The 50,783-nt window shown below is 34.9% G+C and overlaps 5 protein-coding genes across 5 annotated transcripts; 3 read left to right on the top strand and 2 right to left on the bottom strand.

Annotated features, from left to right (window-relative positions):
• The first annotated feature begins 9,860 nt into the window (after positions 1 to 9,860).
• On the top strand, positions 9,861 to 10,510 carry LOC145324283 (histone H1-beta, late embryonic-like). Its single transcript, XM_080166902.1, has one exon. The coding sequence runs from the start codon at positions 9,867 to 9,869 to the stop codon at positions 10,413 to 10,415; it is 549 nt and encodes a 182-aa protein (XP_080023028.1). The 5' UTR covers positions 9,861 to 9,866; the 3' UTR covers positions 10,416 to 10,510.
• Positions 10,511 to 13,301: 2,791 nt separating this feature from the next.
• LOC145324285 (histone H2B-like) lies at positions 13,302 to 13,734 on the bottom strand. The gene has a single exon (XM_080166903.1). The coding sequence runs from the start codon at positions 13,715 to 13,717 to the stop codon at positions 13,343 to 13,345; it is 375 nt and encodes a 124-aa protein (XP_080023029.1). The 5' UTR covers positions 13,718 to 13,734; the 3' UTR covers positions 13,302 to 13,342.
• Positions 13,735 to 16,158: 2,424 nt separating this feature from the next.
• Positions 16,159 to 16,890, top strand: LOC145324286 (histone H2A-like). Its single transcript, XM_080166904.1, has one exon. It carries the CDS (start codon positions 16,165 to 16,167, stop codon positions 16,540 to 16,542), a length of 378 nt encoding a protein of 125 aa, XP_080023030.1. The 5' UTR covers positions 16,159 to 16,164; the 3' UTR covers positions 16,543 to 16,890.
• Positions 16,891 to 23,959: 7,069 nt separating this feature from the next.
• LOC145324287 (histone H3) lies at positions 23,960 to 24,471 on the bottom strand. The gene has a single exon (XM_080166905.1). The coding sequence runs from the start codon at positions 24,469 to 24,471 to the stop codon at positions 24,061 to 24,063; it is 411 nt and encodes a 136-aa protein (XP_080023031.1). The 3' UTR covers positions 23,960 to 24,060.
• Positions 24,472 to 25,850: 1,379 nt separating this feature from the next.
• Positions 25,851 to 26,194, top strand: LOC145324288 (histone H4). Its single transcript, XM_080166907.1, has one exon. It carries the CDS (start codon positions 25,860 to 25,862, stop codon positions 26,169 to 26,171), a length of 312 nt encoding a protein of 103 aa, XP_080023033.1. The 5' UTR covers positions 25,851 to 25,859; the 3' UTR covers positions 26,172 to 26,194.
• Positions 26,195 to 50,783: the final 24,589 nt, after the last annotated feature.

Here is a 50,783-nt window from a genome sequence, read left to right on the forward strand (position 1 = left end):
ATATTTTATATGCAGTTATTATATTAATACAGTTAATATGATAATATTAAAAGGAAAGTCAATAGTTTAAAGTTTTAATATTGCAGACTTTTGAATATTTAGCTTCTTTTAAGCCTTGTGGCGCAGTTATTGATACTCCCCCCCCCCCCTAATTTTTTTATCTTAAACCGCTTATTCAGTCCCTTTAGTGTATAGAGACATAAACCTGTCAATTGCCCTCCAAACACTAGACCTGAAATAATTTCAAGCAAAAAAATATATTTTTTCACACATTCTCGGTTTAAGAGAAGTTAACAACTTTTCCAAGCTTCCAAAAACATAAAAAAGAGTACCTATTTATTTAATATTTATTCTGAACATCAAATAAATAAATTTAATATTGTAATGATAAAATAAATACAATGTATTAAATACTGTGGATTGTAGTTGTAAATTGGAAAGCTATGCGGATATGCAATAACAGCATTCCAAAATAATGCGCAATTAAAACTGCAAATAATCGGGTATAATCTGTCTAGCTAATACAATCAATGTAATATACATATATTATCCGTATATAAAGGAAACTGGCTGTCTATGTGTATGTTTGTGTCTGTCTGTACCAAAGGATCTAGCTAACCGAAAAACCGATATATTTTTTTAAAAACTAAAATTGAAAAGAAGGGTGGGGCAACTTTCACCATCTCAATTTCCCCTAGAGGCCTTTTGGGACATTAGTTAGTAGATTATAAAGTTGTAAGGGATTATGTTTCGAGCAAAAGATCTCCAAAAGATTTGTTTGGTTTTTTCTATGGTATTATTTTGCTACGTTTCTGAACACTATCTTTTATCTTTATCATTGGATTTGCTATTTATTTAAATGTATTAATAAATAAACACCATTTTGAAAATATTTATGTTGGCTCTCTCTCTCTATGTAAGAATGCAACACTAAAGTGGTTTTCGTTCCATCTAGCTGACATTATGGAGATGATAGCAAATAAAATAGTGCTCTTTTCATGTAACTTAAAAAACTGATAGATACGGCCCCTCCGTCCATCCTGCACTCTGACCGTGCAAAATTCAAGAAAGATTGGAGAACCATTTTGCGGTACCTATGTTCTAACAAGAACTAAAAGATGAAAAATACTGTTAGGTTAGGTTGTAATCATTTGTTTTTAAAGTAATTATCTACAATTGAAAGTTTTTGGTCATTGCAATATTGGCGGCCACAGGAAACTAAATATCATTAATATCACTAATATTGTGGGAAAATAATAATGGAGGCATACATAAATTTAGGGACCTCTAGCTGGAATAGAAGTCGAGATAGTAGAAGGAGTGGAAGTTAATAACTTTTTAGATGTCCGTTTTTTAAGACACAAAACAAACACTAAAACCCACATTTAACAAAAAAACATATAATAAATTTAAGAATAACAAGGATGACAACATCCATAAAAGCGAAGCACTGAAACAGTAGGACAAACGGACATTAACACTTGTATAGTGTCAGAACTAAATAATCAAAATATAAATGTATAAGAGTCAAAGCATAGTTGTAAGTAAATTTGTTGAAAAACTGCTTTATACAGGATTATGTTTATGGACATACTTAGATTTTTAGGACTTGATTATAAGTTGCTTCGCAAATAACATTATATTTTGTTGTCCCAGGAATCAATATACCAAAAATCAGATCAATCGGATAATTAGATCACATAAAAATTTGTTGTTAATAAAGTAAAAAAATCAACATGTTTAAAATGGACGTACGGACATTTTGGTAATGATTATAGAGTTGCTACGCTTTCTAAATCGTACCTAATTACTTAAGGAATCACCATGCAAAATTTGAAATCGATAGGACAATTCTAACATGCCTAAATTAATGAAAAAAGTTATCCGTTACGGACGGACGGACGGACCGACCCTAATTATAGAAAAGCTTCGAGCTTTTTAAAATCTTATTTAAATTTTGGTAGGTGTAAATGTGGTATTCGGCAACCGTGAGCCATGCCTATGGCACCCCTGATCTGGGGTTCGGTGGAGGGTCAATGGCCCTCCCCCGAGTCCTGGGGAAGGGGTCTAGTGACCCCCTCCCTACGCTTAGAATTAATGATTGAATCTGTCATGTTTATTATGGTTAACTGTATTCTTAATTCTCCCCCACCCTTTTCAGGGATGGGGGATCATTATTGCCCAAACTGACCATTGTATATGTATTATTGATGCTTTTATGTTATGATTATTTATTCCTATGTAATTCCCATGTAATTATTGTTTGTTGTATATAGCTTCAGTATCTTTTAAACCTTCAATAAAGTGACAACTGAAATAGATGTTGATCATTATCTAGTGAATGCTAGAGAAGCGTAGCTTCTCTATAGTAAGGTGTCCACGTCTGTTACACTGCCGTAATCTAATTGAACTCCGGTGTCTGCCATTTATCCTCGGCGGATACCACAACTTTGGTGACAGCTGTGTGAGATTACGGCGAACCACAAGTGTAGAGCAGACGCGCATCTGAGGCTAAGGTACTCCCAGCAGTGAATCTGGCAAAACTGACGCAATCAACCTGAATTACCCACCCTGGACGGCAAAGTTTAACTCTGCATCCGGCAGTTGTGGAAGCGAGACAGCGAAATTTGACGAATAACCGCGAGCAGCGCTGATATCTAACGGAGAATTGAGCGCTCAAAGGGCTGAAACAGGCCTGCGGACCGGCTGAAACAAGCCAAATAAGTGTAAACGGCTGGAAATAGGCCAACTTTACTGCAAGAAATAGCAGGATCCGAACCAGTGGCGCTAGCAGGACGGGACATTCCCTGCCGCCATCAGCCGGATTTGGATCAGCGGCGCTAGCAGGACGGGACATTCCCTGCCGCCGATAGGCTGAAACATGCCACATAGCTGCAAGCTGCGAGCTAACATACGAGTGTAGTGCACCAGAACAGAGAAAAACTACGTCAATTCCAAGTATCCTGAGAGGCTACAACGCAGCCACCCATCTAGACAAACAGATATTATGTTACATTGCAGGGATTACCACCCTGGTGTGATGGCTAAACAATAGATTTATGAGCAAAGCTTGGCAAACAAATTGTTGTGTTGTGATAAATCTAAGAATAGAACAGGCTTGGATTTATTGTGTATTGTGATAACAGCTAAAAATAGAACAGAGTTGGTAAACAAATCTGTTATGCAATTGTGATAAGGACAAAAATAGAAGCTAGATGTAATATAATAAAGACCCTGATATACAATCAAAACATCTCAAGCCCACAGCACAACAACAATACACCCCTTATTCCAAGGGAAAGGGAGGAGCCCCTCTCCATTGAAGGCAAATACAATCAGGGTGATATAATAGATAAGCCTAGGATTAAGAAGAAAAGGCACTATTACACCAGCACACAGTTACCTCCCTCCCTCACAGGGGAAACGGACGGAGTTACCCCCGTCCCCTCACGCGCTTCCCCCTTCCTACCCACACTAGACTAAGTCCGTCTGTAGTGTGGGGCTAGCGATCGGACACACAGAGCGCCATTCACGGGTAGCGCAACAGAGTGCGGAAAATATCATAAATTCAACGGACGAAGCGGACCAATGAGAGAGCGAGTTGAGGGGTGAGAGCGCGTTTTCCCCGTGTGCGCGGATTTGAAGGTGCGGACGCGCGTTGCAAGGACAGGAGATTTCACGCACCCACACGCACACACACACACACCGGAGCGGAGCTACTCCATAGCATTTAACAGGGGTATTTTTAGCAAATAGAGAATTACAAGCTTCTCTCCTTCTAGCTCTAGTGTGATAAAGGAAAACCCAATCAGTTCCTGACAGCAGTTCAGACCCTCAACATCTATCTACCCCTACAACCTCAGCACCTAACTAGTGATAAGTACAGCTAGGTTATATCTTTGCAACTAAACTACCAACCTAGTGATACAAACAGTGTTGGCTGTTAGGCTAGAAAGCCTCAAGTGACAAACCATTCATTTTAGTACTGTATAACTTTGTGCCCGCCGTTGAACCGTTGACCCAATGGACCAGCAGCAAGTCCCAGGAGGTGACCAAGCCCCAGGATGGCTCCAGGATGACCCTCAGCCGGCCCCAGCCGAGTACCGCAAGCTGATGCTGAGCAATCTGCCGGAGTATAGAGGGCCGCCCAAGCAATCCTGGTCGGCACATATCCGCAGACTCGAGATGTCATGGGCGGCTTACCGCGTGCCACCTCATGATTCCCTCAACCGCCGCAACGCCCTCCTACTGTCACTGGTAGGGCAAGCGGCGGAAATGGCGTCCCATCTGTTTGGCGAGGCAGGACAAGCCTTGACCTACGAACAGGTCAAGGCCGAGTGTGAATTGCTATTTCGTCCTGCTTTTGAATCCCAAACGCTTAAACAAGCGTTTAGGGATTACAAGCAACACTCGACAGAACCTATACAAGCGTACATATCAACTAAGTGCGCCTTGTATAGGGACGCCTACAACCATGAGGATCTGAGTCCTGGAACGAGTCCTGGAACGAGCCAGCGGTCCCAGAGGAAGGGGTGACACCCATCACCCCCAGCTAGCCAGCGCCACCAGCCTGCAGGGAGAGCCCAGCTACATGCCATCCAGAGCCCCCTGCCAGCCAAGGGAACCCAGCTGCTCAACATCAGGATAAGTTGAATTTGTTAAATGTGTTGTATCCAAGATATTGTAAAAACCCAGCCTTGCCTGTGCCCCCTGCACCAGAGGCTGGGGAGATTGAAATTCGGGAAAATAAGGACTTGCCTGTGCCACATGCACCTGAGTTCCTAGGGCAGGGGAGGGAAGTGAGTAAGGGCGAGCCTGTGCCACATGCACTTCAGCCCCATGCCACTGGGCATGCTTTGGACAAGGGAAGGGAGCACTTGGGGCTAGGGGAGCCGACACCCAGGCAAGTGCCAGTCGCTTGCCAGTCTGTCATTGGGGAGGGTATCGGGGTGCCTCGGCCGCATACAGATAACGCTCAATGGAAACTTGTATCTAGCCAGGAGCAGCCCAGCCGTGTCCAGTCCCAAGAAGCAGCCGTGACCAGAGCTGAAGATCCCCAGCCGCGTGTACGAGGAAGATGGTTGCCTGGAAGCCTCTCCCATTGGTGGATGGTCCTGTGGGGCCTCCTGCTGGCAGCCGTGTGGCCTACAACCAGCTACGTCCTGTTGGGATGGGACTGTGCCAACCCCACCCATGTCACGTCCTACAATAAAGAAAAGATGTGTAACACGGAGCCCCTACGCCAGGAGGTGCCCCTGGGCCATGAAGTACACGTCCTGCAGCAAGTCAAGGTGAGGGAAACCACCGGGTACAGTTGTCAGCTCACCGTGTCCCAGTGGACGTTCAGGTGTGGAGTATGGGGTCACCTCAAGGTGACCTCGGTTCCCACCCTCATGAGGCCAACCAAGATAGACCCAGAAGCGTGCCGAGACCTGGCCAGGAACCGAGTCTACACGTTGCCAGGCAAGACCCAGCTGAACCATCCCCTGTTCTTCACCATCGATATGGTGGGCGCCCTCGTCAACAGCCCCGAGGGGGTGGGTTGTGAAGGGGAGGACGTCTACTTCGAGGGCCAGCTATACCGCAACGAATTAGTGCTCCAGGAGCGACGGCTGCTGGTCAAGGAGGAGACCTATGTGGTGGAGGATGGACGGGTGGAGTCCCAGTCTGACCACCTGACCCTAGAGTGTCCCCATTCTGAGCTGTCCTGCATCACTGGGGAAGCAACCTACGTGTGGGACCACCTGGGGAGAGATTGCCCCTTGAGGCTGATCTGCAGCCTCCAGCCCAGCCTGGTGATGGATGCATATCTGGTTGACCATCAGGCCCAGTTTTTCATCAACATGACCAACCCCACCTCGATTGTGAACTGCGACTTCGAGGCCCATGCCACAAACCATCCAGCGTTGTTCGTGGCAGCTGACCCAGCCGCGGCTGCGCTGCCCAGAGTGTCGGCCAGGGATGTTGACGTTCCCCTTCAAGCACAAATACATGCAGGTTATATTGGGTTTACCCTGGAAACGCGCATGAAAAGCACCGCAGCAGAAGAAGTAGCGGCCAACTGCTGGAAGCTCCAGCAACTAGACCCGGCCCACCCGGTGCGTTTCCAGGGGAGCACGTTCTCGGTACTGAGGGGAGACATCCTGCTGCAGCTGACCTGCCAACGTCATAAATACGTTGTCCGCGAACACAAGGAGTGTTGGGACAAAGTGCCAGTAGAGCCCACAGGTTTTGTAGACGCTGTGACACGGGTATATAGTGAACACGCCACCAAGATTCCCTGCTCCTCCACCTACCCCCTGACTGTGCACGCGGAGGAAGGCTGGATAGAGTTAACCCCCGCTCCCAAGAAAAGGCCACCCCCGCTGGATACGCCTAAGCAATTGTTGACAGAACCCTTAGATGACTTCAGTTCAGGTGGCTTGTATTCGCAGGCTGAGTTGAACGACTGGCAACAACTGCTGGCGTTCCCAGCATACAAGAGTGCCATGCTGACCGGCCTATCCTATGGCTCCTGCGTTCAGCAAGGCAGCTGTTCGGCCACAGAAGACCATGGGATAGTGTCCTACAACATTGACCGACTGGCGGAGGAAGGAGAGGCAGCCCTGGATGTCTGGGCTGGATTTAGACAAGCCATCCACGAGTGGGGAGATGGCGCAGCCATACTGTGTTTGCTGTTGTTGATCCTCAAACTGCTGGGGGACCTAACCATCATTTCCCTGGCAGCAGCACAGGGAGGAGTCCGGGCAGCCCTGAATGCGATATCACAAGTGTTCCTGTACCATCCAGCTTTGTATAGGAAAGCGCCGGCTAGAGCCAGGCTCAACCATGCCAAGTCCCGGGACTTTTCAGTGGACTGGGATGCCATTCCCATCGGCAGGGAAGCAGCCGAGGAAATGGTGTCTATGAAATCAACTGACAGCGGGCATGACCGCCCAGGTAGGCCAGGACCGCCCTCTGGCAGACCCCGCGGCCCCTCAGGAGGACCGGCCGCTGCTCAGACGATCAACCTGGCAGCCAGCGCCCCAGCCGCTGCCAACAACAACCAGCAGGCCCCACTGCTGACTGTTCCAGCAACAACTGTGCCACCAGCAAACCTGATACCTGCCGGCGCTGACCAACGTGTCCAACCCAAGCCAGCCTCTGCCTTCTATCCCACATTGGGAGCCCATCAACCCTAAGAAGACACTCACCACTAGGATTCCATTGAATCATTATCGTTTGTATATATTTTAGCCCTAAGGAGCGGACCGAAGGCCTCAACCACTGTCGGAAGTCTGGTAGGGAAACCATCTCCCAGCCTTCCGAGGGGAGAGTTGTGGTATTCGGCAACCGTGAGCCATGCCTATGGCACCCCTGATCTGGGGTTCGGTGGAGGGTCAATGGCCCTCCCCCGAGTCCTGGGGAAGGGGTCTAGTGACCCCCTCCCTACGCTTAGAATTAATGATTGAATCTGTCATGTTTATTATGGTTAACTGTATTCTTAATTCTCCCCCACCCTTTTCAGGGATGGGGGATCATTATTGCCCAAACTGACCATTGTATATGTATTATTGATGCTTTTATGTTATGATTATTTATTCCTATCCATGTAATTATTGTTTGTTGTATATAGCTTCAGTATCTTTTAAACCTTCAATAAAGTGACAACTGAAATAGATGTTGATCATTATCTAGTGAATGCTAGAGAAGCGTAGCTTCTCTATAGTAAGGTGTCCACGTCTGTTACACTGCCGTAATCTAATTGAACTCCGGTGTCTGCCATTTATCCTCGGCGGATACCACATAAACACTTGTTTTGTATGTATGATATTATAAAACCATATATTTAAATATGATCGGATATTAAACAATTCCTTTATATTTGGTAACAATTGTTTTTACTATTGCCATTATCTGATTGATCTGTCCTTAATTTTTATTCATATTCAATTTTATTGTTTGTAAATGAATATTTAATACCTGTATTATAATACTGTTATTATTTTTATTAGTTATGTGTGTCATAAAATAAATATCTAATCTAATATAATCTATCAAATCAATGTATAATGTATAATTTTAAAACATAACTTATAAAATTATCCAATGGCTTTAATAATAGAAATATTTTTAGGGTAATTACTAATTATTAGAACTATATGAATTGAACGTTTGATGCACATTAACCCTAATAAACTAGATAGCATAATAAATGTATATAATCTAAATCAATCACAATAAAAAACTTTCTAATATAATTATGGTCATAAGTGTTAACATCTTGTGCATGCTACTGATTACGATTATATAACCCAGTAATGTAACGCAAAAAGCACTAAAACAAGGATGACAACATCCATAAAAGCGAAGCTCTGAAATGGAGGGACAAACGAACATTAACATTTGTATAAGATTGTCAGAACTGAATTAGCAGAATATTAATGCATCAGTACAAACAATATTTTAAGAAAATTTGTTGCAAAACTGCATAAATAGATGATACTTTTTAAGGACATACATAAATTTTTGGGAATTGTTTACAGAGATGCTTCGCTTATAACATTGTACCCTGTTGTAATAGGAATCAGTTTTAAAAAAATCAGAAGAATCGGATAATTTTAACACACAAAAACTTGTTGTCAAAAAAGTTAAAAATCGACATGTTTAAAATGGACGTACGGACATTCTGTTATTGTTTATAGAGTTGCTACGCTTTCTAAATTGTACCTAACTACTATAGGAATCATCATGCAAAGTTTGGAATCGATAGGACAATTCTAACCTGTTTAAATTAACGAAAAGAGCTAACTCTCTGTGACGGACGGACCAACCCTAATTATAGAAAAGCTTCGCTTTTAAAAATAAAGTTTTTTTTCACAATAAAATGATAACATACATCAAAATTTTAATTTTTCTAAAAATATATGCTTTTATCTAGGGAATCTGTATTCGAAGGGCAGGTCAGAGAGGGGTTAACGAAATATAGCTTAAATTGTATCCAAGACTTTAATCTGAAAATAAAACAGCCTAAAACCATAACAGGGCCTATTTGAAGCTTTCCTAAAATAGAGAACCCATTTGGATCAGCAGTTATTTAGATCTTAAGCTTCAGACAAAAAAAACTTAACACTTTATATATTAAGAACTCTTAAATTCTATCTTTATTTAATGACTATTTTACATTTTTATAATTTTTATTGAAAATAAAATAAAAAAGAAAGACTTTTCAACTTATTATTAATAAAAACGATATAAAGTTATAATATAAAATAGAATTTTATTAAAATAAAGACTATTTTGTTATAATTTAAGTATTTTTTTTGTGTATTTTAAATTTAAAGGTCCTAATACAATAACATAGCTTTGTTAACACTACTAACCGCGCGGCAAAAATTTTGTTTTTCATTGTCAATTTTAAACTTAAATTTTACATTGAAAAAAATGAATAAAATATATTTATTTTTAAAAAATATTAAAGATTATGACGTTTATTTTCTAATTTATTTATTATTTTTTTGTTTTTGCTTAAAAATATAGAAATGTATTAACTTTTTTGTCAAATTTTCAGAAAATATTTCTTACTTTTCAGATTTATATCTAAATTTAGAAAACTTTGAATCAATTTACAAATATGAAATCTATATCAAAAGAATCTAATTTAAATGTAGATTATTATCAAATTTTTATTTTTTAAAATATATTTCTTATTTTTATAAAATAAACGGAAAAAAGTGTCATGGTGAAAACACAAAATAATATTTTAGGCAAACTTTATATTTTCGTGGTGCTCTCTATTCGGTACTCTCTGTTATATTAAAGCGGGAACTTCAAACTATGAAAATATATAATTTCAAATTTGTAATACTAAATATAAACTACCTAACATGACTGCTGAAGCTGCCCCTGCTGTTGCTGCACCCGCCAAGAAGGTCGTCAAGGCCAAGAAGCCCAAGGCACCCGCTGCCCACCCCACTTATGCCGTCATGATCGCCGCTGCCGTCAAGGCACTGAAGGACAGAACTGGCAGCTCCCGCCAGGCTATCCTGAAGTACATTTGCGCCAACTACAAGGTTGATGCCGCCAAGGCTGCCATCCATCTGCGCATGGCCCTAAAGCGTGGAGTCGCCGCTGGATCCCTAAAGATGGCCAAGGCCTCTGGCAAGGGAGCCGGCTGCTACAAGCTCGGTGAGAAGGCTGAGAAGAAGAAGGCTGTCAAGAAACCCAAGGCTAAGAAGCCCGCCGCCAAGAAGGCTAAGAAGCCTGCAGCCAAGAAGAGTGTTAAGAAACCAGCTGCCAAGAAGGCCGCTAAAAAGCCTGCTGCCAAGAAGCCTGCTGCCAAGAAACCCGCAGCCAAGAAGCCTGCCGCCAAGAAGCCCGCAGCTAAGAAACCCGCTGCCAAGAAGGCTGCTGCTAAGAAGCCGGCCAAGAAGTAAATTTCTTGTCCTGCTTAAGTCTACACGTGTACCTGAAACTGCCCTTTATAGGGCTCAAATATGTTCATAGTTGAGATAATAATATTCTAGTCAGATACTTATACTATATTTCTATAAGTTCCTCATGTGTTAAAGTCAATAGCTGTAGTCGCCATAATGCCCCTGACTATCCTCTTAGGTCAGATCCTACAAATGTCTTGCATTGATACTCCTTACTAAATCCTAAATACTAAAAATTTTATAAGACTGGTCCCGTTATTATAGATATTATATATTTATAAAAGGATATTGTTTAGCCGCGCAATAATCCTTAAATTTAAATCTGCTTATGTGCATTAATAAACACAATTTGTAAAAGATGTATTGACAGGGACACACAGAAAACTGTCCCGAATTTGTATTAATTTTGAGGAACAAGACTCCAGTGACGTCATATTTTTCTTTCCCGAAAAAGGGAAGAGGGGAAGAAAATCTCTTTAAAAGAGATGGGGAAAACCCCCTTTTCTCCCATCTCTTTTTTCTTCCCCCCTTCCCTTTTTTTTCTTTCCCCCTTCCCTTTTTCGGGAAAGAAAAATATGACGTCACTGGAGTCTTGTTCCTCAAAATTAATACAAATTCGGGACAGTTTTCTGTGTGTCATTGACAGGCCTAGATATCCAGCTGTGTTATAATTTCAATGAGCACTGGTCAGCTGAACACCGTAATAGTGTCTGACTGATTATGACGTAACAAAAAAAATTAGCCAATGAGAGGCAACTATAAATTTTACCATTGGTCAATAACGGCCTCTCATTGGCTAATTTTTTTTGTTACGTCATAATCACTCAGACACTATTACTGTGTTCCTGGTCAGCTTACTTAAAGGTATTATAAGAACCTTATTTTTGTTTACTACATCCTTTTTTTATTTTGTCTTTTGGTACAACAGTCATACAACTGATTTTCTATCCTTTTCTGTCTCACCGCTGATGAATTGCTCTATATTTCACAATCCGTTTGTCCAACGATGACTTAAGTGCTATTCACAATGAATTATTAATGAAATTAACAGGGGAATTATGTAAGTACAATGTCAGCTATGTCGCCTCACTTCCTCAAAAAGTTCATATAATACTATTAAGTTTAAAGAATCTTTGTTTTGTACATTTTAGTGAATCAACAATGGAAAGACATATTTATAAACATCGAGAAAAATATTACCCTGTAGTAGGGTTGGGCCGGATATCCGGCAATATAATTTTTTATATTCTACAACAAAAATCTCAGTTTTTTAAAAATCTTAAATGGCTGTAATTTTCTTATTATTGAAGCTAGAAGAACAATACTTTCTGAATATGTTTATCTTTATGTAAATACTAGCGGCTACGCCCCTAGAGGCCTCTAGTGGCACTTTAATGTTTTTGTTTGTTAAAGTTAATTTTTTATGTACGATACCACCTTATTTGACGTTGAAGTCTCCCAGATTTTAAGAAAATTTTCAATTTTTTTGTCACTTCTTTTGGGAGGGTGGTAGTACACTCCCCAAAAATAGTTAAAAACCTTCCCAGGACATATGAAAATCTACCCTGTTAAGGAGCGATTATTCGTATTTTCACAGAAGCTTTCCTCCTATTTCTAGCCCCTCCGGGCCAATTGCCTAACCCTGTGGGGCAATCACCTACACAATATATAACCTAACCTAAAATAACCTATTAAAAGCCATTTTAAAAATACGACGAATCGCCCCTTAAGGTGCATTGCCACAAAAGGGACTATAGCCTTTTTTGATACTTTAATATGCAGTAATTTGGCCGGTTATCCGGCTGGATATCCGGTAATTTGGCTGGATAACCGGATATTTGCCGGATATCCGGCATTTAAAATCAGCCGGATATCCGGTATCCGGCCAAAAAAATATCCGGCCCAACCCTACCCTGTAGTAAGTAGCCTGCCATGATGCTGTGTATAATGTATTAATATTTTTGAGCAGCATTTGACTTCTGAACCTATTAGCTTCTCCATTTTAGGTAAGTTTAATATAGGTCCTGTGATGGATTTAATATTTATTTTAGCCGTTCAAACACACAGGTTAGCCTATGATAGTATAGGATTTGGCCCACTGTGATCTATGTAGTATAGAAATACAATCGCGCGTCTAGAAAATCTATACAGAAATGGATAACTCATGGTGAGCTAGATAATTGGACAAATACATAAATATTGTTAACATTCTTAGAAAACAAGGACGACAACATCCATAAAAGCGAAGCTCTGAAACGATAGAAGAACGGACATTAACACTCATATAGTGTCAGAACTGAATCATCAGAATATAAATGAATAAGAGTCAAAGCAAAATTATGAGTAAATTTGTTGAAAACTTCATGATACAGGATGTTTATGGACGTACTTACATTTTTAGGACTTAATTAGTTGCTTTGCTTATAATATTGTACTTTGTTGTCACGGGAATCAGTAATCCAAAAATCAGAACAATCGGATAATTTATCACAGAAAAATTTGTTGCTAGAAAAGAAAAAATCAACATATTTAAATGGATGTACGGAAAGTCTGGTGATGAATATAGAGTTGATACACTTGATAAATCGTACCCTACAACAGGAATCACTATGTAAACTTTGAAATCTATAGGACAATTCTAACGTGCCTTAATTAACGAAAAAAGCTACGTCTGGGACGGACGGGCCAACACGGAATATTTTCAAAAACCTAAGAGCGTAAATGCAGGACTTACTTTTTAGAAGACTTGATATTTTGACACTAAATGCTTAAATTGGACGTACAGATATTATGGAATGATTACAGAGTTCCTACGCTTCGAAAATACTGTACTGTCAAAAAAAAAGAATTAGTTCTCAATCATGAAAAGTTTTGTTGGTCCTATAAAGGACCGTTCTTCCAAAAGGCAGAACATAGCGATGGTCAATTTACTTGGAGCTGGTGTACTTGGTGACAGCCTTGGTTCCCTCAGAGACGGCGTGCTTGGCCAACTCTCCGGGAAGGAGAAGCCTGACAGCAGTCTGGATCTCCCTGGAGGTGATGGTGGACCTCTTGTTGTAGTGAGCCAAACGGGAGGCCTCAGCAGCAATACGCTCAAAGATGTCGTTGACAAAAGAGTTCATGATGCTCATGGCCTTGCTGGAGACACCAGTGTCGGGGTGCACCTGCTTCAACACCTTGTAAATGTAGATAGCATAGGACTCCTTCCTTCTCAGCTTCTTCTTTTTCTTGTCTCCCTTGGCAATGGCCTTCTGGGCCTTACCAGACTTCTTGGCAGCCTTTCCTGAAACCTTGGGGGGCATAGTGATGTTGAATTCTAATAATGATTCTAATTGAGTTGAAAATTTTCTAAATATTTATACAATGCAGAAGTAATAATCTCCTATTACAATATACCCCCTTTTCCCATTACTTCCCCATAATGTGTCAGCAGACAAAGGGGAATATAGAGATGGGGGGGTTGGGGGTGAAACTACAACGCGATTGATGCACAATTATAAGCACAGACATACAGAGGGGGAGGGGGGTAATAGCACTTGATTCAAAACTAGGAGCAAACACAAAAAATAAGGCGGGATTTATAAAACTGTAAACAAAACAGCAAAATATGAAAAATATTTAAATTAGGTTGAAAACATTAACTTTAAAAATTATGAAAAAATATCTCGTGAAATAAAAATTATAGGCCGAATCCCTTACATATTCCTTTATATATACGCAAGTCTGAGGAAATTCAAATTTATAGGCTTGCCTAAGAAATTTTATACCATTTGGCCTAATGTCTAAATATAAGTGACAGCAATAGACATTTTCTGAAGGTAGTTTTCAAAATATATTCTTATCTATATGTACATTTTAAACGAGATACATAGTGGAAGGTATTTTTCATCTAATGTATTACAAACCAATGGGTACTTAATATTGTAATGGTTATTTATCGCATCGTATTACGAACAGTTTTCCGCGAAAAGTAAATTACAAAATTAAAAGATTAATTCCATTTTTGTTGGCTCCGATTCTTTCTTAAATGAACAAGGGAAGAATATAGATAGAACAATACTAATTGTAATATTCAGAGCGATAATTTTGTGTATCATCTTCGGGGATGGACATCAATTTTTCGGCCATTAATATTTAACTTGTCCCTTTAGATCCCTGGGTTCGTACGCTATGTTCGCGGGTAAAAATGGCAGGTGAAAGTGGGATATTATTGCAACAAAATGGCGGTAAAATTGGATACTTTTGTTAAGGGTAATCCTAAACAGCTCTTTATTAGGAACGTAACATTCAATATTAGGGTGTCCCACATATTTTGTTTTTTTTTTATATCAGATTTTTTTGAATTATCATTAAATAACCAGAGTTACACCATGATCTTTTTGAATATAAAAATAAAGTATATGGAAAGAGAGAAAAGCTGAATATTTAGAAAAAGGAAGACTACATCAATAAATAACAAGGATGACAACATCCATAAAAGCAAAGCACTGAAACGGTAGGACAAACGGACATGAACACTTATATAGTGTCAGAACTAAATAACATTCTTAGAAAACAAGGACGACAACATCCATAAAAGCGATGCTCTGAAACAATAGAAAAACGGACATTAACACTCATATAGTGTCAGAACTGAATCATCAGAATATAAATGTATAAGAGTCGAAGCAAAATTGTAAGTAAATTTGTTGAAAAACTGCTTTATACAGGATAATGTTTATGGACATACTTACATATTTAGGACTTGATTATAGAGTTGCTTCGCTTATAACATTATACTTTGTTGTCCCAGGAATCAATAAACCAAAAATCAGATCAATCGGATGATTAGATCACATATAAATTTGTTATTAAAAAGTAAAAAAATCAAAATGTTTAAAATGGACGTACGGAAATTTTGGTAATAATTATAGAGTTGCTACGCTTTCTAAATCGTACCTAACTACTAAAGGAATCACCATGCAAAATTGAAATCGATAGGACGGTTCTAACATGCCTAAATTAACAAAAAAAAGCTATCCGTTACGGACGGACCAACCCTAATTATAGAAAAGCCTCGCCTTTAAAAAGCTCTAAAAGCAGAAAGTACAAACGAATAATAAATCTTGTAGAGTATCAGAACTTAATAAACAGATCATATATTTGGTGCAAGATACAGTACAAAGACATATACTTACATCTTTAGGATTTGATAATAGAGATACTTCGCCCATAATATTGTACCTTGTTGCACTAGGAATCGTTATTACGAAAATTAGATAAATAGGATTATATTTAATAAAAAAAATTTTGTTGTAAATCCGCATGTTTTAAATGGATGTACGGGCATTCTGTTAACGATTATATAGTTGCTACGCTTACTAAACATACCTTACTGTTATAGGAATCACCATGCAAAGTTTGTTATACACATGACATTTCTAATATATCAGTTAACTAAAAGAGCTATCCGTTACGGACCGACCTGAGTTATAGAAAAGCTTTGTTTTTTAAAAGGTATCCCTAATTCACTAAATTACAATGAAGTTATGGGGTTGGAGATTTTGTTTTAATATGGGGAGGAGAAAAGAGTGGAAACTTTCAAAGTTGCGTTGGCTACACTGAAGGGAGTGGGGCATTTTAGTGAAGGAAAGGGGAAAAGCATAGAAATGGTGGGGATTCATATAGAGGTATAAATACGTTAAACCTATTCTAATACTGTTCAGTTAAAGTTTGATTGATTTCTCAATCCAACTAATATACTTACATTATGTCTGGCCGTGGAAAAGGAGGAAAAGTGAAGGGAAAGGCAAAGAGCAGGTCAAGCCGTGCCGGTCTTCAGTTCCCTGTCGGTCGTATCCACCGTCTGCTCCGCAAGGGCAACTATGCTGAGCGTGTTGGAGCTGGTGCCCCAGTCTACATGGCTGCTGTCATGGAATACTTGGCCGCTGAGGTTCTTGAGTTGGCTGGCAATGCCGCTAGAGATAATAAGAAGACCAGAATCATCCCCAGACATCTTCAGCTCGCCATTCGTAACGACGAGGAATTGAACAAGCTGTTGAGTGGTGTCACCATTGCCCAGGGAGGTGTCCTCCCCAACATCCAGGCTGTTCTCCTACCCAAGAAGTCTGAGAAGACCAAGGCTTAATTAGATGACCGTATCTGCTACTCTACCTCTGTACCTGAAAACGCTCTCTTTATAAAGAGCCAAAATAAATACATATTGAGAAATATTTCTTTTTTATTATCTAGATGTATTCAATACAAACTATGATAGCAGTGACACTTCAGAAAAAAGAATCGTTATGGCGGGTGCTGTATTTTTCCTGGGGCAATATCTCTTTGTAGACTTTCTGAAAATAACTCCTGGTCTGCACCTGTTAACATTACATTTAATAAGTCTGTGTATCATTCTATGAATCTATAACCTGCTATTTTAAAGCAAGGCTTTTCTGTAACTTGCCTTATCCGATCGAACGTTTTCACAGATCTTACTTCCTACCGACAGTACATATGTACAATAATTTAAGATTATTAATAAATAATAACTTTTTTTTACAACACTCATGTTAATTCTCGATAAATGGTTATTAATATTAAGAGATAAAAAAGAAATGGCACCAACATCCTCAAGTAGATCAAGTACGTTTTAGAACAGATGTTCATTGGCCATAAAAAAAAGAATTAGGTATAATAAAAAAAATCATTATGCTTAAATTGGACGTACGGATATTCTGGTAATGATTATAGAGTTGCTAAGCTTTCTAAATCGTACCAAACTACTAGAGGAATCACCATGCAAAGTTGGAAAAAACATGCCTAAAATAACAAAAAAAATAACTGTCTCGGACGGAGGGACCGACCTTAATTATATAAAAGCTTCGCTTCTAAAAATGAAATAAATCTAAAGTAATATTGGGGGGGGGGGGGAGACAATAAAATCATCTTTTCTACGAAGCAATACCACCAAAAATCATCTGATATTTCAATTATTAAGGTTGCTTTGCTTGATACAGCAGATAAAGATCCCTTTTTGCGCGTAGTGGGGAATAATAAAGGATTGTGAGGGGAATTTTTTAACCAAAATAAAAAGGGGAAAGAAGTGAAGTATTCATTCTATAAAAAATGTTCCATAAGTACATTAGGGTGGGTCGATTTTGAACTTTTTTTTCTGAGACCAAAGCTATGATTTTTATGAGTATAATGGATATTTAGATGATTTAAAATTTATCCTTAGTCTTAAAACCGCTGACGACCAGACATTCAATTAAAGCTATTTGTCAATGATTGTCAAAAATGTATTGAATCAGAACTATGGCTTCATGGTGCTCTCAGGAAAGGCCGTGAGGAGTAGAATCAGGAACTTTTGACCGTTTCAAAAAATCTCGTTCCTAGCCTGATAAAATCTCAAAAAAACCTCTACAAATTGGAAAATTCTCAATAAACCTTTAAAACTGGTGGTTTTTTAGTAATTTCTATTTTAAAACAGACTATTTATAAATTTTTTAAAATTCTCTTTCGGTCAGAAATTTTGTTTAAGTTAGTTTTATCTGTTGCACATCCCCTCTGTCTACTTCCGATATGAACCCACCCTAAAGTACATACACAGAACCTTCTCAATATCAGCACCAAAAATGAACTCCCCTCTCTCTCTTGTATGAAAAAAGCAACTTTTTCCACATACTATAATATGAATCTTTTTAGTTATGGCCGGCTTGTAACAGAAGAAAAAGAACAATCACAAACCATGGTCAAGTCACAAAAGAACAAGGATGACAACATCCATAAAAGCGAAGCTCTGAAACGGTAGGACAAACGGACATTAACACTTGTATAATGTCAGAACTGAATAATCAGAATGCGAATGTATAAGAGTCAAGGCAAAATTGTAAGTAAATTTGTTGAAAAACTGCTTGATACAGGATAATGTTTATGGGTAACTTACATTTTTAGGATTTGATTATAGAGTTGCTTCGCTTATAATATTGTGCTTTGTTGTCCCAGGAATTAGTATACCAAAAATCAGACAAATCGGATAATTAGGTCACATACAAATTTGTTTTTAAAAATGTAAAAAAAATTAACATGTTTAAAATGGACGTACGGACATTCTGGTAATGATTACAGAGTTGCTACGCTTTCTAACTCGTACCTAACTATTATAGGAATCACCATGCAAAATTTGAAATCGAAAGGACAATTCTAACATGCCTAAATTAACGGAAAAAAGCTATTTAAAAAAGTTAAAAAATCAACATGTTTAAAATGGACGTACGGACATTTTGGTAATGATTATATAGTTGCTACGCTTTCTAAATCGTACCTAACTACTAAAGGAATCACCATGCAAAATTTGAAATCGATGGGACAATTCTAACATGTCTAAATTAACGAAAAAAGCTATCCGTTACGGACGGACGGACGTACGGACGGACGGACCGACCCTAATTATAGAAAAGCTTCGCTTTTAAAAAGAAGATAATGAAGACAAATTTCTAATTATTAGTGTACTAGCGGCTTTGTCCCTAGCCTCTAGGGGATATGCCCCAAGAGGTTTGATCAAACAAATTTTTCGTGTTTTAGAAAGCAGGTGAAAAAAATAAGTTTACTAATTATCGTCCAATTTCTATTCTTACAAATGATAAAATTTTTAGCAGATTATAATATCCTGTATAAATATCAATATGGGTTTCGTCCTAATCATAACACAACACAGCCTTTATTAAATTTACTTAAGAATATCTATGAAAATCTAAATAAAAAGAACCCTGAATACACAATAAACATTTTCCTAGATCTTTCAAAAGCCTTTGATGTCCTAAATATAAAAAATTCTTTTAAACAAACTTGAACACTATGGTTTTAAAAATACCTTGAAATGGTTTGAAAACTATTTAATAGGGCGGCAACAGTTTGTTACAATCAATGGTGTAAATTCAGCTAAAAAAATTATTCAAACGGGGGTTCCACAGGGAAGTACTTTAGGCCCCCTCTTATTTATTCTATACATAAATGATTTACCAAATGCAACATCTTTTTTAACAAATTTATTTGCTGATGATACTACATTTAGCAAATCAAACAACTACTTAAATGATTTAATTGAAGATTCTAATATGGAACTCGATAAAGCAAAAAAATGGGTTAGAGCAAATAAACTAGCCTTGATTGTATCAAAAACTAAATATATGATTTTTCGCCCACATAAAAAGCTATTTGATCCAGAGTTATGCACATTGAAAATAGGAAGGGAAAAAATTGAAAGAATTGGCAGAGATTGTAATACTAATTTTTCAAGTTTGTTGGTGTTCTTATAGATGATGAACTAAAGTGGGACAAACATATAAATTATGTAGAAAATAAATAGCAAGCTCAGTCTATGCCCTATCCCAAACAAAAAAGCTCTTTCCAACCACTACTTTAAAAACAATTTACAACAGCCTTGCTAAGCCCCACATAGAGTATGGCTTAATTGTTTGGGGTGCGGCAAAGGATGAGCATATCACAAAAATTCATAACCTACAGAAGAAAGCTGTAAGGAATGTTTTTAATGCTAAGTACAATGTGCATGCCGAGCCCCTGATGGGAAAACTAGATATTCTTAACATTTTTGACCTAAGGGATGCAAATGTAGTTGAATTTGTCTCTAAATATTTAGAAAACAAACTTCCCAAATGTATGCTTAATTTTCTAACACCATTGAAAAATACTAGATCAAAATATCTTAGAGTAGAGAAGCCAAATTATAAAATCTATGAAACTTTCCCTTCAGTAAAAATCCCGAAAATTTGGAATAGTTGGGCAGGTGAGCTAAGATCATTAAATTCATCCAAAGCTGTTAAAAAATTTGTAAAAAATAAGTGTATATCAAAGTACAAAACATTTCAATGCATGGAGAGAAAGTGTTATCCCTGTGGAAAAACCTAAATATAATTTAAATATCGCAACCAGTAAGCTATTTTAATGCCATACCCTGTAAATAGCTAGTATTATTTTATATCCTTTGTGAAACTTGTAAATATATGTAAAAAAATTAAATGAAAATTGGGCCGAAGGACAGTCAAGATTGACTTTAAAGGCCCTGTAGTACAGTTGCCCTAATTATGTCAATGTAAATAAATATATCTATAAAAATTGATGTAATTTAAAATGTATTAAATTATTTGTAAAATTAATCTGTAATTTACTGCTAATAAATCATTTTAAAGAAAATTTTGTAAAAAAGATTTTTTTTTTTTTTTTGGGGGGGGGGGGTTAGTCGACGCCACAATTTGAATTTTAGTTTTAAAAAGAAATATTTTTTTTTGGGGGGGGGTTAGGGGTGTCCCATCCCCCAAGAAAATAGTTATAAACCTTCCCAGGACCTATGAGAAACTACCCTGTAAAGGAGAACCCGATCGGTTCAGCGGTTAGCGAGATCCTTTGCTACAAACAAACAGACAAACTGACAGACAAACAAACTGACAGACATCGTTCTACTTTGTATTATAGATATAACAATATAGCAACTTCGCCCCTAGCCTCTGGGGGCTTTGTCCCTAGAGGTAACTTAAAAAAACAGGTACGTGCCTAAAAAAGAATGATTAGAGTGTCAAAATAATTACATCTTCTATTACCTACCCAGCCGAAAAAATTGCGAATGGGTTGCAAAATTTCTTTCTAAAGATTTTGGGGGATTTTTTGGTTTTTTTGTCTCATCGTACGGACAGACAGACGGAGAGACATCTTCTACTTTGTATTATACTAGCGGCTTCGCCCCTAGCCTCTAGGGGCTTTGCCCCAAGAGGTTTAATCAAACCAATTAAAATTTTAGATTTAAAAGAAAAATTTAAAAAATAATTATTTTTTGGGGGGGTATTTTTTATTTTTTGGGGGGTTGGGGGTGTCCCACCCCCAAAGAAAATAGTTATAAACCTTCCCGGGAACTATGAGAAGCTACCCTGTAAAGGAGAACCCGATCGGTTGATCGGTTAGCGAGATCCTTCGCAACAAACAGACAAACACACAAACAGACAGACATCGTTCTACTTTGTATTATAGATAGCAGCTCCGCCCCTAGCCTTTAGGGGCTTTGTCCCAAGAGGTGATTTAAAAAAAATTAAGGCGAAGTTCATAAAAGGACCAGGGAAATATTAAGCAAATTCTTTTTAAAAAATGGGGGGGGGGATTTTTTTGTTTTTGGGGGGGATTGGGGGTGTCCCACCCCTCAAGAAAATAGCTTAAAACCACCACAGGACAAGTAGGTATATTCCCTGAAGAGTAGAATCCAATCGGTTCAGTGGTTACCGAGATCTTAAGGGACGTACGGACAGACAAATGGAGAAACATCGTTCTACTTTGTATTATTGATGACAAATTGATTTATTTGCCATTCTAATTTAAGCCGAATTGTAAAAGCTCTTTTAATCCTATTTCATTTCTAATACAGAAGGGTGAAAAAAAACGTGTAAAGTACGTTCAGGAATATTCCCCTCTGTTTATCACTACCCTATATCTTTCTATCAACAAGATTTGAGGAGACAAGCATATAAAAAGGCATGTGCAATAGCAAATATCATCAGTCTTACTTAACCCACCCAGCAGCTCTTACAATTATAGCTTTAGGTTAGATTTTAGCACTTACTTTTTAGGTTCTAAACTTCTAGTCCACTTAAAGAATAAAGACTAAATATTCTTGTTGTGATTTACCTCTTGCCTTTTACTCGTTTAGTCTCGTAGCTTGACCTTAAAATAACTTTTAATTATAAGTAGCCTATATTTAGTACTAGCAGCTACGCCCCCCTAGAAGCCTCTAGGGGCACTTAAGGTAGAAGGGGAAACGTTGACCTCATCCCATTTTAAATTTTAGTTACAAAAGACACCATCTCCAAAAACAGTTTAAAACCTTTCCAGGGCCTATAAGAAGCTTCACTGTGAAGAATAACAATATCGATTCAGCGGTTAGCGAGATCCTTAGTGACAAACAAAAAACGATTACTACTTTATATAATAGGATAGTATCTTGGATTCTAATCCTTAATATTAGGTTTGGTTTATAAACTATAAAGTTCTATTTTAATTTTAAAAAGTTTTTCTGTGACATCCATACCAAGCTTAGAGAGGGATAGATCCTTCATATCGGTTATCGATCTTCATCGTCATACATTAAGAAATATTCGAATAATCGGGCCCTCTAAATAATTACATTTAAATTAAGCTCTTTGTTAAGTGGCAGGTTAAAAAAATATTTAAGATCCGGGCTTGATTTAAGTGCTTTGGGCAGGACCGCACACCCTGCTCTAAAGGAAAAGTATTTTGTTTCGGGTGCCTGAATAACTAAAACTGAACCAACTTTTATATTACTGAGAATCCATCCTCCAAATTTTTCTGGTTACCTAGAAACGAAATATAACCTTCTTAATCTTGCCTGGGAAATTAGCTTTAAGTTTTACATGGCTTGGATAACGGTCTTTTTAAGAAGGTTATTTTCAACAACAGAATTTGTTGTTAACTTTTCTATTTCTCAGTTAGATAAACTTCTTGCTTTTAGGTCATTTTTCCCGCAAGTTATATCTGACAAAATCATATTGCTTAAAAGAACACTAGAATTTATACAATTTTTGCTTGAGAATTTAAGAGATTCGTTTGAAATAAGTTTGTATAGAGGTCTATTACACTTATTTCTTTATATATTACTAGGAATATATATATATATAGGGCTAATTAACCCTTCATGTCAGGGAGGAAGGAGAAAGGTCTAATGCACTTCCTCCCTGAAAGGAAATAGGTCTTTGACACATGGGGAGGTTAACTCAACAATAAAATGTTCTTATTTCTTATGAAAAAAAGGTCTTAGAATCATAAAAAATAAAATCGTTTATATTGTTGTGAAAACTGACCTTTGGTCATCTGATTATTAAGCATAGGTTCATGGTGTTAGGGGAGGTTTTATCCCTATTTTCTTTCCCCCCCCTCCGTTTTTTTTACTAGGGAGTTTTTGTACCCTAACGTCATGCCATAATACACCTATGCTTGATAATTAGGTTGCCAGGTTGTGTCTTGGAGAACCCCGCCTTCAATAATTAGAAAAGGGGTAACAACTTCAAGAGCCCGTCCTGGACCTCTGGGGTGCTCATGGAAGATAGGACAAACATAAACCAGGAATCTTAAGAGATAAGACAATGGCCGATTAATTAATGTACATGTTGATACACAAAATTACTCTTTCTGTAGAAAGTCAAAGTTGTTGAGCCAACGAATTAGAAAATGTTATTATACAACTTTAGGGACTAGTGTAATTAACAGCCAATTGCCCACTCTCTATTTTTATAATTATATGGACTAAGCTAATTGGAATTTAATTGTATTTTAAGACAAACACTTTTTTTTAATATTTGTCTTGATGTTATAAATTCATAATTTGCTTCTATTAACATGTTAAGAATATACGGACATCGCAGGTTTCGATGGGAAAAGTTGTTAATGAGCTTTAATTCTAATTCTCATCCATGGCTTCAGCTATGTGATTTTAGGTGTATTTGTAGTCCATATGGATGTTAAAAGTTTATAGTCAAATGACATATCTAGTCTATTAAAATTTTATTGTAGTGAAAGAATGTATCTCATGGAAAATTATGGTCGGCTCTGTAAAGAGCCGTTTTTGTTGTCGGTCGGTAGGGCAATTAACTTAAGCACGTTCTCCACGGATTCTCCTGGCAAGCTGGATATCCTTGGGCATGATGGTGACCCTCTTGGCGTGGATGGCGCATAGATTGGTGTCCTCAAAGAGACCAACCAGGTAGGCCTCGCTAGCCTCCTGCAGAGCCATGACAGCGCTGGACTGGAATCTGAGGTCAGTCTTAAAGTCCTGGGCAATCTCCCTGACTAGACGCTGGAAGGGAAGCTTGCGGATCAGGAGCTCAGTGGATTTCTGGTAACGTCTGATTTCACGGAGAGCAACGGTACCTGGCCTATATCTGTGGGGTTTCTTAACTCCACCGGTGGCGGGGGCAGATTTCCTGGCAGCCTTGGTGGCCAGCTGCTTACGGGGAGCCTTTCCTCCGGTAGATTTGCGGGCAGTTTGCTTGGTACGAGCCATTGTCTTATCTGTAAAACTCAACTGAGCAAAACTTGAGAATGTTTCATATTTATAGTTGCTATCATTGTAGTTTTTGGGGGATGGGATCACCAAATTCAGCCTATATCATATTAAAAAGGGTGGAGTATATTACTAATGCACTGGTGGGAAGGGGGGAAAACATAAAAAAGAGAGGGAAATATCTATAAGGGGGACTAAGCAGCAAATATGCGCGGGGGAGGTGGGGTATAGTAGAAGGGGATTTAAAATTTGCGCGGGAATACCACAAAGCTATACAGCACAGAAATGTTTTGGGGGAATTGAAAAATGTATGATACAGCTACCTGACGCCAACTTATTATGCATCAGGGGAAACTAAAGGGTTTTTGTCATATTTTTTTAAAAGCAAAGCTAGTTCATCCGTTACAGAGAGCTTTATTTCTTAATTTGAGTATGTATACCGGATTAGAATCATCCTATTATTTTAAAACTTTACATGCTGATTCCTCAAGCAAAATGATGCAATCATTCTAAATCGTAGCAACCCACATCAATGAAGAAATTAAGATATAGATTATTAATTTCTGTCAATGGCAAGTGGGTTAAATTAGGCAATACTTTTAACTCATTAAAAAAAACACCCTGTATATGTAAATTTATTGTAGAACTGCTTAAATCCTATTTTATAAAGTAGTAAGATTTTTTTTGTCTGTAGCTTAAAAAATAGATAACTATAAAACCGATTTGATTCTTCATTTTAGGAAAGCTTCATTTAGGTCCTGTAATGGTTTTAGGCTATTTAGTATTTATATCTGTAGATTTTTTAGCTGTTTTCTGCTGATCTCCCCTTGGAATACGCAGCCACTAGAACAGAATAATACATATAACATTGTACTTTGCCTAATAAAATAATAATATTATCTCGAAAAAAATGTGTTGTAATAAAAGTCATAAACTGTTACAGGAATAATCTGTCTAAATTTGAAATTGATAGGACAATTCTAACATGTCTAAATGTCTATCTGTTACGGACATTCGGATGGACAGACCCTAATTATAAAAAAAACGCTTTTATAAAGTTTAGAAAATTATGTAATTTTTTATTTCTATATAAATCTTTTTATAATAGCTTTAAATAAAACATATATTTAGAGGTTAAGAAACCTAATGTTTTGTTTTGTGAATTTCCCTTCTTTGTTAAACACACAAGCTGACATTCCTCCCTTTAGTTATATACCCCACAACTTTCCCTAGCGCGGCGAGTACCCACACTGAAGACGCGCTGTTGTTGTACTGGATCGACGAGACTTGCATCCAATAGGAGGTCGAGGGATTCGTGTGAGTTGGGTATAAGTACAGCGTCATCAAGGTTATCAACTAAGTATCTGTTTAGAAATTAAACTATCAAGATGACCGGAAGAGGCAAAGGAGGAAAAGGACTTGGCAAGGGAGGCGCCAAGAGGCACAGGAAGGTGTTGAGAGACAATATCCAAGGTATTACCAAGCCAGCCATCAGGCGGTTAGCTCGCCGTGGCGGTGTCAAGCGTATCTCTGGACTAATCTACGAGGAGACCCGTGGTGTTCTTAAGGTTTTCCTTGAGAATGTGATCAGAGATGCTGTCACCTACACTGAACACGCCAAGAGGAAGACTGTCACCGCTATGGATGTTGTCTATGCCCTGAAGAGGCAAGGTCGCACCCTGTACGGATTTGGAGGTTAAACTACTGCTCACTGGACACAACAAACGGCCCTATTCAGGGCCAACCATTCTTATCTATAAGAGCTATTCTATTCAAAATTCAGTTTTTAATGTATTGTATAATACAAAGTAGAAGCTTAAGATCTCAGTAACCGCAGATCCGATCGGGCCTTTTTTTGCTTTTTATCACCAAGCTAGATTTCAATTTTAATTCTGAAAAAGTATATACAATCATATAAAAGATAAAGACATAATAAAACACAAGGATGACAACATCCATAAAAGCGAAGCTCTGAAACGGTAGGACAAACGGACATTAACACTTGTATAATGTCAGAACTGAATAATCAGAATGCAAATGTACAAGAGTCAAAGCAAAATTGTAAGTAAATTTGTTGAAAAACTGCTTGATACAGGATAATGATTATGGACATACTTACATTTTTAGGACTTTATTATAGAGTTGCTTCGCTTATAATATGTACTTTGTTGTCCCAGGAATCAGTATACCAAACATCAGACCAATCGTATAATTAGGTCACATACAAATTTGTTGTTAAAAATGTAAAAAAATCAACATGTTTAAAATGAACGTACGGACATTCTGGTAATGATTATAGAGTTGCTATGCTTTCTAAATCGTACCCAACTACTACAGGAATCATCATGCAAAATTTGAAATCGATAGGACAATTCTAACATGCCTAAATTAACGAAAAAAGCTATTTAAAAAAGTAAAAATGTCAACTTGTTTAAAATGGACGTACGGACATTTTGGTAATGATTATAGAGTTGCTACACTTTCTAAATCGTACCTAACTACTAAAGGAAACACCATGCAAAATTTGAAATCGATAGGACAAATCTAACATGTCTAAATTAACAAAAAAAGCTATCCGTTACGGACGGACCGACCCTAATTATAGAAAAGCTTCGCTTTTAAAAATATAGAAATATGTAAACTTAAGGACAGAAATAGTATTGTTATTATTGAAAATCTTTTTCTGTTTTAATTCAAGAAAATCCCATATATTTTATGTAAGCCAGTACAGCTTTAAAATTGTGAAGAAACTAGGGCATTAGACTCATAACATAAACATAGCATTTGCTTTCAGACCATGGAGAAAAATGAAATACAAGCAAGAATTTTAAGTTGCTAATTGGTCCAAGTTTTCTTTATTCCGTCTGGCATTTCAGGATAAGTTTAAAAAATAAAAATTTACAATTTCATTGGAATTTGTTTTTTTTCGGGTAACGCCTCATAAGTGACGATTCGTCGAATTTTTACAGAAGCTTTTTATGGGTTATTTTAGGTTAGGTTAAGTTAGGTTAGGTGATTACCCCGCAGGATTAAAGCACCCCACAGGGGCTAGAAATAGGATAAAAGCTACCATGAAAATACGAAGAAACGCCCCTTAAGAGGCGTTGCCACGAAAGGAACTATACCCCCTTTTATTAAGTATTACTATTGCAGTTTTCTTTATAATTAGAGCAGTTAATTTGTTTTGCGTTTATTCATGATTTATTGCTTTATTGACTTATTTAAAAGTTTAAACGGCTTAATCTTATTTGATAACCAAATTTGCTTTCTGTATCTTAAATATCTTTTTTTTATTCTTTTTGTTGTTATTGCTGTAATTTATCTTTAACGGGAACGAAGAGTAACTGATATTTTAATGATATATTTGAATTCATAATTTAGGTTAAAAAACAAATTATAAATTAGAGAACAAGTTAAACCCTTTATTCCTGCACATTGTATCTTTGTGCACTATGCTTCCATCAGGAATACAGGAAAAGGGCAACTACGATCAAATAAATTAGCTTGCTCATTTAAAGTCATAGCTCAACAAAAAGGTGTAATGTAATTGGAATGTCGTCATCGAGTTGCCAATGAAATGAACCTTGGTTACTTTTTAAGTATTTTGATTATGTAGGAGGTAGAATATATCTACCTCCTATGCGAATCAAAACCCCTGAGAATAAAAACACACTCTTTTTGTCTGGTTATACACCACTAAAATGCTCACAACCACCTGCGCCCCCCCCCCCCCTTCGAAAATACACATTTTGTTTGCTCTTCGCGCACTCTCAGTACAAAACTTTGTGTATGCACCGACCTGAATAATGTAATTACGAAAAAATGTCAGCCGTGGCCACATTTATTTGTATCATAAAGTCGATTTAAGCTATTGAAGTTGAATGTCTAATAAATGCTATAACTGTTTACTATGCTTCTTAAAGGTCAAACTAAGCTATTGATAGCTTTTAATTACAGAGGTTAAGAAAGGTTTGTTGATTTATTTATCCAACATAATTCCCTTTATCCCTGGCTATTATGCATTTTGTCCTTTACTCCATGCTACCATACTCTTTATATTCAAACAATTCGGGTCTTACAGTTGAAAATATAAGTAAGTATCCTATATCTAAAAGACTAAAATACTAAATAATGCTAATTCTGTCTGTCCGTCTAAAGCTAAAGATCTCGACAACGGCTGAACTGAAGGGGTTCTCTTTTTCTTTGGGAGTAAGTTTGTGATTTCTGTAATGGTTTTAAGCTATTTTCCAACGGGAGAGAACACCACCTAAAATACAAAATTTCTATCATAATAAACAGTATTTGTAGTGTGAGGGTTTTCCATTAACCCCTTTTTTGGCGGGACTCTAGAGGCTAGAGACGAAGTTAATAGTATAAAATTAATTAACCAATTAACGGTCATTAGAACACGTAAATCAGATTGACTTTTTTTTCTATGGATTAAATTCTCCTCTAAATTTTTCACAGTGAACCTAGTTATTCCATGCCCCTATTTAATTTGTTTCCCCTTGTTACAGAATTAATATGCATTCAACTTCTATTCTTTTATTCTATGCTAGATCAAAACAGCAGATCAATTTACCATAAAAAAAATAGCTAGAAAAATATTCACATTATTTGAATTTACTGAGTAAGTCAGGTTTTCCCTGTTAAGATTACATTACCTTCAACGTAATAAGAAGCTTTTCATAGTGCCTATAAAAATAAGTGTCATACTGGCCTACCATTGGTAAATTGAAATGTAATTGGGCCTGTCATTGATAATTTAGTTTTTGTATTGGATTATCTCTGGTAATTTTTATTGTACTAGCGGCTTCGCCCCTAGCCTCTAGGGGCTTCGCCCTATAAAGTTATGGGAAGTCAACCCTCCTTAATAGAAATATTCAAAAAAAAATATTCTTTGTTTAATTACTCTGTGGTAAAATTAAACCCAGGTTGTGCGGTTTATGCACAAAAATTTTCATTTGTACAAAAAAATATTAATTCGTATAAATTAAACCTATGTTGTTTGCATACACAAAAATTAAAATTAAAAAAATTTATTTTTATTTGGGGGGGGGGGGGATTCATGGGGGCTTCGCCCCATGTTGCAGTGGGGTTCCCCCACCCCAATTACTGGTTTTTGTTTACAAAAATTTTTAAAAATTAAAAATTTTGGAAGTGGGGATTTTTTATTTTTTGGGGGGTTGGGGTGTCCCACCGCCCAAGAAAATAGCTTAAAACCACCAGAGGAGCAGTAGGTATATTCCCAGAAGGTTAGAGCCCAATTTGATCAGCAGTTACTGAGATTTTACAAAAAATGTAAAAAAAAATGGGGGGTGGTTTTTTTATTTTTTGGGGGGTTGGGGGTGTCCCACCCCCCAAGAAAATAGCCTAAAACCACCACAGGACCAGTAGGTATATTCCCTGAAGAGTAGAATCCGAGTTACCGAGATCTTAAGGGACAGACAGACGGACAGACGGACAGACGGACAGACATCAAGCTACTTTGTATTATAGATGACGTCATTTTTAATAGATACTATAAAGAGTTATCAGACGGAAAAAGCAAAATATAAAGCAGATCCTCATTCTCCATTGGTACAAATAATAAGATATAAGAACCCAAAAAGACCTTCCTATTGCAAGCCCCTTGCTCATGCAATGAAATATACAATAACAGTTCTAGAGTAATTATGTTCTTTATTGCAAATTGTTCGTTGATAACACATTAAAAATCTATAAATATATAATTAACAAACTAGCTGTTTTATATGGTAACTGTTTTATTCAGTGTGAATACACTGCATCTAATTTATGCTCTCTGTAACATTAACGCACAAATCTAGGATTATCCCCGCCCTTTTTTTATCCCATTCCCCATGAAAGTATTTATATTTAATACTTTTTTGTACAATTATGTAAAAACTTTCTTTTTTAGAAATCAATTTTCACTTAGAAGCCAATGTAAGACACACAATTTATTTTTGTCTGTCAGCCTGTCCGTCCATCAGTCCGTAACAATATAGGGACTAATGGATTTACTTTGCAGCTATACTAACCGATAATGAGGGATTGTAGAGAACTACCTAACCATTAAGAATTTACTCTATGGCTCATTTTCGTCTGCCTGTCCATGAAGCTTTGGAGGAGATTTTTAATTTTATGCTTTTTTGCTTTAACAGTTACTCTGTTCAGCAAGGATGTCCAATAGGAGGAGGACGGGGTGATAACCCCCCCTCCAAATATTAAAAAGCTTGCAATTCCTTTTCTATATGACATAAAAATTACCCCCCCCCCTCAAAAAAAATGAATTTAATCTATAATCGTTACCCCTCCATATGAAAAAGCTGTCTTCCTGTATATGTCTTTAAATAACTCGCTAATCGTTAAAACTTCGTTACAGGAAAGCTTTTTATATGTCATAAAAAGTTATTTTGTTGAAGGTTACCTCCATCCTCCCAAGAGAAATCGCCCCTTGAAAAAATTATCCACTCAAAAAAACCAAAATTGAGTGTATAAACTTTATGAGGTTTGTTTTTATGGATTTTCATGCTTGTTCACATAATACTGTGTATACGTCTATCTAAAATAAACTGAATTATTTGACTATTATATGAAGCATTTACCAACATTTAACTGGTTTACTAACCATTTACAGTTGGTTTCTCAGTTTACTGTACTTTTATACGTTTTACATCTTGCTTTAGATTCAATAATGGAGATCAACCTAACTAAATAAAATTTAAAAAGCGATGCTTTCGTACTTTTCATACATCAAAAAGCAAGGCACAATTTTCAGCGCTAATCGAATATTTTAGAATATTAGAGTTACCATTTCCTCGTAAGGGCGGGGTTCTCCTTCGATTTAAGTGATCATCTAGAAAATCCAGAACATTATCCGCGTGTGATATATATATATATATATATATATATATATATATATATATAAATATATAATGATATTAGGTTAAGTAACATCCATCAGACAACCAACCCTTTTATTGTACGACCCTAACTAAGTCCTAACTGTGGGTAAAGAGTTGCGCCTGTTTATGGGCCAAAGCATTCCCCCTACTTTTACTATTTACGTCGCATACCTGACATAGCAGCAGTAGGAACCATTTTAAACGTCTTTAGTTATGACGCGGTGTCGGTCCGAGATTCGAACCTTTAACGAGCGGATGCGCTACGTGTTAAGCCACGATCGCGGGTAGAATGTTAGAGATACCATTCGAAAAAATAAAATTTACACCTTCGTGCGACCTATAAGAAGCTTAACCGTTTTTTAGAGCCATATATGTTCAGCGGTTAGCGATGCGATATCTTTCGCTACAGATACACATTTAATGATTACATAGTAGATATAATTTCTTTAATTATATTGGCCACAGACAGATTAGACAATTGATTGTTACAAATAAATAAAATTATATTTCAGTCAAAACATATTCTAACTAATGACTTGATATGAAATATTTACTAATAATATTACTTGAAAAAAAAACATAATTACGCAGTTATTTTCAAAATTAATTGTAGGAAGCCTTACAAACACTAATTATTGATAAAAAAATATATTTATAAAGAAATCTGATATGATTATCTATTTTTTAGAATATTTATTTTTAATGAAATAGATACACAGTGTTCATAAAATAAGTTATACGTATATGGTTCGTCATAATGTAAATTCGGAAATTTGTAACTCGTCCTATCTATTTCAAATCTTTTATTAGGAGAGGAATCAAGCAACAATTTATACTATACCTAGACCCTAATTATTTTTTTTTTACACCTAATAGGACCAAAAGAAATTGTTTTCTTCTTATATAAAAGTAACAGAATGTATGACTGGATGTATATCTGGTTGTCTTTACCGAAGGATTTCACTAACGCTGAACCTTTACAAATGATTTTCCTTTGCATTGTAGCTTCTTATAGGTCCTGGGAATGTCTATAACTATGAGGGAGGGTACATCCACCCTCCTAAGATAAATTGCTCCGGAAAAACATCAACCCCCCATTGTTTTCTTATTCATTCTGGTAAAAACTAAAATTTAAAAGGGCGTGGTCAATTAGAGGCCTCTAGATAGAAGCATAATGGCTTATAGATAGATAAATAAATAGAAAGTGCCTGGGCCTGTATAAATAAAAGTAGTAGTAAACTATTTAATCAAGAGTTATTGTGTGGTGCACTGAAAATAGTTGGGTAATATTCATCAACCTTGATTTTGGCCAATGCATAGCCCTCTTTATCTCAAACTAGCAGATACGTGTCCCTAGGGGCCTCTAGAGACACTTGAGGGCTGGAGAAAGAGGAAAATTCAAACATCCATTTTTAAATTGAGTTTTGAAAAATAATATGGATGGAGAGTGAGACATTTTTTACGGGAGATTCTCTAGGTAGAGTGGAGGTAGCTTCCTCAAAGGTAGCTATAAACCCTCCCTGAACCTATAAGAAGAACCATATCATTTCAACCGTCAGGAGATCCTTTGACACATACGTGCAGACACACAGATAGACATCCTTTTACTATCATACAAGAATGAAATATTTTGGTATATGGTCATGCCTTATTGTTCTAGTAATCATAATTGCATTAGGGCGATTTGATCAAGACAAATATAATCTCAATGAAATTAAAAATTAACTGGTAATGAATGTTAAGTTGTTGCAGAAACATTCTTGAAGGTTTAAAATTAATAAAGCAATTCTTACAAATTTACAATAAATATCTTCATAATATAGAAAATGTTAGAACTTCCAGAACAAAACATAATGAAACTAAAAGTAAAAGTGCCCATGCCAAATAAATTGGAAATTGTTATATTTTAGGTCAAACGGTCAGAAATTGCATGTAAAAGAGTAAACTAACTAACTTTGTGTAAAATATCTATACTATGCCCACAGCGAGGGTATCAATGAAAAGGAAAATAATTGTTTGTTTTTTTAATTATTTATTTATTGCTATAGTTAAAAGCAAAAAAAAGGATTAGGAACTTATCAAGACCAAAAATAATCTAATGGGACGTTTGAAGGCTTTTTAATTGTTCTAGCAACTGCGTCCCTAGTATCTTATATTTGAAGGGATATAAAAGGGCAGAAAAATAGCTTAAAACCAACGAACGACTTTTTGAATAAAAATAAAATAGCCTAAAACCTTCCCCAAAAACCATAAGAAGCTTCACTATAAAGGAGAACCATATCAGTTCAGCGGTTAGCGAGATTCTTCGCTACAGACAAAAAAAGTTTACCACTTTATAAAATAGGATAGGACATCACTGATTACTTAAGGCTACAATTTTATTCATTTTTATTAACGCCAAAAATGTCTTTAATATTTGTTGCAAATTTTAAAACAATTAAAATTAACCATTATAGAATGATAGCCCTTTTTATTAAGTGGCGTGTACAGCAATTTACCAGGTGGTTGTTAGCTGTGAGGGAGTGGAAAGCTGTTCTACAACAGAATTGTTTGTCTAAGTGGGAGGTGTTGATTGCACCCCTTTCTCAATCACTAGTCCTTGTTTTATTGAAGAAAAAAATATTACTCTTACGAGGGGAGGGGAAATATTGTAATCTAGTGGCAAAATAGCTTATTCTACCCAAATATTTTATAGTTTTGTGAAAATATTGAAAGAACATACTTTATTTTGTGTAATATGAGCACAGCAAAAAGATTTATGGGTGGGAAGAGTTGCACAGAGGGAAGGGGATGAAAAACCAAGAATTCGTGGAAATGTAAATGAATTTTATTTTTTTTCTGAACGTATTAATATGATTTTGATATCGTTATGGATCTAAAGAACTTTATTTCTTAATTTATATACAATATACATACATGTTAGATATTAATGTTATAGTAATAAATTTTTCCCTGGACTTTTAGGAAGCTTCACTTTAAAGGAGAATCTTATCGGCTCCATGGGTAGCTAGATTTTTTGCTACATTAAATTGTTTAAATTGCCAGTTTTTTGGCTAGTTTCTTATTAACAGGAACAAATACACAAAGTAAAAACATACCTATTTCTAAATTCCAAGTAAAAAGTAATATAAGTGTGATATTAAGGTTTCAACATTTCTGGGTGTTTATTCAAGAACGACTTCATAATAAAAAATAGCTTTTCTATATAACAAGTGCTGCTACCTCAGATGCGTGAAATTAAAGCAAATGAATTAGCAAATCCTTTATAGAGCATGGAACAAAAATTTAGCAATTAAAGGATTGATTGTCTGAAATAATACGACAAATTCAAAATATAGTCAAGGGCAGGGTGATATGTTCTTTAAGATCTTGAAACAGATGGACATAAAAACTTTATTTTAGTTGAGTGTAGGTTTTAACCCTTAACGGTCGGGGGGGGGGCGTTGAACGCCCCCCCATCCGGTTTTTTCTATCTCATTTTCTGTGTGTGAAAGATGAAGAGCCCAAACTGCTTGACTTTTTAAGTATGGGTATGACACATAACTGAGAGTTGGAATTTTTTGAATATCTCCATCCTGGCGGGCACAGGATGCCAGCAAACCTGGCAGGGTCATCCAGGTAAAGAGCAAAAATATTTTTTTGACTAAAACAAAGCATTTTATCATACCAAAATACTTAAAAATCCTCTAGTAGTACATCCTTATATGAAATACAGGTGTTCAAGTCACTTTCAGGTTCCAGGTATGATCCTGCAGGTCCTGATCCTCCAGGTCTCCAGAAATCTTTAAAAGGCTCCTGTGGCCGCAATTTTTGACTTAGAGACTTCAAATTTTAAACTTAAGCTTTTCTTACATGTCTACATAACGTATTAAAATTTCATGAAGATCCGCCGCCGTTTTTCCGCCGACCGCCGACTGCGGCGGCTGGCAGCTGCCAAGTACAGCTGCGGCCGCTGAAATTTATATTTTGATATTTCTAATGTAAAATTTACATAAAGATAAACATTTTCTGGAAAAAAAATTTTCTTCTAGCTTCAAAAATAAGAAAATTACAGCCGTTTGAAATTTTTATGTAAAAAAGGACCTAAAAACAAAGGTTGTTAAATAAAAGGGTGAAGGAAGCGAAAATTGACTTAGACTTATAAAAGGTCGGAAATTCATTATCAAACAGGGGACTTGCACAAAAAAATTTAGCCCTCTAGCTCTAATAGGAACTGAGATAATAAGGGGGGGCGTTGAACGCCCCCCCCCCCGACTGATTAAGGTGCGGCAAGGGGCCCGACTGTAAAGGGTTAAGCTATTTGATAAGGGCCTTATAATAAACCTCTTAAATATAGATAAATCCCCCCCCCCCCTCCAGGAACTAAAAAAGTAATATCCTAATTCACTTCAATTCGTTTTGCACAAATTAAAACTGATAGGACAGCTTCCATAGAAAAAAATCCACTAAACTATAAAAACGTCATTTACCTAAATGTATGTACTTGAAACAGAATTATTAATAAAGGTTATATGTTCACAATTTTGCATAACATAAGTTAAATTAGGTAATATTCTAAATGTTAAAAGGTTCAAACTGTTCGAGTTGGAAAATTTATAACATCTGAAATTTATCTTGTATTAGCCTATGCCACAATAGGCTAGATTTAACAACTCTGGTAACAACTATAAAAGCAAAGCTCACAAATAATCTAAATATGGAATGTTTTAATTTTTGCTATTCTTTAATATATCTTGACAATATAAAATTGTCTTCTCAAAAGATCTGTAAAAAGAAAAAAACTATATGCTAATGCTATCCTTTGCGTAGCTGCACTCTAAATTAAAAAAAAATAAGCATCAACCAAAAATTTCCAAATATGCATTGAATCTGATTATTTTTGTATTAAGTCAATGGAATTAAGTACATGATATTCAAATGCCGTTTGGATTAGAATAAGATTATAGAGAATCGTTGCTACATAAATTGTTTTATATTATATAATTCCCACTAACCGTGACGTACTGACAGAAATACCCTATTTATAGAAAACCTTTGCCAAAGAATTTCCTATTTGTATAAATTTTGAATTAAAATTAGTTCATTATTTTTTGTTGAATTTTTTTGGCTGTCCTAATATTGTTTAATTCTTGAAACTAATTAAAGGCTGTTGCAACAGAGATAGTTTTTTGGTGTACGTACCATACTTCTAGTAATTTAAAGTTTGATCCCATTTCAAACCTTTGGGAGTATCCAGAGAGATAGGGGACTGGGCTGTTTATTACACTTGTCCCCAAAGTTTATAGTAACGTTTTCTTTTTCAATGGTTTAACAACCTTGGGGACTTAAGTGAATTTTGATTGGTTAATTCATTTAATCTACAAAAGTGGTAATTTATCGAACATTGTCTTATCCCTTTAGATCCCTGGCCAAATCAAATATATTTTACTAGCCCTTTAAATACCGGGAACGTATCCTTCTTTCTCGACTCCTATTGTAGCTAGAGAACTACAAATTTATTTGTGGTATCTTTTTTTATAATGGTTTTTCGTAGGATGTATCTTTTTTTAATTTACCCTTCAATTTTCTAAAGTCTTGACATATAAGCCATAACTTTATATAAACGTAACCTAAAAACAACCGATAATAGCTACTAGTGTCAACTTAAAAACTCTCAGCCACAGCCCCTCTTATCTCCAATCAGCAGCTAAGCCACCCTCAGCCGCAGATAACCTAATTCTTAAGTTAAATCAAAAGATTACTTTCAACAATATGGTGAATTTATATTCAAAGACTGAGGCGAAGAACAAAGTTTATATTTAATGGATATTTTGGTAAAATTATTAAGTTGATTTGTATAAACATCCCATTTTTGTGTTGTCTTCTTGATGCAGTTCACAAAATCAAGTTCTTCTGTAAAAACACAAAAAAATATCTGTTGTGTTCATGGATATAGGAAAACGTTTGTGGATTTTTAAAAGTAAAAAAAATTTAATTCAACAGAAAAACTTGATCACAGACAAACGTGTTAATTGTAAAGGATACTTTTGATACACAGTAAAAAGACAAGCCAAAAACCTAATTTTAGGAGGATATTTTTTTCAAATATTTTTAAAGACAAAGCTTAATTACAAATATTGCATGTAAATTTAAAAAAAAATATTAGACTTAAAAGAATTATACAATTAAACCTTAATGGTCGTAATGGGGGAGAGGGAAGTTCCGATCTTTTCTATCTCATGACACATAGTGGACAAAATAAATTAAATAGCAAAAAAAACTGTTTTGACTTAAACAAAGCGTTTTGTTTTACCAAGATACTAAAATATCCCATAGTAGTAAATATGAAATGTAGATGTTCGAGTCATTTTAGATTCCAGGAATGATCCTGCAGGTTCTCTAAGAAGTTAAAGAGTTAAAAAGACAGTGCCTTTTTAATTCATATTGAGATTTTTTTGGATTTTAAAATTATTCCTTCATCCATATATTTGTAGTGCATTTCTATTTTGTAGAGAAATTAGGTTATAAAACAGTTGGGAAACCACTTCATAGCAGCTAGTCCAGGGATGGAGAGGACAGTGGATTGTAAATTAAACTGGTAACCAAAGTTTGATAACCATATTTCTTAGATATTGTGTTAAAAACTTTGGGTACTTATATGTTCAACAAATAATTTGAATCTACAATGGAGGTAATTTGATTGTGCAGTGCATGTATATAAATTTATTTTTAATTTTCTTATCCTTGATTCCTGAGCTATAGGGATGATTTTGCTTGGAGTTAAAATCCAGGAATAAAAAATCTAAATAGACCATAGCCATAGACGTCCAAGGGGGGGGGGGGTAATGGGGCGATTACCCCCCCCCCCCATTTAAAATTTACCCCATTTAGGAGGGGGTATTTACCCCCCCAAACAATTTTGGGGGGGTAAATACCCCCCCCAAAATAGAAAATCTCTAACAAAAAATTTTTAATACTAAATTTTTGATAAACTTATCCCCCCCAAAAATTTTACCCCGGGGGTAAATTTTGGGGGGGGGGTAAACAAATTTTACCCCTGCCAACAGATTTCAGGGGGGGTAAAAAAAATTTGCGCCATTTTACCCCCCCCAAAACCGAATTACCCCCCCCAAAATAAAAAGCTTGGACGCCCCTGCCCATAGCTACACCGGATATATAAAACTAAATTTACATTTACATTTTAAAATAATTTTTTAGTTTAATTATTTTTTTTTAGAATTAGTTAATTAATTGAGATGTTTGTTTAAAATAAACCGAAAGAGTCTCAAAAAGGAATGTTTTTTATGAAAGTGCCTACAAATTGACCACGAAGACGTAACTAAAAAGTATAAAAATAAAGTATTCCCATATAGATATTCACGTAGTGAATAAAAATTCTTGGCAAGGAAGAAGATATTGGTTCCTTAAAAAAAAACATAGCATTAAAATTTAAAGCATTTACAATTAAAGTAAATGTAAGAGCAACCTTTTATAAAGAAGGAGAGAAAAAATGATAAACTTTGACAAAAGTTTGAGGAATAAGTTCAATACTTTTTTGTTCAATATTCCGGTGATCGACCTTTCAACACTTCATCAAAGATTTCAAATTAATTTTAATTATTTTTTCTTGGTTAAAAAATTTTGGGTACCAGTATAATCTGCCCTATCCTTAACTTGGACATTCTTTTACTTTTATAAATCTATTAAATGTGTTTCTTAAGTCAAACTTATTTTAATTAACATTATAACAGTTACCAAAAAATTCAATTATTTTCAGACTTTGGGTGGATGATTGTTCTTCTTGAGTATATTTTTACTTTAGATCAGGTTAGGTTTAGTTATAATAGATACAGGGTAGCCCTGCAGGGTTAAAATATTATTTAACTACAAATTAAATGTCAAAAAAGCAACTGTTTTACCTAGTACATGTTTTCCACTAACATAGAGTATATTTATATCATACCTTTTATATTAAAATGTACATACATATCAATAAGCATATAAATATATAGAAAATATTACGTTTATCCAATACAACAAATAAGTAAAAATATGTTTGCATTATTTTCATATAATTAAAAGCAAAACTTTTCCATATGTCCTTGAATTATAGACCTTGTAGTTAATTTTATCATGTAATAATTGCCCTATTGATTTCAAACTTTGCATAATGATTAGTGTAACATTTAGGTAAAACTTAGAAACTATAGCAACACTAAAATCTTAACCAGAAAATACGTACATCCCATAATTGAGCAATTTTGTTTAATATTTTGAATTGGTATTCTGCCTGTTAAGTTCCTATCGTCTGATTTCATAGCTTTTAGAGATGTTTTTACTTTTGTTTAGGCTTAATAGATCTTACATGCTACGTATATTGAAATCTACACTATATCATCTATGCTTACAACGCATTTTTAGGGGACAATATGATACCTATATACACAGCTGAAATATATTTGAAAGTGTAAATAAGATTACAATATTCAAATCTTCACATCTTATATTCAACATACTCAAAGATACCAGAGATAAAGGGATACGACAATGGGAGATAAATGTTGCTTCTGTAAACTTTAAAATTCTATAAGACCAGCCTTTAAGGCGCTTGAAATGAATATCTAATTGATAAGTACTTTTAACAGTTACTATAATATTTAAATCAACATCTATTGCTGCTTCATAAAGAAGTATATTTGAAAGAAAAAATCTGACAGAGCCCAAAGTGTCATGTGTGACGTCATAAAAATCCATTTCTTTTTTAGGGGTGTCCTTTCCAACTTCTAATCTCATCCCTTCTTTATAAATGTATTTTGATGACGTTACACTTGACACTTTGAGTTTTCTCAAAAATCTTCATTATCAATCGCCTCTCTTGAAGAAATGAATAAATCAATATTAACTTGGTTGACTTTTATGTATTTTTTAGTAAACTTACATTATTGAAATAATATTTTCTTAGCTTTGCAGAATGTATATTTATATTCTTTTTTTTAATAACACTCTTGCAATATTTCTCATTCTTTGACTTACTTTGAATGAATGGCTATGTAGGGTCATATTTTGTATAGTACATATTCTGTACATATGAGTTCTTCTAATTTTATTAATGTTTCAAAAAGGATTATTCCCTAAAATGTTCATAACAAAATTAATGGTTAAATCAAGTTATAATTCAACCCTATTAGTAGTATTTCTAGTATTTTGAGAATTCTATATTTTATATTTGATTTACTCAGCTTCTGCTTTATATATGTAGACTTCTCAAAATTTCTTTAGATAATTACCGCCCGTCTGTACCTTGCTATATATATGTTAACATCCGTTATTCTATCCTTTAATACTCTTTTTTAGTTTGCTATTTCCCTCTTCTTTAATTGCTTTTGTGGTTTGCTTATCTCTTCATAGAGCTTTGTGATGTAATCGTTCTTGTTTATAATGTTTGAACATGTTGTTTATATGTAGTACATTGTATTTGTGTGAACCAAAGAAACCTTACAGCAGTAGGAGAAAAGATATTGAAATGTGTAGCTTAACATGGATTTGAATAGTAATGAGATTTTAAAGTGTTTATATTTTTGCGGAAAAAAAATTCCATGCTATCTTAATTCTAAATAATGAACTTAAAAGTTAAATAGTTGTGGATTTAGAAATGTAACAACGGTCAAATTGTAAAATTTGTTAAAATTCGGCCAATTGGTAGCTTAAAATCACCTTACATTATTTTCAAACAAAAATTATTTTTACGTTCTGTTTTTATTGGGGTAAGATTGTTTTATCGGCCATTTCCTTCTCCCTCCTTGCATGTATTATTTATAGGACTTTTAAAATCAGAATTGGACCATCAAACGGAGAATGGCGTACAGGTATGTCTTAGTTATTAAGAACTTTCAGCTTTTTTGCTGAATGAAACTTGCTGTATGTAACGAACATAAGACTTTGTTAACCCATGTCTTTTTTCTAACTCTTTGAATGATAGAGTTTAACTTAAAGTCAAGAAAATAAAACATTATGATAACCCGTTTTACCCCATCCCTTATCCTCTACCCCACTTTTGCTTTCATTACAAAATTCTTCCATCCTAACTTAACAACGCTACTCAATACTGTGGCTCACCAAATTTACACATAAGGTGACGTTAACATGGGAAATACATATAATTAATTATGAAAATAATATATCCAAGTGCGTCTGTCGATAAAAAGAGAAAGACACAATAAATCATTTAGCTCTTTATTTTTAATTTTTTAAGTTTAAAAATATTGTACTCGGCTATTCCTTGGCCGATTTAGGCTTTTAATCATATCCTGGCCGAGACAAATTTAGACCGTTGACTAATCAAAAATCGGTTCAGTTAGAGGGATACCCAACGTCTCAATTTGTTGCTACCAAAAGTCTTATAACTACGTTGCAATTATATAAAAACCCGTAAATTGAGTTTAATCAAAGGAGTATACTACATATTTCAATCACGCCCCCATCCCGTGATAGGGCGTGGATTTAATTTGTCATCGACCCTTTGAATACATTTTGTTGTGCATTCGTTCCCACATACTAACAAATATGCATAGTTATAATACATTTTTCTATTTTCAGTAAATGAACCTCGTAAAAGTGTCGAACTATGACGTCAGAAAAAAATAACAATTAACCAATGAGAAGCCAGTATTCACTGTAATTGACCAATGATAAAATATATAGCGGTCTCTCATTGGTTAATTGTTAATTTTTTCTGACGTCATAGTCAGACACTTTTACTGGGTTCTCAGTAAATTCATAATTTGCACCAAATTGCAAAGACCCTTGGAAGCAAATTACTTTTTGTTCATTTTTAGAGACTACATTTATATCTCCGAAGCTATCACATGATTTTAAAGACCCAATACAAAATCGGGATAGGGTCCCTTCCCTGCCCTGTGGGAAGAGTTACATATAGATCATGCCCTCTCTTTTCTTTTACTTTAACCTATTCTCATTTTAGTAGAAAAATACAATAGCAAATAAAAAAAATGGAGGTGTTTCTTATAGTAATGGAGCAAAGGAAAGTTGTAGTTTATGCTTCCGAAGCTGTTTATAGTTCTCATAAAAAATGGGATCGATTTGAATGTTTTGGCAAAAAATCCCGAACGAAGTCATATTTGCATCTGTACTTTCTTATTAATTTACGGTTCTGAAATTTGATGAAATAATGCATCTGCGGAACTGAATGGCAGCCCACAGTTTTTGCACAGGATAAGAATTTAATCACTTCTTGTGCTAATAATTTTAATTCCTTGATAACTTTACGGCAAAAACTTGGGAAATTGGATTAAGGATTTTAATTTTGTTTCAATGTCGTTGGTTTTGCCAAAGTTTTTTTTGTGTGGTATTTCAAATAATTGATCCAGCTAAAAAGTTAAAATGTTTTATCTTACAGCTAAATAAGTTGGCAAGATATTTTCTTTGTAACGAACAGAAAATCTGGCGTTTTCTCACAAAAACGCCTAACCCCCAATTCCAATTTTAAAAATTTAAAGAACATAATGGAGGGATGGGGGAGGGGTAGTTGGTTTGTGTCAGCTTAAGATAGGGTATATTGAGAACAAGGTAGCACCACCGAGTTAACCATCGAAAGGTAAAGGCCCCAATTTCAGGCCTGATCTACCTTTAAACATTTGAAGGTGTATATTTACCTAATAGGTCAAATTAACAGGATTAAAAGAGTTATTGAATAAAAGTTTAATTATTAATTATTATTATTATTATTATTATTAAATAGTTGTAATGCTTAAATTGTGCCAATTTGTCCTAGGAATTACAAAACTAAAATTGAAATACATAAATAATTCCTTAATGCATTAATTAGTAGGAAAGCTTTTAAAAAAACTAATTGTTCAAAATAAATTATTGATCTTCAGCTAACTATAAAATACTTTATTAATTCAGGTTTAAGTTTATGACCAATTGTTACAATAATCTTCATAGAAAAAAATCAATTAAATGTCGAAAAGGTTTTTCTTTCAAAATCTAACAAAGAGGGGTGAAATATACGTAGATATAATTTTCAATTTTATTTTTACATCAAAAACATTTCCAATATTATGATTTAAATAATTGATACAATTTTTTATGCTTCCATATACTTATTTAACTTTTTCTCAAAATAAAGTTCGATGCTTAAAAAGAAAGATGTCTGGATTTGTGACTTTTAAAGCTATTTTTGAATTTGATTTTCGAAGTCATAACCTTTAACTTAGGCAAGTTAGTACCGTTTTTCATTATAATAAAGATTCTAGTAACTATGAACAATAATTTTTCTTTTTTTAAATTTTAGATTTCCCTAAAAACTCCCTTTTTTTTCATTTTATTCTTAATAAATTTATTTTTTTACTACCTTTTGAAAAAGTGAATTTATTTGTAATATTTAAGAATTGACTAGGGCAGACAATTGAAGGATAGATTCTCAGAATTTTCCTCTCCCCTTTGCAATTCAAAGGACCACAATAGGACAATAATAAACTGTTTTCTTTGTTTATGTTTTTAATGTTTTAGCACTTTTGACAATATGCAATAAAAAATTAATATTTATGTCTTTAAAATATTCGGGTATAGTCCCTTTCGTGACAACGCCTCTTATTTGACGCTTCCTCGTATTTTCACAGAGGCTATTGATAGGTTATTTTAGGTTAGATGATTGCCCCGCAGTGGCTAGAAATAGGAGAACTACTACTGTGAAAATACGACGCAACGCCCCTTAAGAGACTTTGTCACGAAAGGGACTATACCCCAAAATTGTAAGTAAATGTGTTGCAAAACTTCTTAAACAGAATACTGATTAAGGTCATACTTACATTTTTAGGACTCGATTATATAGATGCTTTGCTTATAACATTGTGCCTTGTTGTAACAGAAATAAACATTCTAAAAATCAGATGAATATGATAATCATATCATACAAAAGTATGTTGTCAAAAAAGTAAAAAAATCAGTTTTAAATGGACATACGGTCTTTCTTGCTACGCTTCCTAAATTGGGCCTAATTGATATAGGAATCATCGAGTCTGAAAACGATAGGATTATTCTAACCTATTTAGATTAGAGAAAAGCGCTAAATGTCCTGTATGGTCGGTCCGACGCTAATTATAGAAAAGCTTCGCTTTAAAAAATTTCATCATACTTTTAGTTCCCAGTCTTGGTGATCGCAATATTACAACACGAAATACATAAAAAGAACAAAAACCTGGGAAAACAGCTACGACACCAACGGGGGCACTGAGGCACAGGAAATCTTCAATATTTCTTTCATTAAATGATTAGAAATCAGTTTTCAGCTAATGGCTTTTCAAGGTGAGGTGAGGTGAGTTGCGGGGGAAAAATTATGCAAAATTTGATTTAACCAATTCTGAGAAAGGAATTTTATTATTAAGGTTAAGGTTGGAATTAAAAGAAATAATTTTGTAAAAATTCTATGAATTATAAAGATTCGTGAATTAGTGCAAGAACAATTTCTTTTAAAAAGAGCAACAACATGTTAAGCATATTTTGATAAGTTTTAAACAAGAAACTTTAAAAGCAAAGAAACAAATATTTTTTTTTTTTCTTCTCTTTTTTCTCCACCTCCCCGATCATTGAGGGTTAACAATCGACGATTTAAAATTATAAGCAACAAAAAAGAAAGGATTTATATATGTAGTTGAACTAAAGGGTCATACTTAACTAAAATAGCCTAAAACCATCAAAGGACATGTGTGCAGCGTAACAGAAATAGAGAACAACATCAGTAGTTAGTGAGATCTTATGCTTCAGACAAAAAAACTTTATAATAGAATTGATCTCATAAATTATTATTTTTTCAAGATTCAAAATTGTTTCTAGAATATTTTGACTCCTTGATATGTAAGGCTAAATATTGAAGATACATATGTTGACATCTCCCTAGGTATTTCAATTGGAATATTTACTAGAATAATTACCTCCATTGTTGGCACAGAAATTAGCTAACAACAGTAATATAGAAAATCTAATGGAAAGTGCAAAAAAAATTAAGTTTAAACAACAGTTTTACAGTAATAAATTTTTTATATTATCCATTTTCTTAAAGTTGAATGAATTTGCTAAGGTGCATCAAATTATATTTATAAAAAGTTTAGTACATATAAACATGAATACAAATAAACTGTATTATTATTAACCCTTAACGGTCGGGGGGGGGGGGGGCGTTGAACGCCCCCCCCCTCCGGTTTTTTCTATCTCATTTTCTGTGTGTGAAAGATAAAGAGCCCAAACTGCTTGACTTTTTAAGTATGGGTATGACACATAACTGAGAGTTGGAGCAAACCTGGCAGGGTCATCCAGGTAAAGAGAAAAATATTTTTTTGACTAAAACAAAGCATTTTACCATACCAAAATACTAAAACATCCTCTAGTAGTACATCCTTATATAAAATACAGGTGTTCAAGTCACTTTCAGGTTCCAGGTATGATCCTGCAGGTCCTGATCCTCCAGGTCTCCAGAAATCTTTAAATGGCTCCTGTGGCCGCATTTTTTTACTTAGAGACTTCAACTTTTAAACTTAAGCTTTTCTTACATGTCTACATAACGTATTAAAATTTCATGAAGATCCGCCGCCGTTTTTCCGCCGACCGCCGACTGCGGCGGCTGGCAGCTGCCAAGTACAGCTGCGGCCGCTGAAATTTATATTTTGATATTTCTAATGTAAAATTTACATAAAGATAAACATTTTCTGGGAAAACATTTTTCTTCTAGCTTCAAAAATAAGAAAATTACAGCCGTTTGAAATTTTTAAGTAAAAAAAGACCTAAAAACAAAGGTTGTTAAATAAAAGGGTGAAGGAAGCGAAAATTGACTTAGACTTATAAAAGGTCTGAAATTCATTATCAAACAGGGGACTTGCACAAAAAAATTTAGCCCTCTAGCTCTAATAGGAACTGAGATAATTAGGGGGGGCGTTGAACGCCCCCCCCCCCCCGACCGATTAAGGTGCGGCAAGGGGCCCGACTGTAAAGGGTTAAGCATGCTACGCAACTTACAGAACTAATCGCACCCTGATTTTGTTGTCATTTTAACAACATATCTATTTTTTACTTCGATAATCATCTCTACAGCAAATCGGCAATTTATCAGACTTTATTACTTTTCATTATATAGACAATAATCTGACATGACATTACCTTTAGAGGGGTATTTGTTATGGCCCAAGTCAACTGAATAGGACAGTGTCCATATATTTCAATTTCCACACTCTACTATACTGTGTTTACCATAATTCCGGATTTGAAAGAATTTTGATTGAAGGTATATTTGCTTCATATGTATCTGATTTACCTTCAGGCACCTCTGCTCTCTGCCAGGAGTTAGGGACGGGTGATCTAATGTAAATAAAAACAGGGATCTAAAGGGATAAGACAATGGCCGATAAATTGATGTACGTCCCCAATGATGTACAAAATTTACCTTAAAATAGTGGTTAAAACGTTTGAACATTCAACAAATCAACCAATCAATCAAAATTCATTTAAGTCCCCAAAGTTGATAACCCAACGAATAAAAAAAAACGTTATTATAAAACTTTGGGGACTAGTTTTAAACAGCCCATTTTCCCCTTTATCTCTGAAATGAAAACCAGGGCTCGGCAGCAATATTTTCTCAAGGGTGATTTAGCTGTTGATTGTTGCCTTGTTGTTTTTGCCTGCAGCGGACTTGACTAAACAACAACATCTATGCTGCCTAAATCAACTTTGTTTCGTGGCTTTATCTTCATATCATAGAAAATAATGCTGGTTTTGGCTTTTGAGACCTTAACAAACTAGTGGATATGTCCATAGCATCTTTGGTCTTATGATTCAAAGGGGAGGAAGGAATCATAAAATACATTAAATCTATACTAAGATATAAATTTTAAAAAAATCCTTAAATAATACTAAAATGAAGAACTCCATCTGTTCAGTAGTTATTAAGATCTTAAGCTACAGACAATATAGTTTAAAAGTATAAAAAAATCTTTCAATTTACTTTGTTTAAATAAATAAAAATTATTTTCTAAGGAAAGTTTTAAATCAATCAAGTCTAAATTTCTTGGAAAAGGATTATAATCTGAAAGAAATAATAAATAAATTGTCCATTGTTCCTGAACATTTCTGCTCTCTACTCCCCCTCTCTCTCTCTCTCTCTCACTCTCTCTCTTACTCGGTATTTTATTTGATTTTAGCATTGAACAATTTATATGTACAAATGCATATATGTAGAGTAGGCAACAAAATTTACAAACTTTTCCCCACATTTCTAAATGTAATTGAAATGTGAAAAATATTTTTTTTATTGAGATAAAAATAATTGATGAAAAAAACCTTGAATAGTATTAAAAGTGTAAAATATTTTATTTTCAATGATTAAAAAACAGTTTTCAAAATTCTTTTGGGGCTTGATACCTGCAATGGAAGACAAGACTACAAAAAAATATATAAAATTAAAAAAAAAATTAATGTAGAAAAGAGACTAAAAAATTAGGGTATAGTCCCTTTCGTGAAACGCCTCTTAAGGGCCGTTACGTTTTTTTTTACAGTAGCTTTTGATAGGTTATTTTAGGTTAGGTTAGGTAATTTCCCGGCAGGGTTAGTTAATTGGCCCTGCAGGGGCTATAAATATGAGAAAAGCTGTGAAAATATGACGAAATGCTCCTAAAGGGAAAGGGACTATACCCAAAAATTGTTTATAAAATTTAAGAATGCAAAAAAATCTTTTTTTGTGGGGTCTAAATATTTCTTCTTTTTTTGTGAGGGGGGGGATCTGGGTTGGTGGGTTTTACAACCTAGCGAAAAACCACCGCAGGACCAGAATCTACAGTATGGTCATACTGTATATTTCCTGAAAAGTAAAGCTTCAGATATACAGCCATCTTTCTTTTTATTATTGGTGTTTCTTATAATGTTTTGTTGTTAAAATGTTGACAAAACACATTTGGCTTTTTTTAGTTTGGCTTATGTTTTAAAAAATAATAAATTTAAATGCATATTTTACCTAGGACATAGACTCTACTCGTAATAGATTGATTAATAACTAACAAATAACTAACTTACAAAGTGCCCTATCACTTTTGGAGTGTTATCTTACAATTTCAATAGCTCATGACAACTATATGGCATTAAAAAAAATACAGTGGGTTTATCTGACATATTATCAACTTGATGACAACATTCTAATAATGACATCAGCTTATAAAAATAAAAACATGGAATCTAATAATTAGAAGTATGACTTTTCCTGCTGTAATTATGGAATTAAATATTTAAAAAGGCCAATTTAATATTGATTACATGCACTGTACACAAAATTAAACAAGAACAAAAACATTCTAAAAGCGAAAATCTGAAATGGTTTGACAAACGAACATTAACACTTGTAGAGTGTCAGAACGGAAAAATCAGAATATGAATGTATAAAAGTCGAAACAAAATTCTAAATAAAATTTGTTGAAAAATTGCTTAAATACAGGAAAATGTTTAAGTACATACTTACATTTTATTACTTGATTGTACAGATGCTTTGCTTTGTAATATTGTACTGTGTTGATCTATCAGTATTCCAAAAATCAGATAAATCGGATAATTAAATCACAATTTGTTAAATTATGTCTAGAGGCACAGCCATTGGAAATAAATATAATATAGATAATTAGATGTTAACACCTTAGTCTACTACTTTAAAGTCAGGGTCTACAATAAGATGTATCTTGGTCTCAATGATAGACAACATGGGTTTGATATGAAGATCTACTTTTAATGCTACTTTAAATATTTCTACATTCGAGTCTAGCAATTATATGGGAATAGAAGCTTTCTCAATATTGCCTAAGATTGTGAGCAAGATTTCAGTCAAATGCGCTTATTAAGTCTAACTGTTCTTAATGTTGACCAAACATATAGTATAATTAAACATCTATTTAAAAACAGTTTGAACTAATAACCGCATTTAGCTGGAATCTTACTCACAACTTAAAACTGGTTAGAACTTTCAGACAAAGGTCACACAATTGAAGTGTAATTAATCTATAACAAAGAATACCACGGTCAGCTTATATAATCGATGATGTGTTAAGGTCATTGGACGAAGTTTAATGTAATAGGTAAAAATAAGTAAAAAACTATCCTAAAATACTTGAAAATTGAAATGGTTGTTACAAATGAAAAACCTTTAAAGATATTACGCATTTTAAATGATATCATCCACGTCAGTAGATTTATGATATGTGTAATATATCCTGATATTTTTCTCATATTTAGCTAGAAAAGTGTTATTTTGATGATGCAAATTTTAATATCTATCGCAACGTATTATTGACAGCTTTCTGCGGATATCAAAACGAAAATTTTTTAGAATAAAACCAGGGACGTTAGCACTGAGGGGCCAAAAGCCCGGGTTAAAAAAAACCTGTTTGTAATACGATACTATACAAGATTTTTCAGTATGACTGAAAACCGGTTCTAAACCATCGGATATCAATATTCAATACTAGAAACGCTTTATATAGTTTACCCCAATTTACTCATGACTTTTCAGTCCTTGTATTTGTTTTTATGTTGTATTTGTTATCGTGTTATGTTTTATAGCAATGCTTTGTTTTTACTAAAAGTGAACAATAAATACAAAAAAATAAAGTAGATTTTTCTCTAAGCCTCCTACTTGGAGCTTTAAGTCTGTAGGGCTTACTCCTGCGGTTCCTTAACATTGCTGGGATTCCTTGGACCCAATATAACCTAACCTAACCTAGCAAATAATAACAATTATCACCAGAAAAAAACTGAACACAAATATGTTTGTTGTTAAATGTTACATTTACTATATTACAGTTTACTATTTTTATTTATTTTTACATTCTGTTAGATTGGATTTGCTTTCTCACTAGATTGTTATCTGTTTTTTGGTAACATATTTAGCTAGAATTATGAATAGAATTTGAATTTTAAATAATGTGAGGTAATATATCTCATACCAGTTTTTAAATGATTTAAAAGATTTTTATTTTTAGTCTACATTCTTTTACATCAACATATTTATCATTTATTAAACAATCAATAAGTTATTAATATATAATTTATTTATTATATTAACTTGTATTGATCAGCCTAGCTATCAACTACCTATCTATTTATCTTTTATTTTTTTTCTGATTTTCAGATTTGAAAAATCAAAGTAAAGAAAGAGGGAAAATAAAATGTGTGTTTTTTCACTTCGACGATTTTTTACTTCTATAAAGTTAATGATTCAAAAAACTTTATTAATATTATATTTGATACCAAAGTATAACTATGCCTTTATAATAGGTCCTAGGGCACTAAAATAATAACTTTTTCAGAAATAAAACCCTTTATCTACTGTGAAGTTGCACCTGTTTGGGGCCAAGAGATTCCTCCTACTCTTTGTGCTCT

This window comes from Acartia tonsa, chromosome 7 (genome assembly GCF_053477335.1).
Source record: "Acartia tonsa isolate MP-2025a chromosome 7, ASM5347733v1, whole genome shotgun sequence".
Lineage (NCBI taxonomy): Eukaryota > Metazoa > Arthropoda > Copepoda > Calanoida > Acartiidae > Acartia > Acartia tonsa.

Excerpts from the sequence above, each read along its gene's own strand:
- LOC145324285 (XM_080166903.1), bottom strand. The coding sequence starts at position 13,717 with ATGCCCCCCAAGGTTTCAGGAAAGGCTGCCAAGAAGTCTGGTAAGGCC.
- LOC145324283 (XM_080166902.1), top strand. The coding sequence starts at position 9,867 with ATGACTGCTGAAGCTGCCCCTGCTGTTGCTGCACCCGCCAAGAAGGTC.
- LOC145324287 (XM_080166905.1), bottom strand. The coding sequence starts at position 24,471 with ATGGCTCGTACCAAGCAAACTGCCCGCAAATCTACCGGAGGAAAGGCT.
- LOC145324288 (XM_080166907.1), top strand. The coding sequence starts at position 25,860 with ATGACCGGAAGAGGCAAAGGAGGAAAAGGACTTGGCAAGGGAGGCGCC.
- LOC145324286 (XM_080166904.1), top strand. The coding sequence starts at position 16,165 with ATGTCTGGCCGTGGAAAAGGAGGAAAAGTGAAGGGAAAGGCAAAGAGC.